The 72,089-nt window shown below is 34.1% G+C and overlaps 5 protein-coding genes across 6 annotated transcripts; 4 read left to right on the forward strand and 1 right to left on the reverse strand.

Moving 5' to 3' along the window:
• Positions 1–17,272: 17,272 nt before the first annotated feature.
• LOC145008843 (uncharacterized) lies at positions 17,273–20,918 on the forward strand. The gene is made up of 10 exons (XM_078967461.1): positions 17,273–17,864; positions 18,214–18,351; positions 18,601–18,789; positions 18,970–19,107; positions 19,187–19,308; positions 19,496–19,628; positions 19,702–19,831; positions 19,909–19,988; positions 20,101–20,235; positions 20,446–20,918. Exons 1-10 carry the CDS (start codon positions 17,403–17,405, stop codon positions 20,683–20,685), a joined length of 1,767 nt encoding a protein of 588 aa, XP_078823587.1. The 5' UTR covers positions 17,273–17,402; the 3' UTR covers positions 20,686–20,918.
• Positions 20,919–21,041: 123 nt separating this feature from the next.
• On the reverse strand, positions 21,042–22,259 carry NDHL (inorganic carbon transport protein-like protein). Its single transcript, XM_078967462.1, has 5 exons — positions 22,102–22,259; positions 21,929–22,021; positions 21,743–21,853; positions 21,560–21,654; positions 21,042–21,245 (listed from the first exon to the last, which is right to left on the reverse strand). The coding sequence occupies exons 1-5, from the start codon at positions 22,240–22,242 to the stop codon at positions 21,095–21,097; spliced, it is 591 nt and encodes a 196-aa protein (XP_078823588.1). The 5' UTR covers positions 22,243–22,259; the 3' UTR covers positions 21,042–21,094.
• A 1,403-nt stretch (positions 22,260–23,662) lies between these two features.
• On the forward strand, positions 23,663–28,019 carry LOC145010812 (ARM repeat superfamily protein). Its single transcript, XM_078969360.1, has 9 exons — positions 23,663–24,095; positions 24,278–24,622; positions 24,717–24,932; positions 25,023–25,663; positions 25,750–25,846; positions 25,917–25,970; positions 26,046–26,107; positions 26,198–26,406; positions 27,302–28,019. The coding sequence occupies exons 1-9, from the start codon at positions 23,829–23,831 to the stop codon at positions 27,931–27,933; spliced, it is 2,523 nt and encodes an 840-aa protein (XP_078825486.1). The 5' UTR covers positions 23,663–23,828; the 3' UTR covers positions 27,934–28,019.
• Positions 28,020–28,554: 535 nt separating this feature from the next.
• Positions 28,555–35,442, forward strand: CRR3 (chlororespiratory reduction 3). Of its 2 annotated transcripts, XM_078970729.1 has the most exons (4): positions 28,555–28,818; positions 28,944–29,083; positions 29,167–29,314; positions 35,227–35,442. In XM_078970729.1, exons 1-3 carry the CDS (start codon positions 28,598–28,600, stop codon positions 29,289–29,291), a joined length of 486 nt encoding a protein of 161 aa, XP_078826855.1. In that variant the 5' UTR covers positions 28,555–28,597; the 3' UTR covers positions 29,292–29,314; positions 35,227–35,442. The 2 variants fall into 2 exon arrangements, with proteins under 2 accessions (XP_078826855.1, XP_078826854.1); XM_078970728.1 differs by lacking the exon at positions 35,227–35,442 and having other exon boundaries at positions 29,167–29,476.
• A 12,105-nt stretch (positions 35,443–47,547) lies between these two features.
• LOC145010995 (putative clathrin assembly protein At2g01600) lies at positions 47,548–51,432 on the forward strand. The gene is made up of 14 exons (XM_078969595.1): positions 47,548–47,853; positions 47,958–48,027; positions 48,116–48,213; positions 48,566–48,704; positions 48,791–48,921; positions 49,001–49,093; positions 49,190–49,306; positions 49,403–49,468; positions 49,538–49,618; positions 50,023–50,103; positions 50,201–50,404; positions 50,491–50,572; positions 50,662–50,783; positions 50,880–51,432. Exons 1-14 carry the CDS (start codon positions 47,764–47,766, stop codon positions 51,195–51,197), a joined length of 1,692 nt encoding a protein of 563 aa, XP_078825721.1. The 5' UTR covers positions 47,548–47,763; the 3' UTR covers positions 51,198–51,432.
• Positions 51,433–72,089: the final 20,657 nt, after the last annotated feature.

Below are 72,089 nucleotides of genomic sequence, written 5' to 3' on the forward strand. Positions count from 1 at the left end.
CTTGAAAGTAACTCAGTATAGTGACGCCAACTTTCAAACAAACAGAGACAACTTACATTCTCAATCTGGCTGGATGTTTATCTTAAATGGTGGAGCGGTAACTTGGCAAAGTTCCAAACAGGATACGATGGCTAATTTTACCTATGAATCAGAGTACATAGCAATAAGCAAAGCATCGAAGGAGGCTATATGGTTGAAGAACTTTATCAGAGACCTTGGAGTTGTGCCAAACATAATGGAACCAGTGGAGATCTTTGTGATAATGAAGGAGCGGTTACTTTGACAAAGGAACCAAGAGATCATGGCAGATCATGGCACATCGACAAAAAATATCATTTCATCAGATATAGGGTAGAAGAATTTCATCTCGTCATGAAGAGGTTATCGTCAGAAGAGAATCCTGCAGATCCCATTGCAAAGGGTCTGAGTTGGGTTAAGCACGTTCAACATGCTAGGAGCATTAGTCCGAAGGATGATATTAGTTTTAGTAGATCGATAGTTATTTTTGAAACTTGTAACTGTTGGTTTTGGTCATAAGAACATCCTATGTGCTCATACAAACCCTAATGCTTAGATCTAGGTTTCTCTATTGTACATGCAAGTTATCCAAGACTATAAACCCTAATTATAGCATTCAAGTAATCATATTAACATGAGAATAGGTTTAAGATAATACCTTGATTGTTATGTAGCAATAACAATCCCAAATCTTCTTGTATTGACTTTAGAACGCTTAGAGTCACAAATGTCACTCCTTTAATGGTTCACAAACACCATAAGCAAGAGGATGAAGAGGAGAGAGGATGGAGGTTGCCCAAAAACATGTGAAACCCTAGAACAAAGCTTAGCCACGTTTTTGGTCCTTAAGGGGTCTATATATAGTGAGGCTATTAGGGTTATCTAACAAGGAAACCCTAATTTGGATGCTTAAGCCCTAAGCAACCCATGGACTCCTTTCCTTAAGGCCTTGGACGATTTCCCCATGGGTTTCCCCATAGAATTCGTCCACTCCTCAATACAAGACAATCCATGGCCCAAATTGCAATTATCTTATAATTACAATTTTAGTCCCTTAAGTTTAATTAATCTCTTTCAGTCACAAAACTAATTACCAATTAATTATTGACTAATATTAATTAAACAACATGATTTTTCCTTTAATATATTATTCTCATAATATATTAATAAATCATATTTAATCCTTTCTCTCCATAATTCATCCTATCAAGTTGCTTTGGTGAAGGCAACCCAAAAGGACCATGCACCATCGGGTCAAGTACATACCAAAATAGTTATGGACTTATACACTAATCCAACAGTCTCCCACTTGGATAAGTCTAATAACTATTCTGCGTATGACTTCAGATCCTAATCTACAATCGTAGCTTTCCAAAGCCGTTGTCAACTCTGATCCTATTAGATACGCGTGTCCTTCAGATAAGGGATCATATATTCCTCCATTCTAGATATCATATAAGACATGATTTCAAATCATTTTTTCTGTACTATTTCTCGATTTCCGATTTATGAAGACTGACTAATTGAACAAATCAAATTAGCCCTAGCACGGCCGAGCATTTACGTTTGTCATCACTAAATCATCGAGGGGCCCAAAGATATCGCTTTTATCCTACTTTGGATAAAAGGAACGGATAAACTTTGATACAATGCTTGCTTGCACTCACTCACCGAATCACACACAATAATATGTTTTATAACATCAAGTTACTAGTGTGTTTACATATTATCAATGTGCAACCGATTTGCAAGATACAACTCACACATCTCGGTTTCAAGAATATAAGATGTTATCGTCTCACCAATCACTGGTGATACAATCCATGGAGTGATCCAAGTGAGCGTGGGTTTGATCCAATGCTCAAATTCATATTCATAAGCACTCATGAACGTTGCAGCAAACATTTGCTTGTGTCTAATACTCTTTTAGACAATCCACACACCAATTCACGACAGTCTTCATTCATACCTACTTCCAACATATGAACGATTGTGGCCCGTTCGAATAACTTGACTGTTCTTAATCAATTAAGTTATTCAGGAAGTCAAAACATGCAAAGTGAAACACAAGAATAATACTAATCCCATATGGCCTCAAACCTTTGAGCATAAATAAAAACACCTTTTATTTATCACCATATCGAGTACTCATTATTTGTCGTTTCGGGTAATCAACTTCTTACTTGAATTATTAAAATTGTCCCATGCTCTTCGTATGCACACAATGTTTACCTATGGTTCTTACTTTGTGAAATAGATCAAATTAAACACATTTCCAATCATTCTCATTTCACAACTCCTAATCCATTTTATAAATGTAAGAATATCAATTCTTGCCACTTATAGAATATGCTAGATTCTAACATTTTATGCAACGATCCTTTTGTAATATCACTACACCAAAGTCACAAAGACTATTGCCAATGAAATTACAAAGTCCTCTATCGGAGATTGTTACAAGACAATTCCATAGATGTGATGTCTCTCACTCAAAGTACATTCCTTTGAACATCCTTTTGCATAAAAAAGTTTCTAATCTAGACATAGATTTTCAATATTCAATTCCCAATATGGATAACTTTCCATACTTACCATATGATAACTCATAATATTCTCTCCCTAAGCCTTTAGATTTGAAATGAAGCATAATATTCTCTCCCTTAATTATAGCAAAACAACTTTACAACCCTTACCACTTTGCAAGGTATAACTCTTGTTTTCTATAAATAATATTGCCAACTTGCAATACGTGCCTTAATAATCATACAATCATAACATTTATGCTCCCACTATCATGATGATTATTATAAAATATAACACTTATGCTCCCACTAGCTTCGACATGTATTCATAAACATCTTAACTTTTAGAAAAAAAAAAACAATACCTATTGAATTTCTTAAGTCCATGTTTCTAATACTTAATACTTTGATAATCTTTTATCAAGGCCTCTTAAAATTATACACCTTTTCCTTAGATAGCTCATATGTGTGTCTAAACAATTAAGACTAGTTGTCAAACCTCACAATTCAAATCATGGAAAGGGATACCATAACCATAATCGAATTCGAGAATGCAATTTTACAATCACTATCTTCTTAAAATCTTTCTTAGTGAAAGCATTTCCTCACAATCATTTTCATGAAGGATGAAATCTTATGACACTTAGATTTAAACGGTGTATGTGTTCCTATCCATGTGAATTTGTTAAAACCAAAGTTTACGACAAATTCAAACTCATATGGACCGAACTTTCTTAATCTTGATTTCTTGCCTTATGGTAGCACAACTACCCACCATGTCTTCCAAGTAGTTAAGCAACTCACCTTTTCCTATCAATGTACCTTTCATTGATCAAGGTGCCTTGCCTTTTATGCGTTCAAAATGAGAACTCATAGAACTCACATGCATAATTAACTCAATTGGAAACAGCATAGAAACAAAATAATGTCAACACGATAGGTTGTAAACCTCAACTCGTGTGCTAGTGATGATCGATAAGGTTTATTTGATTTGTTCTTGAAACCTTTCAAGACCATTAAGACTCCCACTGACTCCTTGACATATAAGATTCTCTTGTCAATAACCATTTCTTGACAAAACAAATATTCAAGAGTTAGTGTAGCTTTTATCAAAACACTTCATAAATTGGTCCTACTTGGCCTTTGTCTTATCCAAGACATCACAACTTTCCACATTTGATGAATGTTATAAACCTTCTTAATACTTTTCACTCATTGTCAAATGCTTAACTTTAAGACTTGTTATTGGAACGAAGTATGATTGACCTTTTGATTTAGCCATTTCTTCAATTCTTGATTCTTCTTCTTAAACATACAATTGTACTAAGACTCACTTATAGGATCAATTGAGATATGGTTCTTAATCATTAAGACCTATCATAAAGCATAAAAAGTACTCTCCCTTCTTCTTAGAATGGAGAAACTTTTATCTTTCTGCCTACTCGATTCTTCTTATTTGTTCTGCTATTGATTTAAACTTTTTCAATCAATTCATAATTACACTTAATCTTATAAGTATAATCATATTTACTAAACCTTTAGTAAATCATGACGAATATCTTTGTTATTCTTGTGGTGGACTTTGATCAACACACAACTTTGTGTGCTCGATCTCCTAGTCCTTTCACTTGACACTTTGTCAACGAATTAGTCTAATTTCCAAATATGAAATTTCTCATTCATCATGCAACCAAGTTGCGTGATTCCAAATTTCTGTCCAATTGAAATTTGGGCGATGAGAAACTCTCCCTATTTGGTAAATTCTTGACATTTCCATAAATAACATAAACAAGAATCATATCCATTCGTTGTAGAAATATGCAAACATCAATTTTCATAACGATTTCATTGCAAGGAAATAAACAAATAAATAAATAAGTCAAACCAAAATTTATTTTATTTATAAAAACAGCGGAGAACATTTGTCCTTACAATGCAAAATCCATTGAAAACTATGTATTTCAAAAAGAAAATTTCTAACAACTCTATCATAACTATCTAAGCTCAAAATCTAATCTTCAAGTTCATGCGATCGAGATCCATTTCTTTGTGATTAGACTCATCTTGCTCTTTCATCAAGCTTCCTTTCTTTTCACCGATCCTACAAAACATTCAAATGCCTGAAGTGGATAATGGATTTTGCCTGAAGCACAGCCATACTCTTTGACTCTCCCATCTTTGGAATCTTCAAGCTCTTGGGGCAGATTTCTATCCAACGCCCTTTCTTTTGGCAGCAAACGCAGGTTGGTTCTCCTAGAACGTCCTTGGAAGCATGGTCGGTTGACTTTCCCAACAAATACGCTCCATTGCTTCGCCAAATCATTTCTGATTCAGCAGCAATGAGCATGTAAGTTAAGTCAATGAGGTTGTCGTCATGATCCATCATATAATACTTTCTTTTGAACTCATTATATGATTTAGGAAGTGACTGCAAAACCCAATTCACAGCCAACTCATCCGGGAATGACACACCCACCATTATGAACCTATCAATGTGTGATTTCATTCCTAGAACGTGGGCACACACGGGTTTACCATCTTCATGTTTCATTTCCAATAGGGCTTTAGTGATATTGAACCTTTCAATTCTTCGATCTTGTGGGTTAGGGAGAACAATTGGAGGAGGAGGAAGAAGTGAAGCATGATTTCTTATTCCTTGATCGAATCGTGGAATATCATCTTCATGTGGAATGCTTGTTCCACGGGATTTGGGAAGACCATAGTTGTTGAACTTTGACATCTACAAAACGGGAGAAACAAATTCAAGTTAGTTGATTAATTGAGTCCTTGGTAAATCACCCAAATGAAATTCCAAGGCTAGGACCCAACACAATACACTACAACCTAGAAAAGGGATGCTGTAATCTAGTTGCAGAATATTTGAAGGTAAGTGAATAACGATTCACTAATTTCCACCATGAAAAATGAATCAGTAACTTGTGCATTGATAATATGTAAACACATCAGTAACTTGATGTTAGAAAATGTATTGTTGTGTGTGATTTGATGGGTAAATAGTAAGCATATAAGTCAAAGTTTATTTGTTTTTTCCTTAATGGGGAAAAGTGATATCTTTGGGCCCCTCGATGATTTGGTGTTGACTTATAGTATCGGGCCCGGCCAAGACTTGATCGGTGTGTTCGATTTGAATTTTTATGTCATTAAAAATCAGAAATCAGGAAACAAAGTTTTGGACAGTGAGATTGATTTTTTCCATGTTATTTTTCCACATGATATCTTGCAGAATGGAGGATTATATGATCACTTATCTAACGACACGTAACCGACTAGATCAGAGTTCGACAACATCATTTGAGAGCTACAATTTGTTAGCCAGTTTAGAAGTTATACTAACAAATATAGATATTGGAATTATCTAAGTGGGAAACTGTTGGGTTAGGTGACTAAGCTCATAACTATGATTGGTATGTACTTGAATTGATGGTAGCACAATCCTTTTGGGTTGCCCTCAAAATTAGCAACTAGATATGATGACTTTTGGAGAGAGAGATTGAATTTATTACTTAATAAATAGAAATAAATAATTTATTAATATATTATGAGAATAATATATTAATAGGAAATATTAATATTTAATCAGAAATTAATTATGGGATAAAAAAAATTAATTAAAAGAGCAGGGTCAAAAGTGTAATTGTTCAATAGATGAACAAGAGACTCCAAAACCTTCCTAGGGAAGGCGCGGAGGGTTCTATATGTATATTCTAGGGTTTCTATGATATCCGATGTGGATAAATAAGGAGGTGGATAATTACCACTTTGAAATATTATTATTATTATTTATCCAGGGCATCCTTGTTGGACTATAAATAGACCCTTACCCTTAAGGAATTTCGGCCACTCATAACCCTAGAAAGATAGTTAAAATTCTTAGCTTCCTTATCCTCTCTCCTCTCTCATTCTTTTGCTAGTGTTGGGTGTAAACCACTAATGACATGACATTTGTGGTGCTTGCTCTCAAGGCTACAACAACACAAGGTTTTTGTTGTTTGTCAATAACAATCAAGGTATGTTTTCCTAATCCTAAATAGTATTTTTGAAAATAAACTACATGCACTAGGGTTTCCCATTTGATGTTTAAAGTTGTATGTTCAATTAGAGAAAACATAGATCAAGAATTAAGCTTGCATGCACACATAGGAGTTTTATTTGTTATGCTCAAAACCCATCACTTATATGTTATGGATCTGAAGTTTGCATGATGTTTGAGTTCATTCTTGAGATTTGATCTCCTTTTTCTTCATGAATGCTCATTGGACATACAAAACCTTAAAACATCGATTTTTATGATCCTTGGAGTGCGACATCCCCAAATTTCTCGGCCAGAAAAGACCGATTTAGTTTATGCTTTTAAAATAAAATCAGAGTAATTTTTCGAAAAGATGTTGTGGAATTTGTTCCCAAAACAAAATATAATAAAAATTTATCAAAACATTTCTTAAAGAAATATATTTTCATTATATAACAAAAACCTCGGGATATCATGTTCCGATACAGACCAAAAACATAAACAGTAAATTATAAGTCTTACAACAGATTTTTACAACTACTGGCTTATAATTCAAAAATCTCTCTTCAACCTTCAAATTATGTTCAGGGTCTACTACCTGTAATATAGAAAACTGAGTGGGTCAGGCTTGGGAGCCTGGTGAGCATATAGGGTTTTCAACCCACAAATAATAAATTTATTAATCTTCATCAACCCAAAATAAATTTATTAATTTCATCACCTAACAATAAATTTTATCAATCCAAAATAAATTTATTAATTTTATCAACCAACAATAACCCTGATTACTCATTCTCGTTATCTTCACTTTACGTCCCTAAATACCTATCACAAAGGACCTAATATAAGGATTTTTATCGGGGTAACAACACTGCTTCGGGGGTTCCTCAACAATTTATGCCAAATAGGGCAACCATCGGAGTGACAAAAAAGCCTTGGAAATTCCACAACAATTTATGTCAAATAAGGTAACCAATGGGGTGACAACACTGCTTTCCTCAACAATTTATGTCAGATTAGGCAAACACCGAGGTGACAACGCTGCTTCTCCTCAGCAATTTATGCCAAATAGAGGCTGAAAGCTCAAACTCCATTTTTGACGTTCTTTATATCCATGTGTAGGTGAAATAATGCTCTACAACTTTTGTTTAAACCCCGTCGACTAATTTAGATTTTAATTTTAAAGTTATATTTTTAACAGCCCGGGACAGAAAATATCCGTTAAAAATTCATAACTTCTTCATCTGACGTCCGTTTTCGTCTGTCTTTTTACCGTTTAACTACAATCAACAATATCTTCGATTCTCGTTAAGATTGTTTCGGCTAAAAATCACTCGATCTAAAATTCGAGTTTCGGGTTGCATACTATTATGCCAAATCATAGAAAATTCATAACTTCCTCATACGAAGTCAGATTTAGACATTCTTTTTAAGCACGCTCTTGGTTTAACGAATATTACGACTTTCGTTTAGATCGTTATTGCTAAAAAAACATTTTATCATAAATTTACTTTTTTCGTCACACAGCGTCGTGTCGGTTCTGTCGCGGAACTTCGACAAGTCATAACTTTTGGTATTATTTATATCTCTGGAATCCTTGTTTCAACCACTACAACTCGGTTAAAATTATTTATTCTAAATAATATTCTTTCAAAAAGTCATTTTCGATGTTAATTATCTCTAAATTGACTAGCTTAGATCTACGGGCGTTACAATTATCTCACCCTTAGGATGATTACGTCTCGGAATCATCAACGAAATACGACTTGTATAATGATTCCATACATTTTCTCTTCATCCTAGGTAATAACCGTGACTTCTTTGTTCCTTCAAACGAGTATCTAACTTTTGGACTTCTCAACCACAGGCAGTGCTCAATCTTGCACATGCTCCGCATATTATGTTGGGCAAGATTTTTTATGACCTTTAGGGTCGGAATATCATTCATCTTCTTAGTCATTACCGAAACAATGGTAACGACATACTTGTACAAAAACGAAATCAATTACTAGTTTCTTGGTAACCTTGTGACTTTCCCTGATCCAACTGTGAGTCATGTGCTTCCAGTAGTATAGGCCTCTACTACTATTCGCACCTACTCATACTCGTCCCTAGTATTGCCCCGCAATTTTCCAAGTCAAAATATCACAAAGCAACTATCAAAAATGAATGTTTTCAAACAAGCATATACAACAATTTCCCCTAGACTCAACTAAGAACTTTGCATCTCTATCAAGCACATCTTGGCTTTCCTAGACTCGCCTTATAGGATCCTTCTCACGCATATGCTCGATCTAGCATATTTTTCATACTTCTCATAGTTCTCTAGGAATTTCACTTCCAAAATTTTCGCAAAAATTCTTTCTTAGGTAGTGCCAATCTACAAGGCACACTAAACCATAATATACTTTAGCAATATGGAGACAAATGATCTCCAACTACTTGCATCATTTTTTAAACTCATGCAAGTTTCCATGCATATAAAGAACACCGAAATCCGAGTTATAACGAAGAAGTTATCTATACATGAAGTGGTAGTGGTCGTGACAAGGATTCCAGACATATAAAGAATGCCGAAATCCGAGTTATAACGCAGAAGTTATGGCATGTCGAAGTTTCGCGACAAAACCGGCATGACACTACGTGAAGTAAATAATGAATTTACGATAGAGTGATTTTTAGCCTTAGTAATCTAAACAAAAGTCGTAGTGTTCATTAAACCGAGAGCATACATAAAAAGAACGCCTAAATCTGACTTCGTATGAGGAAGTTATGGTTTTTCTAAGTTTCGGGTCAGTAGTACACAACCCGAAGTTTGAATATTAGATCGGTAGATTTTTGGCCGACACAACCTAAACGAGAATCAAAGATCTCGTTAATAGTAGCGCAACAGTAAAAAGACAGATGAAAACGGACGTCGGATGAAGAAGTTATGAATTTTTAACGGACTATTCCTGTCCCGGACTGTTAAAAATATAACTTTAAAAATAAAGTCAATAGTAGCCGACGGAGTCTAGACGAAAGTTGTAGAGTACGATCCCACCTACGTGTGGATATAAATAACGTTGAAAACGGAGCCCATATGTGAAAGTTACAGAATTTAGAAGTAGGAGGGGGATGTTATGAGATTTGATGATGTGGCCGAATCAAGAGTGTTGCTTGCTGTCCACGGTCTCGCTTCGGATTGTGACACCTGGCCTCGCATACGCCCAACGTTCACATCCGACGCCCAGCGTATGAGTACGCCTCGCGTACGAAGAGCCATACGATGCGAGATCTAGATCTCCACGGTCCACAAGCCTCCATATCGCCCCCATCAGCTTGCCGACGCGTGTGGTACGATCTCGTCGTACGCCCCGCGTCCGAAGATTTACACCCCGTGTACCTGCGAGGCTCCGCCTATAAAAGGGTTGCCAGGGCAGCCTCTTCTCTTCACCAATTTACTTTCTACTTTCTCTCTCTACACACTCTGTCTAGCCCATAAACCCCCTAAAGTCTAGGAAAACCCCCTAGCACCCGAAGGAAGCCCTGAGGCTCCCGAAGGCTCCGAGAAAAAAAGTTTTTCCGCTCGAAAACGCTGCTCCAGCGAAGCCCGGTTTTTTTATAAAAACCCGTTGTAAGTGAGATACGCCTACCATACTTTAAATATAGCTTATATAAATATAATATCGTTATAGATAAGATTTATCAGTGATTCAAAGTCGTTATATTGATTGATCTACTTACGGTATTGACATCTAGGTTGTGATTTAGTGAGGTGTTTAAAGTGGAATTTCCAAACAGTATACTTCGTATATCAAACGGACCCTACCTCCGATATGATCTTACCTAATTGTTCATTACTTGATAGATAATGAAGTAGACTTTGAATAAATGATGAATCTAGACTAATAATCAATCGCAATGAATATTAGACTAAAATCTAGTGCTAATGATACTAGGTCTTTTGATAAATTCGATAAAAAACAATAAACGAACAACAATCAACAAAATCAATGATTCAATGAACGGGTGAAAAAACAAAGCATTGCCAAGATGAAAATTGAGTATCGGTTAGAAAAATATAATGTCGTATTATGAAATTTATAGAAATATAAAATTTAACGTATAGCAACAAACTTTAAGTTTTTTGCTTTCTATAACAATGTAATTTTTGTTTCTTATGTCATATCAATGTAATTTCACTTTTTTGACATTTTGTTATTTTATAGCAACATACTTTGGAAAGTCCACAAATTAGGCAGGTTGTTATTGACTTCCTGTTTCAAAATCTCAAAAAGGGCAATATACTAATAGGTTTTTTTTTATCGTATGTATAAAACCATTTTACAAAGTACCATGTTGCATCATGCTAGTTGCAAAACCTAGTTGTAGAACATTAACGAGTAACAAAACAAAAAGTTAGCATTTCGAACATCTACTACCGAATTCATCATAAATTGATATTTTTAAAATAATTTATATGTCACAAAAGTCAAAATGCAAAAGATGATAGGTTTCCAACATGTCTTGTTTTCATAACATATCTCCTGATATGTTAGCCAAATTATTATATGTTTTCTTCAAAATATGAGAACAAAGTCCATCCCTCTATAAAGTATTTTGTTGTTTCTCGTTATAAGTTTCAAGCACTTTAATTATTGTTTCTAGATCAACTTCTTTTTACAAAAATATATAAAAATGTGTTGAGCCATTTTGCTAGATGCTTGATGGAATTGAATTAGTAAAGAAAGCCAAAAAGTTGAAATAAAATTATGTGCTTTGCGAAGAAAACCAAATTAATGATATAAAATCTAACAACCAAAAAATCACAACAAATGGACAACACCAAAATTTTAGCGATTAAACATTTCTACAAGAATTATAGATATCTAGATGGAGCAAAACTGAAACTTAATTGTTATTTAATAAATCTGTTTTTTATATTTGTCACTTGACAAATAAATAAACATGTTATACTTTACATGATTGCACATAAATAAAACAAAATCTCTCTATCTCTTATTTGTATTCTAATAAAAAATATTTTTATTATTTTTTTGTTATGTATCACATTATTAAATCTCCTAATTAACATCATGCTACTTGTCAATTTATTGATTTTCCATTTCAAATTTTAAATTTTCCACTTTAATTACATTAAATTAATCACATAACATTAGAATAAAAATTAAAATAAAGTTAATACAAATTATAAGATGATATAATTTCATGTATTTATTTAAATCAACGATTATTATTATATATAATTAAAATTTATATATTAATTAATAATTTATTTAAATATTTTATTTAAAATAATTGATTAACAATTTTGAGTTTTTACTATGAAAATTTAATTAATCTTGTAACCATAGTTCTCATGGATTATAAACTAGTAAGTTATATATCATTGGCCCATGTATTAGCAAAAAAAAAGTTGCTAAATAAGTTAAACAAATCTCTTTGATTTAGATAAAAGCCATTTAATAGCATGGACAATATTTTCCTCACTTGGATTATTATTATTATTATTATTATTATTATTATTATTATTATTATTATATCTATCCCCATACTTTTATTATTATGATTATTATGATTATTATTATTATTATATCCAACCCCAAACTTTCACCTTATTTTGGTAGTGTTGGTTTATAAATATTTAGTAGGAGATTATAACAACACATTTGTATATTTATGCAAGGAGGGTGAATAAAATTCAAATTTTAAATAAAAATTTCTTAATAATAAATTTTACATATTAAGTACAAGACCTGTTAAAAAAACATTAATGTTTGAACAAGTCACCCCACTTATACAATTTTTCACATTTACGCATGCATCAACACATAATGAAGTATTGAAATTGAAGAATATACAAAGCAAAGTTGTGTTCTTTGTCTTGGTTGAATGGTTGGAATTAAGGTCTCAAGTGGGGTTTTGACGACTTGTTCTTGTGGTAGAGTTTAGGTTGTCCAGGTGGAACTTCGTATGGTTTGGATACCAACCATCAAATGTCCAAGGTGTTCAGCCTTAGTCTTCTGTTGTTTCCTATTGATTGATTATTCTTGTTTTATGTACATGTCTACTTGCTCGATAAACTCTTGTCTAATTTTGGCTTTTTTTTTTCTTATGAGTTTCCAACATAAGGGTTTAGGTCGATAACCATGCATGAAACTTATGAGTACAAAGGCATCATTCCTCCTATATCATTAGAGAGTCACTTTGAGAAAATATAGGGGAAGTACACGAAAATTAAAAAAATTAAATCTTCTTCCTACTATCGAAATATTAGGATAACCTAAACATCCAACATGTATTTTCTTTGTTGGACAAAGTGAGTGGTGAACTCGGAATTCAGTTGGTCCCAACTCCAAATGTTATTAAGGATTATTATTTTTTAGCCAAAAGTGAATTGACACCGCTAATATGGTTTTACAATACATACATTAGAATCATTGAACCAACATGAGGGATTCCATGATCACTAATGTTATTGGTGTGGTGCCTTATATGTTGAGAGATGAGGTTATTCACAAATAGAGTGTGAGTTGAGGCTGTTGCTTTCTTTGTTGGTTTCCGACATACTTTTCAACCGTAATATGACTTAATAATAGTCGCTTATCCCACCAATGACCCTTATTAATGAAGAAATGGGGTCATAAGAGGTAATGATGTAACATCTTGGTTATTAAATATATAAATAAATAAAAATTTATGAACGAATAGTCGCCCTAAATCCATATTATTTAGCGGAATGTTGGTTTTGGGGAGCCAAATGTTATAATTTGGATTATCCGGGGGTTAAAGTGTAAATTCAAGACTTATTTTGCAAAGATTTTAGAAGACAGTGGGTGTTTGGTATCATTTGGACCTAAGTTGAAAAGGTTTTATAGATGAGGGACTGTTAGGTAAATTTTGGATTGGATTTGAAAGGAATTTCCGAGGTCAGTGTAGAAAGGGTAAATTTAGGCATTGGTTTGAAAGAAAGAGAGAAAGGGAGGACTGCAATTAGCATATGGCACACGAGTTTAATAAGAATATGAGACTTGGACCCGATGGCACCTTCCTTCCCGTTTAAAGGCATCGCTACAAAACCTTAATTGTACTTATCTCTCCAGCCGCCACCCTCCCTTACGACACCGCCAACTCCTCCGTTAATGCCATCGTTGATTGTCACAGCTGCCCTCCGGCAAAGGCAAGTCGACTACGCGATAATCGTGGGTGTCAGTTGCCACCATAATTCTACTCTCCTTCTTTCTCCCTGTCGCTACTGTTGTTCTCAAGTCGTAGTTGTGACTTCTTTTCTTCCTTGTCCTTCAGCGCTACGTCTCAGCCGACCACCGCCGCTTTAGAGCTCAACCCACACCATCTGCCTGCTGCCACCCATACGGTTGTTGTTAGCCGCTCTGGTCAACACTCACCACTATGAGGGAGGCTATGGTGTGCATCTCGACGTGTGAATCACATGTATGTGTGATCTAATGCATTGTTGTTCATGTGTGCATGTTTGTTTGGCTTGGAAAATGAGAACAATCACCATGACAGCCGACCATGGTGGCTGCCGCCGTATACAACCATTCTGCTACCACTAGCCGCCATGTGGTGGTGGATGTGTGTGTATTTAGTGATTGTGTGCCTGTGTTTTAATGAGTAAGGGGTTGTTTGGCCGAAATTCATGAGAAAAGCCACCGCCACCACCATGAGGTGCTGGCTGCCACCATCTACCACCACCGACCACCACAAGGTTGTGTGTGTGTGTGTGTGTTTAACTTAATGCGTGTTTATTTTGGAATTAAATCTTTGTAAAATGTAATTAGAAAGTAGAATAATGGAAAGAAACTCATAACCACCACTGTGAGGTGGTGGCTGTCGTCGTCGTGTTGGGTGGCGGTGTGCTTAGTTAGTGTTTGGATTGGTTTTGGGATGCTTGGACTCGATTGGACTAGAACCCTAACCAGCGCCACGAGGTGGTGGCCGCCACCGTTGAGCGCCACTACCCAAGGTGGTAATGGGTGGTGCCAGCCTTATGAAACCCTAATGGGCCTTATGAGACTCTAGTGGGCCTAATGAAGCCCTAATTGATCTAAGGACTTAGTTTTGGGCCTATTAGGCTATGATTGGGTTGAAAACCATGATTAGGGTTTAGAAACCCCTAATTTTGGAATTATTGGTTTGGACGTATCGGGACCAGCATTTTAGACCATTGGAGTGAAGATATGACTCAAGCCCGATTTCATTGTATATTTGGACTTAATGGATTAAGTCCTTAATGGGTTAAGTAAGAACACTTAACCCTAACCATCATTCTATGTGAAAAAAACCCTAATTGGGTTTTGGGTTCTTATTGGGCCATTTATTGGACTGAGCCACTATGGGCCTTCGCGGGCCAAATGGGAACATATTTATGGACTAAGGAAATTATTGGGCTTTAGGATAAGGCCCGTTGAAAAGGCTTGGGCCTAATTTGGAAAATTTAGCCATAATTAGCCCTTGAGGATTAGTAGCTATTGGGCCATCAGAATGCCAATTGTTTGGACTAGAATAAACAGTTGGGCCTTAAGATAAGCCCATGTAGAGTTTTGGGCCTAATTTGGAAATTTAGGCCATATGTTGGGCTTTGGTCCATGGTTTGACTTTTGGGCCTTGGACTGAATAAAGCTAAGTTAGGGTAAAGTAGTCTTTTACCCCAAGTATGGAGTTGTGGTTATGTATTGGAACCCAATTATTAATTGGGTATTGTTTGATGTTGGCAGTTCGGGAATCTATCAACCAACAGTTAGAGTTCATCCGTAGGACTTCAGCAGTGCCAGGTGAGTCTCCTCACCATACCAATGGGTCGAATGCACCACGGCCAGCCCATTATGTATCACGTGATATGCTAGTTGGTAGTGTGTTATGTGGTATGCTAATTGATTATGTGGTATGTGATTTGCTAGTTGTCTTTATGATACTTGCATGGAAGACCTCGGGGGATTCCCGGGGCACTTAGGTGTAAAACCTTGGAGGGTTTCCACGACATCCTAGGTAAAGATCTCGAGGGGTTCCTGAGGCACTGAGGTGTAAGACCTTGGAGGGTTTCCATGGCATCCTTAGTTAAGACCATGTGGGGGTTCCCATGACATTGAGCTAAGACCATGTGGGGGCTCCCATGGCACCAGATGTAAGACCCTGGAGGGTTTCTAGGGCATCCTTATATGTTTGTGTGTTTAGCTTATATGTTTGTATATATGGTTTGATTGGTAGTTAGTGAAGACCATATGGGGGTTCCCATGGCAGTGGGCTAAGACCCTGGAGGGTTTCCAGGGCATCCCTATATGTTTATATGCGTGACTTGTGTAGTTGATATGATTTATGTGAGTATGTGAATATGACCTTGGAAGGTTTCCATGGCATCTTTATATGTGCATATGCATGCTTATGCGATTGTTATGGTTTATGTAGCTGTTATAGCTGATATGGATTACGTGGGGTATGCTCTGGGGAACTCACTAAACTTCATGCTTACAATTTTGTTTATGGTTTCAGGTATCATGGTTTTGGAAAGGAAGGATCCAGCTTGATCGCAGTGCACATACCTATGTTTTCCGCAACAAATGATTTTTGGATGAACTCTGATAAATATTTTTAATTAACAATGTTTTGAAATGTTTGGAATAAATGGTATCAATGTTTGAGTTATATTAAAAATAAAATTTTTACCCCTGATTTTTGTGTCGTTACAAATGCGGGTTCAAGTAATGATAATCTTAACATATAAAACCTAGAATCACCAGAAAAAACCCTACTATCAATCTCATTCCAAGTTAAGTATGAAATTATGCTCTCATGCTCAAATTACATGAGTGAAGTTTGGATAAAAGAATATAGAAACAAAGGGTGAGTGTGAGCAACTTACTAAGATCTTGTTAGTAAGTGATATTCATATCATTGCCACAACAAAACAATGTTTTGTCTTATAACCTGATTCATAATACTACGTATGAGGTATATTTATAAGTTGTAACAGGTTGATCATTGTGCTCTACCCACTTAGCGAGGTTGATTAGATTTGATGGTTATTGTGGAATTTATGTAAAGATCATTTGTAATTTGATGTATTTATGTTATAAAATTTTCAATTCTCACAATGTGTGAAACCTACATTATTTTATGTTGCTCACATCTATTGTAATAAGCCGATAAAGTGTTTGGTTGATAAGTCGATGTTAATACCATAATTTTGGAAGACAATTGCCTTAAGAAAGATAACATATTTGGACCGTTTTGTGTTGTAACATCTACATAATTAGACATGTATCTCAACTCCTTAGTTGGTGTAATCATATATCATGTTTTGTTAGGTCGGTATGTGTCTAAATATTGAACATGTTAGACACTCTTTGGTACTAATTCATTTTTTAAGCATAGACCATGTCAATTTTTTATGAAATCATTATCTTTTAAGATCAAAAGTGTTACAATAAATTTGATACATAGTTTTTCAAAATATACATATACGACTTATAAAAATGACAATGTGAACAAAAAAATATACATATATGACTTATAAAAATGACAATTTTTGTTCACATGATGACTTTTAGAACTCATATCCTCCATAACGGCTGTAGAGATGTAATTACTAAATTACCCTCATAGTACAAAATAGTGATCCACAAAGTACAATTATTTCTAGCAAGAGGGCATAAAAGTCCAGAACACATTTAGGCATTGTCAACTCTCCATTTGCTAGTAAAAAGTCTCCAATTCGACCACGAAACTGAACCCTTCGCATCTCCATTGTTTTTCCCGTCAAAATTCTCGATCTCCCCTCCATCAAATCTCTCTTCAATCCAAGTCAGAAAATGGAGTTCGAATCCAACAACAACATTGTTGAAGAAAGCAACAACAATCACGGATGGCAGAAGGTTACTTACCCTAAGAAGCAGAGGAAGAATCCGGCGAAGCAGCAACAACAGCAGTCGACGAAGGTGTTTTCTAACGGATCTTCCATCCCCGCCGTTGATAATGTATTCACGTCAATTGAGAAGAAATCGGAGGAGCGTAGGAAGGTTATTGAAGCTGAGAGGTTAGCGAATTTGGCGATGTATGATCCCGCTCCTCCGACTAGATCGTCGAAGAAGAATAACTACTCTGATTATGACGATAGCGATGAAGAGGCTGTTGAAAATGGTGCGGCTGGGAATGGTGTTACCGAGGAGAAGAAGACGAAGCCAAAGAAGGTGAAGAAACCTAAGGTTACAGTTCCAGAAGCGGCGGCGAAGATCGATGCCGCCGATTTGGCTAGTTTTTTGTCCGATGTGACGGTGAGTGACTTATTTAGGTTTAATTTCGTAATTCAGTTGATTTGAAATGATTTTTTTATATATAATTTGCTGAAAGCTCTTGAATTTTCCGAAAATCATTGTATAATTAATAGAGTTAGCTTTGGTTTTGGTAATCTATTCTAACAGATTTGATAATTTGTTCTAATTTTGAAATGTAGCTGTTCAATATATGTAGGTGTTTGTGTTTCTTCATGACACGATTGCATGTATAATTGAACGAAAAAAGAAGAGATTTTTCAGCTCCAGTTTATGGATTCTATTTAGATCGATACTTGATGTGAACTTTTGGGAATAAATACTAAACACGTGAATTTCCTTATGCATATAGGCTTCATTCGAGACGCAACAGGATATACAGTTGATGAGGTTTGCTGATTACTTTGGAAGAGCATTTGCTAGCGTTAGTGCTTCTCAGTTTCCATGGGTAAAGTTATTGAGAGAATCTGCTGTTGCAAAGGTTGCAGATGTAAGTTCTTTTGAAACTCGTCATGTGGTCAACACTCAACTGGAATAAACTTTATACTGTATGATTTTGATGCCCATTAGGCTATTACTTTTTCTAAAAAGTTTGAACCTTTTTATGATCATCTGTTTTTTCTGTATTAAAGCTCACAAACCTAATATCTCTAATATAATTTCAATTATTTATGGTTCTTGGCTGTAGTTAAACTTTTTCATTTCTCCTCCTCTCATAATATTCATTTTCTTTTTGCAGAATCCAGTGTCACATATCCCTGAATCTGTTTACAAGACATCAGTTGACTGGATCAATAACCGATCTTTGGAAGCTCTTGGATCTTTTGTCCTGTGGTCTTTAGACAGCATTCTTGCTGACTTTGCAAGCCAACAAGGCAATGCAAAGGGATCCAAGAAAGTTGCCCAAAAACCATCCTCAAAATCTCAGGTAAGATAACAGATCCCCCAACATTTTCTTCACGATATATTAATTCTTTTCATTCATTCATTTCTCACACCATCAAATGATTTTGGAAATACATAAGTGTGTCTAATTATTAGTATACGATTTCTCACAACATCAAACTACACATATGCAAGAAGCAGAATAAAATGGTGCTTTTTGCAGGTTGGGATTTTTGTAGCATTAGCAATGGTATTGAGAAGGAAACCTGATGCTTTAATTACCGCATTGCCCTCTCTAAGGGAAACTTCAAAGTATCAAGGACAAGACAAGCTTCCAATTATTGTGTGGATGGTAGCACAGGTTAGTCTATACTCAATGATGAGAATGAGTAGGAGGGTATTTCTATCTTTTTTTCACAAACCTTGGTTCCTATATGTAGGCATCACATGGAGATGTGGCTGTTGGTTTGTACTCTTGGTCCCATTTAATATTACCAATAGTTGGGGGCAAATCAGGCTCAAATCCTCAAACAAGGGATCTAATTTTGCAATTAGTGGAAAGGTTTAAACTCAACCTTTCATTTAAACTTTTCTCTTTGTTGCTTCATTCCATAATTCCATTCCAGTGTAATGAAGAAAACCTCTCTTTGTTTTCCCAATGGAATGGAATCCACCATTCCTAAAGTAATATTTTTTCTTTATTTATAAATCAACTTATAATTTTTCTTTTTTCTTTTTTTAATTTTTAGAATTCTCTCTGCCCCAAAGGCGCGTACTATTTTAGTAAATGCTGCTGTTCGAAAGGGAGAGCGGTTGATGCCACCATTTGCACTTGAACTGCTACTCAGAGTCACCTTCCCTTCATCTTCAGCTCGTGTTAAGGTCTGATTTGTCTTTTTTTCTTTTTTTTTTAAAAGAAAATACAATTATATATTTAAATTATTTAAACGTGTAGGCAACTGAAAGATTTGAAGCAGTGTATCCTACACTCAAAGAGGTGGCACTTGCAGGCTCACCCGGAAGCAAAGCCATGAAACAAGTTTCTCAACAAATCATGACAGTTTCCTTAAAAGCTGCTGGAGAAGGTAATATTTATGTTACAAGGGTATTTTTGTCATTTCCAGACAAAACACTAAATTTCTTTAATGTTGCTTTTTGGTAGGAATCTCAGAGTTATCTAATGAAGCATCTGGTATTTTCATCTGGTGTTTAACTCAAAATCCTGATTCTTATAAACTATGGGTGAGTTTTGTATATAAACTGTTTTTACTATTTAGTTCACACAAAAAAAAAAAAGTTTATAAATTTAATGTTTTGGTACCGATTTTATAAAAAGTTTATATATTTTTTGCAGGAAAAGGTTTACAATGATAATTTAGAAGCAAGTGTTGTGATTCTGAAAAAGATTGCTGAGAAGTGGAAGGACCTTTCTGTAAAACAATCTTCTCTTGACACTCTAACTGAAACCCTCAGAAGTTTCAAGAACATGGTATTTCTATTACTATTAAATCTCCTCCCATTTTTCATTTATTACATCTTTAGTCCCTCCATCTAAATAATATTTCAACTTTCGTCCCTCCATCTCTACTCACATAATATTTTTTTCACCCTTTCAGACCCCAGCCAAAGAGTCGTATAGCTTGGTCAAAATGACCATTTTACCCTCGAATTTTAATGTGTTTTTACCTTGTGCGTACAGAATGAGAAGGCCTTGACAGGTGGCGAAATATCTGAAGGCCAACAAGGACTCTACAAAGAAGCAGACAAATACTGTAGAGTCATACTGGGAAGACTATCACGTGGCTGGGGATGTGTTAAAGGAATGGCTCTGATTGTCATTGCCATTGGTGTCGCGGTTGCTTTCACCCCTCCAACCACCCTCGAATCTTTGGATTTGACCAAAATACCCTCCATGCTCAACATCCACTACTCTACTTAACAAGACACACCCTCCCGGAATCCCTAACGTGAGGTTAAAAAAAGACGAAAATACCCTTGGTTTAGAACAAAAAAAAAGAGAGAGAGAACGAGTTGCTTTTTATTTAAGTTTTCCCTTTTCCTAGAAATAGATGAAGATCAAACATGTTTTTAATCAATTTTTTTTTTCTTTTTTCGGTTGAGGTGGATGTTGACTTTAACTTTAAGGTTTATTAAAGTTGTTCGGCTTTGATATCTTGAATGATGGGTGGGGTTATTTACGTCTTTTGCACGTTCAGACCAAATTCAATGCGGAATAATTACAATATGAGTTGGTTGTGTGCATTATATACTTGAAAACATAAAAAAATAAAAAAGTGGAGTAAAATGTGTGTTGTTATTATGATACATAACAAATGAAGGGGAACAATTTAGACTTCATAATCATCAATGGTAGCCCAAGGGAATTTTTTATAGTTATTACGGATTTTAGAAGGATCTTCGGGGACAGACCAAGGGTACTTCATGTCCGGATCTCTCGGGAATTTCCTAAAGTTCAAAAATGGAGCCCACAACAACACCCTGCATCATTTTATCGATTTAGTCACTTAACTATATTTTTACATTAACTTTTTTCACCATTTAAAAGAAAAGGTAAGTGTCATAAATGACCAAATGGGTAACAAACTATTTGTTTTTTCACAAGTATTAAAAAAAAAAAGTAATATCAAAATTCAAGTAGTGAAACGAGACGTTCACAAAACTTTCTAGTTTAAAATAAATCGTGTTTTGTAAAAAAAAAATTAAATAGTTTGATACCCATTTATGATATTAAAATGTTTTTTCTTGATTATTTAATTTTATAAAAAAGTACAAAAGGGAGAATGAGAACTAACCCCGGGAAGAACAGGAAGACAAACATAAATTGCACATACATCTCCAAAAGATTTCTCTTGAACCATCTTGTCCTTAACCAATTCATGATAAATGGCTACAAATAAATTCCAACCACTCAAATCACTTATCCACAAAATTGATAAAAAATAAAATAAACAAAAATCTTTTTTTTTTTCACTTACTGGTGCAACTAGAAAATAGAAGAATGCAGATATGGCTAATTGTATCAACACCCACACAATATCCTCTTCATCGTTTACTCCGGTTATCGCAAAAGCCGGTTCACTGACAATCTGTTGTTCTCACATCAATCAGATCAACAATAGTAAAACATGTTGACTTTACGGTGAATGATAAGGAGAACTTACGGTTGTTAAAAGTGCTCCAACTTGGATTGCCAAATGGGATTTGTTCAAAGCAAATCCATTGTCACTTTTTTTCTGATTCACAATTGTGAGTTTCTGTAACGAGTTAGAAGATACAGTCAGAATACTTACAGTATAATTGGGATAACTGTATAAGTTACGATAGTTGAACTTACATACGACTTGTGTGGCGTGAAGATACGGGGTTGTTTTTTATTTAATGGAGTGGAAAGAGGGTGAAATTTGCATTGAGGAAGAGAAGGCAAAGCCTTTGGGATATTGAAGCTCAAGGATGAGCTCATTTTGTTTATGACCATGTGTTTGTGTTTATATCAATATATATATGTACTCTCTTGTTATCCTTATTATTTGGACGTGTCTCTTTTTTATTGTAGAATATTTTATGCTGTGCAATTTGGGGCCTCACCTGTTTGTTTAAGGGTGTGGAAAGTTGAAACATTTTTATAATAATTTAAGAGGAAAAAAAACAAATACTACCATTTTTTAAGTTACTTTAAAAAAATAGACAAAAATAAAGAAAATTCCCCCAATAAACAAAATAACACCATCTAAGTTTTTTTTTTTTTTTTCCTTCTAATTTTTTACCGGATTTTTTTTATATAAAATCTTCGTTTTAGCGACATACATATTTTCTTTTGTTTGTAAAAATGATTTTTGAAGACCCCTAAATAAAACTTGGAGAAAACATATTTTTTTAATAAGAAATCATAAAAAATAAAAAATAAACAGTTTTATTGCATCACAATTTTTTTTTTCTATTCTAAATAGTATTTCGTAACACTTTTTTTTTTCTAGTTTTTCTTTTCTTTTTCGGTACATCTTTTAGGCATTCATAGAGGATGTCTCATTAATTTAGGGGCCATGTGTGAAAAATAAAATTAGGCCCTTATACATTATTTCTTTTTATCTATAAACATAATTCATTAATACTATGATGAGTCGATAATTATTAGAAAAACAATAATATAGAATCAAATCTTACATAGTTACATGAATCTCAATGCTCTCATAATATTTTTAGAAGCAAACCAACTCTTTATAATAAATATTTCCCAATATAATGTTCTTAATAGCTATAATTTCTAAGTCGTTAAGTTTTTCTTATAACATTGTGGACCGTGTGTAGAACATTAAAGACTTCAATGTTGAGAAACATGTTTCCACAGACGCAACGGTTACTAGAATAATCATAAAGACTCTATACACATCAATTACATTAGGAAAACAACTAACTTTTTCAAATATTTTAATACATCTAAGGTGTTAGTAGTTTCACTCGGTAAAATTCATTAACCATATTTAACTTCATATAAAGTTCATTGAATATCTGATCGTTCACCATATTTAAATGTGGCTTCAACACGACTACAACACAACTTAAAATATTTTTCATCAAATTCCTTTAATTTTTTTGAAAGCAAAACCAAAATTCTTTTCATACTTATTGTTTTGTTCAAATCTTGCTTGAAAATGAAACAAATAGACACACAATCCACAACATAATCAGTCAATTCTAAAATTGAGACACAAGAGATAAGCATCGGATTTCTTAGAAAATTAGTTTTGATTTTTGAAATTGAAACAACCAGTTAATCAAATAATATGAAATTGAAGGCCTAATAACTATATGAAAGATTTTCTTTATTTTATGTTATGTTAATTTAGAAAAGCTTTAAACATTTTGGCTATTATTTTCTTCTTTTTTCATAGTCGTGAGTTGAATAACAATCTCCAAAGGGCGTACTCGATACTCAATATGCATTATCTCGAAGCTTCAATTCCCAAATAGGCTTGTACCATTTAAACCCACAGAACACCATGAAATTCTAAAACCCTTTGATAATCTTGTCCGGAGTTTGAACCTCACTGCTTTCTCATCAAGATGATGTCCTTAACAACTCATCCCCATTTCAAATTCGGTTTCTCCATATCTCAAATTCAATCCCATGTCGAAACATCCTCTTCGATGATCTTTAAAACCTCTAGAACCAGAAGAAAATTCCAAATTTTACACCCTTCATCTTCGTTCAATTCATCAAACCTGAAACTACACTCCCTACGCCCAGTCGTCACAAGGGTCAGCAGCAGTAGTGACAGCGGTGGCACATTTCACGACGACACCCCACAAAAAGTTTCCGATGATATTCCTGTAAGTCGTCTAATTTGCTTCGAAGTTCATATCAATCTTCGTTTCATCTTATTCTATGTCAATTATCTAGAATGAATGAACGCTTGTGTGATTATACAGTTTGAAATTAATCTACTTTCCTTTCTTGGTGAAAAATTGCACACAACGTGTTTGTGAAAATGCCACTGTTGTTACATCGACAGGATTATAACGCGAGCAGCTCACCTAACTCCGGTGATGGTTATGTGGGGTTGTTTATTCGTATGCTAGGGTTAGATAACGATCTTTCAGATAGAGAGCAAGCTGTTGATGCATTATGGAAATACTCTCTGGGTGGAAAACAGTGTGTTGACACAATCATGAAATCCAGTGGTTCTGTTTTCCTCACTGTAAATCTTTTAAACTCAGAGTCAGATATTGCATGTGAAGCAGCTGCAGGACTTTTGAGAATGATATCATCAATTAACATCTATAGAGATTTTGTAGCAGAAAGTGGAGCTATACAAGAGATTACTAGTCTTTTGAGAAGACCTTCATTGACTTCTGAGGTATGATATCATTTTAATCTCTTTAAAATTATGTTATTGAAGTGTAATATGAATTTAATCCCCAAAAAAACCTTTAAAAACTTGAAATTGGCAGATAAAGGAGCAAAGTTTATGTGTGTTAGCAAACCTCTCAGTTGATGAAAAACTTAGACTCCAAATTGCAAACTCTGATCTTCTTCCTTTACTTATTAAATTCTTGGATGATGAAGACATGAAAGTTATCGAAGCATCTGGTGGTGTTTTGGCTAATTTAGTATTAAGTGTTGCTAATCACAAAGTTATGGTCGAGACAGGTGTCATTCCCCCATTGGTGAGACTATTTTTACAATACATTACTTATATATATAGGAAGAAATGAAAGCTTCAGTTTTTTGAATTTATTTTCCCAATCAAAATACAGGCCAAATTTCTAAGAACAGACATTGAAGCATCCAAGATCATTAGAAAAGAAGCACAAAGTGCATTATTGGAGCTTGGAAAAGATGACTATTACAAAATCCTTTTAATAGAAGAAGGTCTTGTTCTAGTTCCTTTAGTTGGTCCAGGGGCATATAAGTCATTTCGCCCATCTTTACATTCTTGGCCTTCTCTACCCGATGGAAGCGAGCTAAACGTGAAACAAACTCCAAAAACTCCATCAAGATTCGGTGCATCAGAATTGCTTTTAGGGTTACATGTTGAAGAAGATGAACAAAATTCAAGATTAGAAGAAGCAAAAAAGAATGCAATAGTTGGGAGAACACAACAACAGTTTCTTGCACGAATTGGAGCTATAGAAACAGAGACAGAAAATGGAAATAGTAAATTTACGATTTTGCCCTGGGTTGATGGTGTGGCGCGTATGGTTTTGATTCTTGAACTGGAAGACGAATCGGCTGTTGTGAAAGCTGCTGACGCGATTGCTGACGTGGCGATTAGTGAGCATATGAGGAGCTCTTTTATGGAAGCGGGAGCTGTGAAGAATTTAATTCGGATTATTGATCATGAAAGTGAATCTGTTAGATCAAGTGTTGTTCATGCTTTGGAGAGGCTTTCAATCAGGTGAAATATTCTATTTCTTCATTTCTTTCTTAAAAGTTACAAGAATTGAAAGGTTGTATTGATATTTATATCTTTATTTAATGCAGCAATGATGTTTGCAAGAGAATTGAATCGGAGGGCGTTTTGGAACATTTGATAACATTATTGAAAAATTCAGATGCCAATGGGGATTTAACTTACATGGTATAAAAACTAATATATTTTGTGTATATTTAATTCTATGAGATATGATGTGGGTTTGAGATTAATGCAGATCTTGAATATTCTTGCTCGGATTTTAGATCCTAGCAAACAAATGAAATCAAAGGTTAGCATTTTTTTATTTATTAATAAAAAATATAAAATGCAAGAAATAAAAGTATGTTGCTATTTCTACAAACAGTTTTATGATGCACCTGTTAATGGATCTAAGAAAGGATGGAATGAAGCAAGATTGTCAACCAGGTTTGTTATGTTTTTCTTTTGCATGTTAGGGTTCTTTTTTTTTTTTTTTTTTTTAATAATAGAATTGTTTTTTTGTATTGAATATGACAGCTGGCAAACGATCCAAGTGGAGGATCTTTCAGATTCCACTTTCCTTTCGCGATTAGTTGAAATCTTGAAGAGTTCTTCGTTTGTTTTGCAAACAAAAGCAGCTTCAATTCTTGAATTCTTGACAACATTCGAGAGTTGTAGGGACAAAATCGTCTTATTTGATATCGAATCTGCTTTGAATTCCATTTTCCAACACAAGTTCTTTAATGGTATGGAACTATGGATTCATTTGGTAATACAGATAAATGAATAACAAACTATTTGTTTTTTATTTAAATACAAAATTATCTTCTTTTTAAAAGTTCCATCAAGTGGTAAGAAACTGGAATGATTTGTTCATAAAATAAAAATATCATTAAAGATAATAAAAATAAGGGTATTTTGTGAACAAACGATTCCAGTTTCTTACCTTCATTTTTTTAGTGTTTTTGTGTAAAAAAACTGTTTGTTGCTTATTTATGACATTTTTTTAATAGTTTTTTATTTAAATAAAAGTTCAAATTAGATTAAGTTACAACTTTCTACCTTGTGGTATGTCAAAAGTTATGGATTCAGTCCCTAGAGCGTAATTTTATTGCACTTATGTCTGTAGCTTGATGTGTTGAGTCTAACTAAAATGACTATTTTGCTCTCATATTCTTCATCTTGTTTATGTAATTAACTCCAATTTCTCAAAACTTCAACAACACCCAATGCTTTACAGTTCAATTTTTCCTTGAAGAAGATGAATATGAGGGCAACATAGTCATTTTACTTGGTTTAACATATCCCTTTACAAACACCCATACAAAAAAAGATTGAATCCGTAACTTTTGACATAGCACACAAACGAAAACCATAACGCAATCTTTTAATTAAAAGAAGTTGTTAATCATATCAACCCATTTTTTTTAATTAAGGGTTAATCTCATAAAAGACCTTACGTTGTGTTTTTTTCCGGATTAAACCTCGACTTTATTTTTTTCCCTGAAAAAACATATAAAATGTGAGGGGTTTTTTCGGAAAAAAAAAAGAGACAAAGTTGAGATTTTTTTTTCGGAAAACTTGAAAAAATTAAAGGCCTTTTTCGGACCATTTTATTAAATTTATTTAATAAATTTTCAGAAACAGAATCCGAAATTGAATTCGAGGAACCCGAACTACAAACCCTAGAAACCGAAGAAGCTGGGGTGGCAGTATCCTGCGCATCACGCCTACTCACCCGCCTTCTCGATTCCCAACATTTCAAAAAAACCGCAAACATTTCCGAATTTACAAAATCCCTCCGCAAAATCCTCACCTCCAAAATCCCTCTTCAAAACAAAGATTGGGTAGCCGCATGCCTCATCAAACTCTCTTCACAGAATAATTTACAAACTCCAAATCCAATCGATACTGACATCATAATCCATGAAACAATCCCTAGACTCATTCAACAAATCAAGGATTCCGATTCCGCTCGTATCCAAGAAGATGCGGTTTTGGAGTTGAATAGGATTGTTTCGGAAGGGGTTGTGGAGTATAATCGAGCGGTTGCTAATAAAGGCGGGATTTTTGCAATTGTGAAGGCGGTGGAAGAGGGGAACGATAGGGTGGTGGAAGGTGGGTTGGCGGTGCTTTATAGTTTGGGTATGGAGGCGGAGAACCACCCCGCCATGGTGGCGGCCGGGGTGGTTCCCGTGTTGAGGAGGATTGTGATTTGTGAGAGGGTGGAATGGGTCAAGGCTCTTCATTTGCTTAGAATGTTGCCTACTTGAAATGTAGATTTTTTTTTATTTTTATTTTTTTAAATGTTTTTGTATGTAAAACTAAATTTTGAAATAATATATTGATTAGCTACATACTTCTTGGAGTTCTTTGAGATGATTGGTGTTTGGTTTTTGATCAATTTCTTTTATTAATTTCGTCCTTTTTTTTCGTTTCCATCGTGGAATATGATGAAAGATTGTAATATGATCCATTTTTAGTTATACGGTTTTTTTAAATATAAAAAATATTAATTGGATCGTGTTAGGAGTTGATAAACTTTAGTATAATTGGTTTTTTTACTGTTATTATTTTTATTTTCGGCAAAACTATGGGTTTTAGGGATATGTTGGTGATTGAAAAATAAACCAGTCATTTAATTTAAATATAAATCAACCAAACATCGAAATATAATAATAAATTTGGTTATTCTGGTTGAATAAATGAGTTGTTAGTGCATATTTGTTTGATAGCTAGAAAAAACGAAAATGAAATAAAATTAAATGACGAAGACAAAAATACCCTCTTTTGAAAAACCAAGTAGAATACAAGGACTAATTGGTTATTAATTTAAAGAATTGGACTTGGTTGTACTTTTCTAAAGATGATGGAATTAACGATAACAAAATTCTGTTATGCGTGTTCATCTGGTCGTTGGAGAGCAAAAGAGGAAAGATGATAGGCTTAACTTCCATCGCCATTAACAGACCACTCATTCTCTCCTCTCTATCAGATAAAACCAATCCAGATACTAAACCCCAAGTTCGCCGGATCAACTCCGCGACACCACTACCACCGCCGTCAATCCCGGCAGGAAAACAAGAGAAGAAACCCTCAGTTGCAGAAATAGAACGAGCTATTGGAGCAGGAATTTTCAGAGATCGTGACATCAACAGGTTGTGTTTCTTCATCTAATTAAGTGAAATTCAGTAGTTAATTTTGTCTATTCGATGGGAATTATGAATTTTTTAGGTTTCCGATTTTGAAATTTGTGTTTCATGTTGTGAAATCGAACCACCAGTGAATCTGAGCAAGAGAAAACGTTTTTTGATTCAATTTTGTCGAATTCGATTGGGAGAACGGAAGGGGATGTGGAGAAGAAGCTTCGAGAGACTGGTGAATGGATAATTGATAAAACCGAAGGCCCATCTCGCTCTACTGGTAAGTCGATCATCATTTTATCTGCTATGTATAAACTTCGATGTGGTGGATCTTCCTGATTCAAGTCGTTTAACGCATTTCAGGGAAGAATATTCTAAAGGTGGTGTTCTTATGGATTCTTCCATTGTGGATCATATCGTTTCTTGTGGCTTCTGGGGTTGTAAAGCTCCCAATCATCTCCCCATTTCTTGATGATCTGCTCATGTGAAGTGAAACTCTTCAATTTATCAGGTTTCTTTTCTCCAGAATCTCTTCGATCTTGTAGCATAAGCATTTGATTCTGATGCTTTTGCACTTCAATAGAACAGAAAGGAAATTGTAGAACACATCTAAAGGAACTCTTTAATTTAATTGAAGTGAGAGTTCAGAAAGAAGCTAGAGAATTACTTTTTATCTTTTTAAGTTAATAAAGTTCAACGATAGAAGCCAACAACCTGATAAAGTAACACACAAATCTTTACTTGTAAATGTAATATTAATTCCTTTTGCTTTGCTTATGGTTGACAAAGTAGTTCTTAATTGATTAAAAATTAAAATTGAGTTTTTGATTGAGTTGAATTCGATAACTTGTATATGGTTTATTCGTTTAAAAGCTTGATATATTTCTTTGCACATGGCAATAGCTTAAATATTTTATTAAATATTGCAATCTATATTATATCCACACATACATTAGGGGTAAATTGGTCTTTTTATCATGCTATGCTAGAGACAATTCAATACTTTTATATCATGTCCAAAAAATATTCGTAAAAAACTAATTTGTAAAAACTTTTCAAAAAAAAATGTAAAAATTATTTTTATAAAAAAACAAGTTTAAAAATATAGAAAACAAAGTTGTAAAAAGAATTTAAAAGAAATTTGAACTGAAATCTAAAAATGAGAGACCAAATTCTTGATAGATATTAAAAACCAGACCAAAAACTTTAGACAAAATTGCAAAAATTGTCCCTGAGGTTGGCAAAAATTCTATAGTTTTTGTCCAAAAATGTTTGATGGTGTATCAGTGGTTCAATTTCGGATATATTTAGTGATTTTGATCCCTCTACACCTAAAAAGACGAATATGTCTTTATAATTTATATTTTTCATTTTTATAAATTGCTTAAATGTATAAACTAATTTAATTTATTGTTTTTAACTTTAAAAAAAAAAAAAAACCATCATCCCTCTTAACTTTATAGGATGAGAGAAACCCCTTCATCACCAATCCCACCCTCCATCACCAGTGACTGGAACCACCTTTGGCGGCTGCAATTCTCACCGGAAAACATAAACCATTCATCTCCCTCACATGACAGCGCTATTCAACTCTACAACATGACGGACAACCACTACAATCCAGTTTCATCGGAAAACATGTCTATAAAACTTGACGTCTATCTACCTCATCTTTTTCTTTCTCTGATGAACTGGCTCTTCGATCTGGGAACCGGGGGGGGGGGGGGGGGGTGACAACAAAGAAAGAAGACAGGGGTGGCAACTAAGAAGGAAGATGGAGAAAGACAATGTAGGCTGTGACAAAAAGGCAGGTGGTAGCAACGTTGGACCGTTGATCTAAGACAACAACAGACGAAGGTTCGTCCGACGGTGGCAGGCGACGTAGGTTGTGACGAAGGAGAAATTTTGCGACGTCCTTTGTACCTTCACCGAAACCAACAAATTGTCGCCATCATCGACCTCCTTATGCCCCGATCCGAAACTACTGGGCCTTTTTCGTGGTCGGAGCTAGGGTAGCAGAGCCGTTGTATGTGTATTTTTACTATGGGTCTTGCATTGGAAGCCACCACCGGAGCTAGGGTAAGAAAGTTGTAGCATGAGTGGTGGTGGTGGTCTCCTTTTAGCGTGTGTTGGGTTGTGACTTAAGACGAATGGGTGGTTTGGCAGATAGTGGTAGTGGTCGTCCGATAGGTGGATGTCTGACTGGTGGTTTTCCGGTAGGTGGAGTTCTAACGGGTTGTGGTCCGACACGTGTGTGTGTGTGTGAGAGAGAGTACTTTATTTTTTTTCTTGTAATAAAAATAATAACATATTATATATATATATATATATATATATATATATATATATATATATATATATATAAGGCCATATTTGTCATTTCATATTGGTTATGGACCAAATTCGCACAAAGTATTTGAAATTGGACCACCAATGCATCACCAAATTTTTTTGGATCAAAACCATATAATTTTAACAAACACAAGGACCATTTTTACAATTTTGTAAAAAAAAAAAAAAACCAATGGACCATAATGGAAAAGTGAGTGACCAAATTCCAAACAAAAAGTTAAATAAATAAATAAATAATCAACTAAAACTATATAAAATATAGACTAAACTGCATAAATGGTCTCTGTGGTATGTCGAAAATTGCCATTTTGGTCCAAAAAAGTTTAGACTTGCACCAGAAGTCCAAAGTTTTCATTTTGTTGCTTGTTTGGTCCAACCTGTTCTGATTTTTTTCAAAATGACATATTTACCCCTGTTGATATAATTTCTCTTTTTTTTCTTATTAGTTTTTTCTGAATTTCAGGTTTAAAAAAACAAGAAAATAAAATTAAAAATAAATCTCTCTCTCTCTCTCTCTCTCTCTCTCTCTCTCTCTCTCCTATTTATAATATTACAATAACTAAAAAAGAAAATCAACCCTACCTGCACTTCCCCTTCTCATACCTCTCTCTCCCTCCTTTCTAAACTTTCACAAAAAGAAACTAACACCGCCTCCATCACCAACTTCAGCGATTCGAGGTTTCGACCACCACAAATTTATTTTCAGTCGGAGCAACACCACCTATCTATTTTTTTATCTCTCTCAGCAGAATCGTAACTCAATGAAGATAGTAATCCAAAGAATATATGGCGTGGCCGAAAAAAGAATGGAGATACAGAAGGAGGAGGCGATGTATTAAAGAAGACGAAGGGCGTAGAAGATGTGAAAACTTATATCAATGTCGAAGGTGGCTTCAACCTTCAGTAGGCCCGATTTGAAAACCTAGATAAATGTCGTCATCTTCACACCTCGACGAAGGCTTTGTCTGGAAACTCGAGCCACAAGCGTCGCCTCCGTTTCTGTCTTCTTCTCCGGCGAGAATTGTCTATCTCAGATCCTTTTTCTTCGAAGAAACCCTCTGTCGCCGTCGTTCGTCTTCGCCGAAAACCCTAATCCATATGAGATAAGGTGGCGGCGCTAGGGTTTCGGAAGTTGGTGATGGTTTTTGTCGAAAATGGGGGGTAAGGAGATGGTTTTCAATGGAGAAGACGAACCATGAAAGTGAGAAGATGGTCTCCAGTTGTGGGAATCGGTTATGGTTTTTTGTGGGTAATGTTGGCTTTCAGATCTATCGAAGGTTGGTGGTGGCGGAGACGATAGGGGATGAAGGCAGCGGTGGCTAACGGCGACGACGGTGGTGGAGTCGACGATCAAGGTACTTGACGACCACGAAGAACAAACAAAGAGGGAAGGAGAAATAATGGGGAGAGAGAGAGAGAGAGAGAGATTTATTTTTATTTTCTTGTTTTTTTAAATCTGAAATTCAAAAAAAAAAAAAAACAAATAAGAAAAAAGAGAAATCAAATTAACAGGGGTAAATATGTCATTTTGAAAAAAATTAGAATAGGTTGGACCAAACAAGCAACAAAATGAAAACTTTGGACTTATGGTGCAAGTCCAAACTTTTTTGGACCAAAGTGGCAATTTTCGACATACCACAGGGACCATTTGTGCAGTTTAGTCTAAAATATAAGGCAACCAAAATGGTAGTAATTTTTTTAAAAAAAAGGGTTAAACCGTAAAAATGAAAAGTGGGAGATTAAAGTTATAAATCTATCCTAATAAATAAAGATCTTTTTTTCCACATGTTATATTCTTATTTATTTTGACACGTGTAATTTTATGGTTATTTTAAATTATTTTTTATTCTACATGTCATTTTATGATTTTTTTTTATATTTTATTAAATTTCACATATTATTTAAATCTAATAATAAATACATATCAATTTCATTAATTGACTTTTCTTCCAATATCAAAATTACTAAATTAAAGTTTCATTAACTTCCTTTATTTATTTATCTAAATTAGTTGTTTAAATTGAAAAGAGAAAAAAAAAAACACTTTAATTTTTATAATTAAATATTTTTCTTAAAAATTCAAACTTCTCAAATATTTTGAATTTTATATTAAAATTTTCTTTTAAATGAATCAATATAATACATGGATCTCACACATAATAGTATAATTTAATAGTATTATAACTGAGGACCACAAGTGTAAGTGTATTAATTTGCATTGTCCATCCTACTGTCGCCTTGGATGATTTTGCACAATGGAGAAAGCCACGTCAGAATCGTGTTACACTTAAAGATTAAACAAACAAATATAAAACAAAGCAATGCAAAATGTTCTTGTGATTAAAAAGCATAGCGATCCATAAATAATGTTTATATGAAGTAATTAAGAAAAACAAGAATAATTGCAAAAATACATAAAATATCAAGTATGATTATATATACGAATCAAGAAAACAATATCACTTCCTGTTTAGTTATCAATCAATTAGATGTAGAAATAATTATAATAGCTTTGCAGTGTATGTTAGTATATTATTCGCATTAACTCCTAAATTAATTGAGCTCTGAACGATTAACGATTTGGCAATATAATGTCTTAAGATTAAAACAACCAACTTTTAAACAAACACAAAGAAGTCTATTATTATAAACATGTTTTTCAATGTTCAAATCATCACAGCAAGACATTATTTGTTCATAATGAAAGTAATAATTATGAAAAGTAATCTAATATCATGATAATATCATGAGAAGGAGTCTTGTTTAGATTAGCCTTCCACATCTTCAGAATAGCGCATCTTAATTTGGGTTAAATTCTTCATGATAATAGAGTTGTTGCATCTGCTAGAAGAAGTGTTGCATATGGTGGAGTCAAGACAACAATGTTGTTGGATATTTGGATATGAAAAAAGTGATGTTGAAAGTGTCACAATGAATTGCATCAAAATGTTGAGAATAATACTTCAAGTAGATATTTGGGAAATATTTAAATAGAGATTTCTATAAAATAATTTTTTGTAAAGTAAAATATATCTAAGCATTAAAAATAATTGTATTTATAAAAAAAAATGTAAGGTTGAAAATTTTTATTCTCAAAATAAAAACGTTATGAGTTTTTTCTTTACTTTATATTATAACTTTTCATAAAAGATTTTTTCATAAAAACTTTGGTTGACCTTGTGCTCTTTCATTTTAAAGAAATACAAATTTCAAAAAAACAAATTGTGACTATTTTTTTTTATGAAATGGGAAGCAACAAGTCAACAAAAAATGTGACTATCGTGATGTTGACAGTTAAATGGTTAGGCTAGCTGACGCTAAGTTGATCAGATCAACAGTCATGATAAGGTCATCATAAGTCTCTATCAAATAACATAATCTTGAACATTGACATTGACTTATGATCCATGTCTCACGTTTATAAAGATAGTTTATAAAGATATCATGAAGATCAAAGGAATTTGAAATAACTAGTCTAAAGGTTGTGTATTGTAGAATGATAATAAATGTAGTAGTTACAATAGGATTGCACACTCGTTGTCTATTGATAATGGGAGCACTAGTCAATATTGGACCAGACTGTTGTTGGTGCATAGTGCAAGTGAGAGCTGTTGAAGAATAGTGCCCAAAGCCACAACAAGTCGGTACTATTACTATAAATAGCAGTGTTTTTTTAAATTACATGTAATAACAAATATGAACATAACTGAAAAAAGAATAAATCATAGGGACTAGTTTGTTAATTAATTTATGCTTTATTTAATTAAATAAATCTAGAGATTCTGGAATGTTCTTGATAAATGATTTAAATATCATGATAATTACCGAAGTTAGAGATAAGTATTTTGAGCCTTGATATCTATCTGTTAGGGTTTGAATTTTTCCCCTTATAAATAGAGTCCTAAAGCTGGAATTAAGAGTTGGAAAATCAGTCAAGTCCCTACGAAATTTAGAGGAGCTCTCAAAGCTCGTAAAAACCCTAGAAGTTGATTAATGCGTCGCGAAGGAGTCTCTGCGTCTCGAATAGTTGATTCTAGATTTAGATTGATTTGATTCGTGGTGTGTTTTCAGTTGGATGATTCCAGTTTGCAGTTTGTTTCTTGGGTGTGATCGCAAGAAAGATTCTACGTTGGATCCTTCAAGTCTAATCAACCGACGAAATCAAAGAAACCAAAGAACATAAGTATATGTATTCTATCTCTCTATATTTCGTTTTTATGTACTAGTTGCCTAGATCTGATGAACATTGGTTCTTAAATAGTTATGTTTTTATGTTGTTTTCTGTTATCTCTTTCATTGTCTAAGGACTCTCATAACCTAACAATTCCTTTTTCATGATGACCTAACTGAAATGCACATCCTATGAAAATTCTTAGATGTTTTAACTTATATTAGTCATGTTTTTTATTGTTAAAAAATTTAAATATAAAATATATCAAGCATATTATGCAAAAATCCCAAATTTCATGTAAACTATTAGTGCTTAACACAAAATAATACCAAAAATAAGTAATGGCTCATACACAAGTACTGATACAACAGGTTAAGATCGATACTAACGAGTCAAACTTAATGGTGTAGAAATCAAAGAATTTCAAAAAAAAAAAAACACAATCATAAGGTCTGACAAGTACACGATGGATTCATCCGTACAGACCTTAATCCATTGCCCCTTAAGGCACAAGATTGGCATAATGGTTCTAAATTTGCAAAAGAAATCCATACCGACCCAACTCTTGGATAAAACATGTCGACATACACATTTATACCATATGGCTATCACGTTGCGACCTTTACCATATCCACATATAACGTCCCGACTAAAGAGACTATCTAAAGATAAATAAGACCAAATATAGTTGAGAATTATAGACGAATAAGACCAATGAATGACAAAACGTGCATCACATGTCATGTCATGATCAATGCCACAATCATATGAAATAAACTACTACTAATACAAATCTATCAAACATGTTTCACCGAAACGATGATACTTTTGAAAATGTTAGAAATGAATAACCACATTTGATGACTTTTTGCAAATAACCACCCCCTCCCTTTCTCGTCTTCATTCCGGATTTTAGTTTTTTTAATAAAAAAAGCTTGATTTTTTTTTGGTCTTTTCTCTCGTCTCAATTAAAGATATATTTGTCATATTAGTTAAAAAGTTAGTTGTTAGCTTATAAGTTAGGCGATAAAAATGATGATTGATAAATATTACTCGATATGCTATATTGCTAGGTCGAAGATATAAAATGATATTTAGAAGAGTATATTTTCCATATATAATCGGAAGTATATTTGGAAAATTCTAAAAACTCCTTAAAAATTAATCTAAGTAGTTCTGTTATTAAAAGCTAGTTTATACACTATTTTTATCTTGCCAAACATAAAAAAATAAAAATAAAAATAAAAAAGCTCAAAAAATAAACTAGTTTATCAGCTAATCGTTGCATACCTAACACAACCTAAAGGATTTCAATGTATATCTAACACAAATAACGAATTTGGAACTTATTAACAAGTTTAAAAATCATAATAAAACAAGTTGAAAATTTCTGAACAATTTCAAAATTTTCAAATTAGATATGTATTCTTGAACCTTCTGAAAAAAGGAAAAAAATTAGTTCAAATGTAACAGCCCAATTTTCACATCCAAAAATTAAATTTTTATAAATTACTTTAATTAAAACATTCGTAGGAAAAACATTGACAAATCATAACATCTCATAAAACTATGTATAATGTCTGAAAATCCAAATCATAAAATAGTGATAATGTCAGAGTACAATCTCAAGGAAACTCATAGTGCGGAATCTGGGGTGTGTGTATGATGTGCAGTTACCGCGTCGGTTCTTTCCCCTTCGCTGAAGAGATACATGAAACAAAAACTGAAACCTGTAAGCACAAAGCTTAGTGAGCTCCCCCATCGTACCACATACCATAAAATCACATATCATACATATATTGTCAAGCATATTTGGGTGTCCGACCTACCCCTTCGGCCCTGTCGACCGGATATTGCATAGAATATATGGGTGTTGGCCTCCCCTTCGGTCCTGTCGACCGGATACTGCCTAGCATATCTGGGTGCTGGCCTCCCCTTCGGTCCTGTCGACCGGATACTGTCTAGCATATCTGGGTGTTGGCCTCCCCTTCGGTCATGTCGATCGGATACTGCCTAGTATATATGGGTGCTGGCCTCCCCTTCGGTCATGTCGACCGGATACCGGGGACTATTTCACCCCTCTACTACTACCACATAACATGTATCATATAATCATATTCTATCTAGTATGACTGGGTATGACTACCTCTCTTTGGCCCTATCACCCGGAAATCTTAGGGACTATCTCCCCTACTGCTACTGGCATATAACATCATATCATACTAGCACATAACATATCAGGTAGTAGCAAACCTAGATGAATATCACAAAGACAGTCATCTAATATACAACTCCTACTGGTGGGCTGACATTGTGGCCGTAGACCCACCGCTACTGGAAGGTAACTCACCTCGTAAGGCTGACTGTTGGAAAACTGCTTGGCAACTGTCTGACTGCTGCTCTGGTAACCCTTCGACTATAATCCGACAAAACATTTAGTTAGAACCTGATATCTACTCTTAGGGTAAAATGGCTATTTTACCCCTCACCAAGTCTAAGTCAAAGTCAACTTCCAGTTGACCCAATTCGCCAAGTTGGGCCGCCAACTCATCGAGTCCTTAAATCATTACCCGTCCTTATCCACGACTCTACTCGTCGAGTTCAGTAACGACTCGACGAGTTCCCCTTTCTTTATAAACATCGAATGAATCTTCATTCGACTCGCCGAGTCGGATGAACAACTCGTCGAGTTCATCTTCTTCTGATAAACAAGTCATGTCCTTGACTCGCCGAGTTGTATGAACAACTCGTCGAGTTCATCTTCAACTGTAAGGAGATTGCCTTGGACTCGTCGAGTCCTATGAACTCCAGGTTTAAGGCTAAGTCCAATACGTTGGATTACTCCCTTGTACCCTCTAAAAACCCTTCTAGCACCCAACTGGGTTCCTTCACCCTAACAACAAAGGGGAGTTTTGCCTCGGACTCGCCGAATCCAAAGAATGACTCGTCGAGTCGAGCATGTCCAAGTCTCATTTCTCGATTTCTAGCGTACAACTCTTAACCAAAAGATAGATCTAAGCTCCTTCAATCATTCTAGCACGTAAAGTTACAAACTTTACGTGCATGCATGGGACTTTGAGCTCAAAAGGACATAAAATAAGCTCTTATGATGCATAGGACCTTAGATGGGTGCAAAAGCAACCCCTAACTACCTTGTGACTCCCTTAAAGACTTGATTCTGAAGCCTCAACCCCCAACCATGCTTGCAATCATGGTTGGTTACCAAAAATGGCTTATAAAAGCCCTAAATATCCCCAAAAAGGGATCTATCAAATGAAAGAGCAATGTTACAGATTTATACCTCCAATGAACCGTGAAAGATGCATAAACTCAGTTTTCCCTGGTCTTCACTTGTTTCCTCAAGCCTTTCCCTTCCTCCTTATGGTCACAACTAGCAAGATCCACAAAAAATGCTTTAGTTCTTCTCAAAAATGGCTAGGGTTTGCTTATGGGGAGTTATGGAAGCATTGGGGACGAAAGGGAGGCTGAATAAGTGGTTTAAATAGGGTGTAAACCCTCATCTAGGGTTTTTGTCCGGACAACGCCTACTCGCTGAGTCTGGATGCGAGCTCGTCGAGTAGGTCATTAAACTTTTGTGTACAATACGCTCCGACTCGACGAGTTGGGCCTCAACTCGCCGAGTCCAATGCCAAAATGCAAGATACTAGAATAAAATACATATCGGTAACTAGGTGCTACATCAAAATTACAAACTGTTTTTGAAGGAAAAAAACAATCTCCAAAAAACGTAGTTTGATGATGAAAATTTTTATAACTGGTGGTCAATTTATGGTCATTTATCGAGACTTTAGACTTAGTTATCGGTAGCCATGCATGAAGCGAGAGATAGCATGGTGTGTTGAGAGATGTTTAACCTGCAGGATGGTCAAGACAAAGCACCAGAGGTTCCATGGCAAGCTTCTACCTTTTGAGGTGCCCATGTGGAAGGAGTTCACGGCCAAGAACAAGAGACGTTTACGGCTACGAAGGCTCGTTTGCGGTCCGAGAGTTTACTGCCCATCGAAGGCTTGCGGCTCATGCGAAGATTCTCGGTTCCAAATGATTCCCTCCAAAACACACAACACCAAAGAATACTAGGTTTATACCCCTATAACTCATTAATTTAACTCTAATTAAGAAAAATAAAGAAATAGTTTGACCTTTATTGGATAAGTTTGACTTTAGTTGATAAAGTTTGACTTTTACAAGATAGAAATTACAGGTTGTCACATTTTGGTACCAACATAATTATGTAGCGCATAGCTCCATAATTGCCCTTTTTGCTGGCTCTTTGCAGGCTGTTACGCATGGCGTAACATGGATGGATGTTGACTTTTGACTTTTTGACCGTTGACTTTGACCAAGTTTGACCTTAGGTAATTTGAGGTATGTTGGGTATTAGATTGAAGCTTGGTCCATGTTTGTTGTATAGGTGACCTGTAGAGCCAGTATGTAAAGCAGTGATCAGTTCAGCTATCTTTGAGACTTTTAAGTGAGTTTTCAACACAGTATTTGTGGGTTGAAGGAACCAATGTTGGCCCACTAGGGTATGTTATGTATCCTGGTATATAGGATGTTATTATGCTATAGTAACCTATTAGATTGGTAGATTTGTTTGATTACTTGTATTTACTGATTATTGTTTATCAGTTACTACAACGCCCGCAGATTCAGGCTAGTCTATTTAGTGACAGTAAGCATTAAAAATAACTTTCTGATAGAAGAATATTTAGGATAAATAATATTAACCAAAGTTATATTGTATGTCACAAGGATTTCGTGCATATAAAGAACGTTGAAATCTGACTTATAACGAAGAAGTTATGATCGATCTAAAGTTTGCGATTAAACCGGTACCACTCCACGTATCGTAAAATGTAAATTTTTGATAAGATACTTTTTAGCCTTAGTGATCTAAATGAAAGTATTAGTAGACGTTAAACCGAGAGCGTGCATATAGAGAACGTCCAAATCTGACTTCACTAAAATAAGTGATGAATTTTCTAAGATTCAGCGTAGCGGTATACAAGTCGAAAATTGAATTTTAGATCGATCGATTTTTAGCCGACACAATCTAAATGAGAATTGAAGATCTCGTCAATAGGAACTCAACGATATAAATACAATTAAAAACGGACGTCGGATGACAACATTTATGAATTTTTAACGGTCTTTAACTGTCTAAGGCCCCGTTTGTTTACCTCTTAATTGAAAATTTAAAAGGGAACCTCTTAAAAATTCAGATATAGCTCGTTTGATAACCTCTTAAAAATTACATCTGAATTGGATAAAATGCTCTAAATTTTTTCAGACTTGTATACGCGTTTGAAAAAAAATGACAGAACTACCCTACTTCACGTCTTTCATTTCTTTTTACCAGTGCGCCTCCACCTTTTTCTTTCTCATCGATGTACACTGCCAAATCCTACATCAGCATCTGTTGAAGCTTCGTTCTTCCCTGCCATCTCATCGCCGTTGTCGTCTTCGTTCCTCCCTGCAATCGCCGTCGTCATCGGCTTTGGCTGCTGCTCCACCCCTGCATCTCCGATACAACACTTCGTACAGCCGCAACACACCTAATCTTCTGAATTTGGTATTCTTCTTTATAGTCTCATGTTTTCTTTTGATTTTCTTGCTGAAACCAATGAAATTGCCTTGAAATCGTTTGTAAAACTTGCTGAAATGCTTGTAGTGGGTTTGATTTTGATGAAATGTTGCTGATTTTGGTTTGATTTTGATGAAATGTTGTTGATTTTGGTTTGACTTTGATGAGATATTGTTGATTTTCCCATGTTTATTTTACATGCATATGAACCATTTGATGAAATGCTTGAATGAAATTGTTTCAACTTATGATTTATTTAAATTTCTTTATCTTGAATCTTTTTGCAGAAAAGAAACCTGGGATGATAAAAACTATTTGTATGTATTCACTCTTAAAATGTTTAATGTAGATGATAAAATCTGATGTATCCTTTGTTTGGTTGATATAGGTGATTGATAATGACCAATATGCTATCAAGATGAGGGTGATAATGAATGTAGTTTCCATTGTGATTTTTCTGATGTCTATTGCTGCTTTTTTTAAGTTTATTTGGATTGTTGCATTTGTATGTAGTTAACATAAATTTTTGTAATATCATCAATATTAGCATATAATTTAAAACAAAGCGATTTTGATTGTTATAATTTGATAGATTTGTCAAATATTTATCTTTGATTGTTTAATTTGGATTTTGTATGGTGCTTTTATGATTTTGCAAAAAAACAACACAGAAGGGTAAAATGGTCATTTTTATATTTAAGCACAAAACTTCAGAGGGTTTAAACAAACAACATGTTTAAAATTCAGATCTTAAAAATTCAGACCCTCTTAGAAATTCAGACATCTTAAAAATTCAGATCTTACCAAATAGCCCCTAAATCTGTTAAAATATAACTTTAAAATTAAATTTAAAATTAGCCAATAGAATCTAAACAAAAGTTGTAAATCACGTCGATACCTACGCATAGATATGAAGAACTTCAAAATGGAGCTCGTATGTAAAACTTATGGATTTTACAAGATAATTAACTTTCGGATTAACTAGAGGGCGACACATGTCGCTATCTGGAACCACAACTTCTTTCCCACGGCTTGCGACTTGATTGAGACATGTGGTACCAGTACGCCCAATGTAATTTGAGTATGCCCAGTGTACTGAGTATGCCCCGCGTACTCGGCTCATGGAAGCCTATAAATAGAGGCCGAATTTCAATATTTTCCTCACCAATTTCCATCCAACTCTCTCCCACACCACCCCCCCCCCACACACCCTAAAGCCTCAAGGATTTTCTCTAGCACTTCCTAGGTGTTATTAGCGACCCACAGAGCACCGGAAAGCCCTAAGAAGTAAAGCTTTCGGCTTAGAAGTTCTGACAACGTAGAGCCCGGTTTCTCGCTTACCATACTTTAAGTATAACTTATATTTAAGTTCATTATTGTTATTATGAACCTATAAACAATACTTATCAGTGATTCAAATTCATTATAATGATTGATCTACTTATAGGAGAGGTGTCTAGAACGATCACATTGGCTTGGGTGTTGGATGTCAGAAAGACTATACGCCGAAATGGTCCTGCTTCCTAACTGTCCTACTTGGATGATCCTTACTTGATAGATCATGAAGTAGACTTTGAATTAATGATGAATCTAGACTAATAATTAGTCGAAATAAATATTAGACTAAAACTTAGTGATAATGATACTAGGTTTCGTCGAAGGAAAAGACAATTTTTAGAAACGAAGCATTGTCCGAATTTCGAGTCATCACTCTAAAAAGTGAGTGCATAGTCTCATTCATGAACATGATTTTAATACAAGTATTAATAAAAGTATTAAATATATATTGAAACTTTATATGTGAGTTCTATACGCTATGCGAACCAGACATGGTTCTATATGGGTTAAGATGTATTTACATGATAATAGTAATAAAAGTATTATAAATGAAAAGATAAATGTATGTTAATACTTAATACTATGTATAAAATATTACACTAAATTAGGATAGTGTTGCCGAAATAGAGTTGGTATTGAAAGTTGACTATAAGCATTGTCGAGTTGCCTAATGATGAAATAAGACTTAAAAGAAATGCTTAGTTCAATTAAGTTTGAATATTGGGTATCATCTTATTAAGGGTACGTGTGTGATTGGAATAGAGAGTAGAAACTCTGTTCAAGGAGATTGATGATCGATGGAATATGTCCTACGTATAAAAGTACTTTCTATGTACCAAGGCTTTTTCAAAACTCTGTATCTCTGGTGCTGCTTATGCCGGGGTATTATTATGTTCTGGGATACGAGTCCTACTCAAACTAGGGTACTATAATATGCCAGAAGTACTATCATGTACAAAGGAGATTGATGATCGATGAAATATGTCCTATGTACAAAAGTACTTTCTATGTACCAAGTCTTTTTCAAAACTCTATATCTTTGGTGCTACTTTCCCCGTACTTTTCTTTTGATGAGCTTTGTGTGTCAACGCTTCCTTTCACAAAGTAATTAAGGGAACTTCATAGACTGCCTAATAGAGTGTGTCAGTAATAGACCATTACTAGGTATATCTGATGTTATACTGTTGGATATGGTGAGTCTCGGGGAATAATATCTCACAATGTCAGACTACTGCTAGGCACAATTATCTAGATAATCACCCCTGACTTAATTGTCTTGTTGTTTTTACAAAAAGAGGTTCGTGGTGAAACTTATTCCATTTCCCTCATTTGATGTATTTCTTGATCCTAGTTTGCTGCTAGGGAATTTCCAAATCAGCATTATCAGTTTGTTGTTCATATTGATCCTTTAGGTTAGATCTTGTAAGATTGGTGTATAGGATCAGTACTTGGGAATTGACGGGATGTGATAAATTGTTTTAGAGATATGATATATCTTTGTTAATGATAATAGTTGGTTTTTGCAGGTTTGAGATATATATTATTACCACATTGTGGGATTGAAATCCCTATGTACTTACTAGGTTTCCCAACCTGACGCACTCAGTTAATTGTATTACAGGTAGCAATGTTAAAGATACATTCTACTGAGAGATTCGATGAGTATTAGGCCATTAGTTTAATTACTGTAAGGCTTGTAATATTTCATTATACTTATGTTTTTTGTATTGAAGAAGACATCCCAATGTTTTAATATAAATAAAATACATTTATTCGAAAAAGTTTTGATAATATCATTATCGTGTTTTCTGGGGGAACAAATTTCGCAATATTATTCTTTAAAAAATATATCCTGATTTTACAAATAAGCATAAACAAATTAGTCTTTTCTGACCGTGAAAATGGGTATGTCACAATTGCATATGTTGACATATTGACAGTTGGGTTGAGGCGGGTGGCCAAAAAACCCTGGATGGTTGGGTGAAGTGGTACTGCTTTGTGTGGTAGACCAAAAAACTCTAGATGGTTAGGTTGAGGCGATATGCCAACAAACCCTTGATGGTTGAGTTGAGGCGATATTGCAACAAACCCTGGATGGTTGGGTTGAGGCCATGGCCAACAAACACTATATGCATGTATTGTAATTGTTATTGCATTATTGTGTAGGGTATTTAGGAGGAAACTCACTAATATTTGGTTTACAATTTGATTTCATGGTTTCAGGTACATCAGATGATTGAAGGCAAGACGAATGCGTGATTATGCACATCATCCTTGGACATTTTACTGATAGATGATTTTGGGATACTCTGATTTATGATTTGGCTTTTTTTGAAACAGTGTTTCGCATGATTTACAGAATATTAAATGGTTTTGAAAATGAAAACATTTACTATGATTTTTGGGATGTTACATGCAAAATGTTTAATCCAAAATTGTAAGCATAAAACTTAGTGAGTTCCCCAGTGTACTATACATTTCATCATACATACAATGCATCCACACAAGATCTCGACTCTAGTGTCGGGCAACCAAATCTCCTAGCTACATACATATATCTTACGTAACAGGCCCAACCCAAGAGTTCACGAGCCCAACACAACTGGCTCTGCCCCAACCATACATAATAGACCCCACCTAACTATACATAACGGGCCCTACCCAAGGAGTAAATAGTCCCAACCCAACCTCCACCGCCAAGAGTCACCCCCATGTTTTCCATACAAGATATAAAGTCATAGATAGTCATGTATTAGACTACATATGATACACCCAAGAGCGAACAATTAGACAAGAACATCACAATCAACCATTAGACCAAGAGTTCTCAGGCTATCCAACTTAGACTACATACGGTCCAAGCTATCACTACCACATAATCATATAGCATAAACACACACCTACACTAATATAACACATTCCTTTGGCAACTATCCTTCCCCAGTTACCCTACGATTGACCACTTCTCAATTAAGTTCTTTGCTGGTCATTCCTACATGATCTTGATAACTAGCCCACCCTTATAATCCTAACCAACATAACTTCTAACATAATCATACAATCAACAGTCAAGACCATACCAGTCTAACATACTAAAACATTAAGTGTTCAAACTGCAAGACATAATAAGAACTTGCGTTAGGCTAATAACATGATTTTACTCTAACAATACCTTTATCTTACCATGCAAAGGATATAAAAATGGGATACGTGGCATAGTGAGAAACTTACCTGAATCGCAGAACCGTAGAAGCACAACAACACTCTAACCCTTGCACTGATCAATCCCTCAAACCAACTAACACCGGGACAAATAAATCCTCAATCATCAACCCAAATCCTATTAGTTTGACTCCAAGTCAAACTGGTCAAAAGTCCAAAAAGTCAACAGTTAACCTAATCAAAGCCAACTTCATGACGTGACAAACATGCGCCACGTTATGAGAAAACAAGGACAAAACAGTCCCGATTTTGAGCACTACCACGCCGTAGCTTCTGGCAGAATGCTAAAATATTCATTAAGTGCTTAATTCCTTTAGATCAAGGCCTATAACCTCATATCTAGTTCTTTTTACTGACTCAATGGATAAAGTTTCCGACTTTATCCATTAGGAATCCATCCTAAAGCTAGATCGACAACCTTAAGTCCATTAAGTCCTTAATATGACCCTAACTTGCTTATGGACCCAAAATAGCTTCAAACATGACTATTTTCTCATTCTCAGAAACCTATGGACCAATTGAGTGTCCCAACAAGGTATGGAGTCCCTCAAACTCCAAGAGCATTCATGGAAGAAACCAAAATCATCTAAACAAGCTTAAACTTGAAATAAGAAGAACAAAGGTCAAGATGTGAACTTTATACCTCCAATAACACCAAAATCTGAAAGGAATAAAGGATCCAAGTTAGTTCCTTGCTTCCTTGCACCACATTGAACTTCCTTCTTCTTCAAGTTTCACCAAAAGCTAAGAACAAGGCCTCCAATAAATCAAACAAGCTCACAAACATGAAAGGGGAAGGGGGGGGGGGGTAGGGTTTTGTTAAAGGAAGTTTGATGAAAAAAAGATGCCCTAGATAATAAGTTGATGGCTTTAAATATGGAAGAAACCCTAAAAAATCATGGACTTGGTTGTAACGTTTACAATGTCGTGACACTCTTCAAGTCACGTTGTGGCACCCATCAGAAGCAGGTGATCTTCAATTGTCATGCCACGTCATGACATCCTTCATGTCACATCGTGACATATGGTTTTCCTTAAAAACCATGCTTTTGACTCCTTTATATCATCAACTGGTCCATTCAAGGAAACACTTGTTACAATCAAACTTTCACTCTCAATGAGAATTGCATCTATGGTGCACTCTTGCTATTCTATTTGTTTTTTAAAGTTTGTAATGTTGAGAATTAATGATCATGTAGAGAATTAATGGCCACATTGATCGATTTCTCAACCAATTCAACACAATTTCATAGTGATAAAATGATGATCAAGAGAAGAACTTACCCGGTGGAGAATGATGTTAATCCCTCCGTCTTCATTGCCTTATGATCAGTGATTCACCAAGACGATGTACTCTTTTGATGAAGAGGATTAGACGATCAATTAAGATTGTTAGGGTGTTGTTATGGAGAGAAAAATCAAGAAGAACGTTATGTCAAAATTAATCGCATATTTATAAAGTGCATCCTTTTGAAAATCCACATTAGTCCCCTCACGTCTTTTGTTATTACAATTAATCTTATCAATTAATGTAAGACATAAATATGAGACTTAATTAGTCATTTAGGCAAACCTTAAGGTAATAATAATTATACCTTGTAAACTTAACTAATTACATAAATAGTCCAATGATATATGTAATTGGATTATCTTCCGAACGTTAGAAATTATATTCTAACATGTTAATTTTAATAAAATAATCATTTAATCCGTATTTATATTACATAACATCAAACATTATCTTAGAATTCATCATCCAAGCTTCAAAAAGATTTTCAAAATCTATCCCAAAGTATCAAAGATCAAATAAAGTTAATTTCTTACCACGATACGCACATGTAAGAAGAATCATCTTAATAAACAAAACACATGCTATGATATCAGTAAAATAAATAAACACATTCTTAAAAAAAAAATAAACACAAAAATCCCAATATTATATAAAAATTGTCAAAATTATATAACAAATATATTATCTAAATAAAAGAATAAAAAGAAGACCCGATCATGATGACGGTGGCCGCCATAGCCAACCAAGTTGACCACATTCGCCACAATCACAAATAAAGTATTCGAATATACAGAAAAAGGGAGAGAGAGAGAGAGAGAATAGTAACAGCCTAATTTTGCTGTTCGATGTGCAGTTGTCTTCTTTGGATTCCTTGTCACAAGAGAGAAGAAAGGTCTATTCAAAGTCTGTAATTCTTTGTCCGAAAATCGATCGAAATACTTGGCGATCTATCTGTAACACCCTTCGATCAATCGAGATAAGATGGGTACTATGCAAACATGGCGGAAAGCCTATGGTGCTCTCAAAGATCAAACCAAAGTCGGATTAGCCCACGTCAATAGCGATTTCAAGGTCTTCCCCCCTATATTTCTTCACAATCGTTCAAACAAATTTCGTGTATCTATCGTTCTATGATTCTATCTATAAATAGGGTTTGGATTTTATGTGTGATTTAGGATGTGGATGTTGCGATCGTTAAAGCCACCAATCATGTTGAGTGCCCACCCAAAGAGAGACACATCAGAAGTGAGTGATTTCATCTCCTGTTTCCCCAATCAACGATTCGTATCATTTCCATGGCAAAATGTTGAACATGTCGGTTTTATTTTTCCAGAAATTTTGGCGTATACTTCTGCTGTTCGTCCTCGAGCCGATGTACAATACTGTTTACATGCCCTAGCAAGGAGATTGGCTAAAACTCGTAATTGGACGGTAATGTTTTCAAGTTTTCTTCTTTGTTATCGTCGATTGCGGAATTAGGGTTTTGTAAAAATCTTCCTGTAATGATTTCGTTTTCATTTACATAACTTGAATCACGGTTCTAGATTCCATTGAGAGGGTTTACTCTCACTACGCTTCAACTATGACATCGATAGGAAACTTCCATAACGATTAAACCATATGTAATAACTGATTTTAGTTACAACATCCAATCATCCATGCAATTCTCTTCTTCCACCTGATGAATCAAGTTAATCATGTCATCATAAAGACATAAACAAATCAATGAAAGTACTTCACATTTCACAATTTTCTGCATCTAAAACTTTTTGTTTCTTATCAGGTGGCTTTAAAAACACTGATAGTTATCCATAGAACACTAAGGGAAGGTGATCCAACTTTCAGGGAAGAACTTGTAAACTTTCAACAAAGAGGGCGTGTTCTTCAACTTGCTAATTTCAAAGATGATTCAAGCCCCATTGGTATCTTTTTTGATTCATTTTCAACTCATAATTCCAAACTTCAAATTGTTTTATAAATTTTTTATTATTTTTATAAAATTTTACAGCTTGGGATTGTTCTGCTTGGGTACGAACATATGGACTTTTCCTAGAAGAAAGACTTGAATGTTTTAGAGTTTTGAAATATGATATTGAAGCTGAAAAAATCCCAAGACTTGCTCAAGGTCAAGAAAATAAGGTATATATTTTTTGTTACATTTTATTATTATCTTATATAATATCATTAATAATAATAATTTAAATAATAATAAGTGCAGGGTTATAGCAGAACAAGGGATTTAGAAAGTGAAGAATTATTGGAACAACTTCCTGCTTTACAGCAATTACTCTATCGACTTATGGGATGCAGGGTATTTTTTTATTATATTTTTTTAATATATTTGTATAAATAATAAGTTGTAATTTGAAATTATAAAAAGTACATTGCTATTTTGTGTGATTGACAGCCTGAAGGAGCAGCTGTTGGGAATTATTTGATACAATATGCTTTGGCATTGGTGCTAAAAGAAAGTTTTAAAATCTATTGTGCTGTTAATGATGGAATTATCAATCTTATTGATAAGGTGATTAAATAAATAAGTAAATATATATATTTTTTTAATGAAATAATAATAAAATATCACCATGATGTTTATTTTTTTTGTCTATAATTTGTCTAGTTTTTTGAGATGCCAAGACATGAAGCCATCAAAGCCCTTGATATATATAAAAGAGCAGGTCAACAGGTAACTTTAAATAAAAATTTACATTTTTTTAATTGCAAAAGTTTTTAATTTTTGATTAAATTTATTCAGGCTGGAAGCCTTTCTGATTTTTATGATGTCTGCAAAAGATTGGAGCTTGCTAGAAATTTCCAGTTTCCTGTTCTCAGAGAGGTATAGTTTTTTGCTCTAATGCCTCTTGTTTCTTTTTTGTCGAAAAAGGGTATTTTGGTAATTTGACAAAACTCTAATGCCCCCTGTTTCTCATGGCTACAAAAGTTTTGAGAGGGGTATTTTGGTGTTTTTTTAAACGTAACTTTATTATTCCCCCTGGTTTATTATGGTGATGAAACTTTCAAGAGGGGTATTTTGGTAATTTTAACTAGGGTATTTTTGGTAATTTGACCAAAACTCTAATGACCCCTGTTTCTCGTGGCAACAAAAGTTGCGAGAGGGGTATTTTGGTAATTTTTTTTAAACAAAACTTTATTATTCCCCCTGGTTGATTATGGTGACAAAAGTTTCAAGAAGGGTATATTGGTAATTTGAACAGAAATACTCTGTATCTTGTTTTGCAGCCTCCACAATCCTTTCTGGCAACAATGGAAGAGTACATAAGAGAGGCACCAAGGTTGGTCTCTGGGCCAACTCAGACATTAGTGAGTGTCAAAATTTAAATAGCTTTTTAATAAAAACATTTTTTTATTTTGGTAATTAAAAATATATTGTCATTTATATATATATATATATATTCAGGAATACCCAGAAAGACTTATGTTGACATATAAACCAGAAGCAGAAGAAGAAGAAGAAGAAGAAAATAAACATGAAGAAGAAACATATTCAACAATTGATGAAATTAAAGCAGTGCCAATAAATGACTTTTTAGCTTCAAATCATGTTCATGAGCCACCTCCCCCCCAGCCTACTTTTAACAGCCGGGACCCGGATGATTTACTGGTAAGTTATTTTTTTTTATTAATTCTGAAATTTTAAATGGTTTTTACTTTTTTAATAATGGAATAATAACAATGATATTTGTTTAGGGATTGAATTTTGATGATCCATTGCCTAATGGATCGGCTATTCAGGAAACCAATGCATTGGCTCTTGCCATTGTTCCATCTGGTAAATTTGACCAAATTTCTTATTTTTTAATAAAAAGAAAATTACTATTCCCTTTTTTAATAAATTTCATTTTGTTTTTCTCCATGTAGATACTACTACTAATACTACAACATCTGGTTTTCAATCAAAAGATTTTGATCCAACTGGTTGGGAACTTGCTTTAGTCACCACTCCTTCCACAAACATCTCTTCAATTCAAGACAGACAATTGGTAACTCTTCAACTCAACGGAATGGAATCTCTAATTCCGATTCCACCGGAATCCTCAAATACTTACTTGATTGTTTCCTTGTAATTTTTTCATCAGGCTGGTGGATTGGACTCGCTTACACTCAACAGCTTATACGATGAAGGAGCATACAGAGCCTCCCAACAACCCGTTTACGGATCACCCGCTCCAAACCCGTTTGACACACCCGACCCGTTTGGGAGCCAACTCACACCATACCACCCGCCTAACCTTAACCCGAACCCAAACCCATTCGGTCCGTACCAACCGAACCACATGATGGGCCCGGGCCCCGCCCCACCCAACCCTTTTTTCGATTCTGGGTTTGGTCAATTCCCGGTCAATAACGGGGCCCATCCTCATGCCAATAATCCTTTTGGAACGACCTTATTATGATGAGACGATTGTTAGGATTTAAATTTGGAAAAATGAAAAAAGAAAAAAATTGAGTTTTTTTTTTTTTTTTAGTATATATTTTGAAAGGATTTGGGTCTTTGTTTTGTGGGTTTGGATTTGATGGATGGATATTGAATAGATATGATATTCTTGTTGTTAGATGTAAGGAAGTAGTTGTAATAACTAATAAGTGACTCATTGGTTGATAATATGGTCGATGTCATTTGTCTTTGTATGAACGGTTTTTTTATTTTTTATTTTTTTGTATTGGGTATTTAGACAAAAACATTGAAAATGACAAGAGAGAAAACATGTTTCTTCTTTATTCAGACTGGTTTCGTAAGTTGAATCATAGGATGCTAGGATTGTTGGTGAACTTTTCATGAAAGTTGAGGAATCTTGTAACAACCAAGATAATTTATTTGTTTGTTTGTTTGTTAGTGATTTAGCTGTGTTTGATAAAACTAACAGTAAGTTGGAAAAAAATAGTAAATTTTATTTGTGAGGAAATGTTTGATAAAATTAACCGGAATCATTTAAAAGTGAAATTACATAAAATCCAAAACTTAATTGAAGCGGTTTTTGTGTACTTTTTGTTTAAAATAAAAATTTAGAAGTTTGTATAATTGAATAAAGTTTTCGTTAATTTGAGTTTTTTCTTAAAAAAAATAAGCATTGAAAACTACAATCTATAGAAGCTCGTTGTAGAACATATGTTTAATAATGTAATCAGTTTAAAACTTAGAAATTATAAGAGTATCGATCAAGAATTTAAGTTGGCGGGAGTCAAGATGAAGCATATATATTAAGGAATTGATAAGTTGGAATGATTTTCTAAGTTCTTAACACAAAACATTCTCTTAAATCGTTCAAGAATTGAAATTCCTCTCATCACTTTAACTAACAACATTAACCAAATACAGGATTGAAATGAATTTTATTCCAAAATTAATGGAATCCTTTGATCCAAATGCCACTTTTTAAAGTTTATACTAGGACACTCATATAATACTCTGTCTATCCATACTTTATTAATATTGATTTTAAGAAAAGTATTAAGAGAATACTTTAAGGAATTATTTTATATTAGTACTTTACGGAATTATAATATTAGTGGAAGGTATCTTTACAGTTTACACCCACACCAGTACGATAAAAAGATCACAATAAGAAAAGCTCATTCAAGTTATATAGCAATAACAAAATAGCATTAGAAATGTATTTTTATAACTTAAATTTTGTCGGGATTAGCAAAAGAGGATATAAAACATGTTTACTTGTTTATAATATTATTATTATATTGCTAATACGATTTTTTTTTTTTTTTTTAATTTCTTCATGATCCAAATAAACAACGAAGTTCATAGTTTTAAAAATCAACTTATTTAAGTCATAAATTTTAAGCCAATAAGACCACATAGCGACGATATATCCATTTAAGATTATTATTTTTTAACTTTAGTGGGTGGTAAGGCGTCATTGTTGAAAATTGTCTATTCAAAAGGTAACAAAATGTGGGATCGGTTTGCATTGGAAATACATAGAACCAAAACATTCCAAAATTATATATATATATATATATATATATATATATATATATATATATATATATATATATATATATATATATATATATATATATATATATATATATATATATATATATATATATATATATATATATATATATGGGAGGGTTCAATTGAGAAAAAAAAAAGGTTGAGAATGGGGGAATCATTCTCAGCCATTCTCAGTCAATCATTTATTTTTGCAGCAAAATCGTCCAAGGTACCTGCGGAAATGAGAAAGGAATGAACATGTGTTTTCCAACAAAACACATTTCCTTAAACTATGCTAATCATTACCTTAATATATACAAAAATATAGTTTTTTTCCGTTTTTTATAAATTTTTAGAAGATATTTTTATCAAAAAATGATTTTAAATATACCAAAACTCATGATTTTTTATTCTCTACAAATAGACATCTATATTGATATAGTTTTAAGATAATATATATATATATATATATATATATATATATATATATATATATATATATATATATATATATATATATATATTTAGCTATCGTTATTCATAAGTGAATAAAAATGCATCATGTTTTATTACAATACATTCATTATTCACTTACGAATAAAAAGTATGATTTTTTTTTTTTTTTTTTTTTTTTTTTTTTTTTTTTTTTTTTTACAATTTAAGTATCATTCATATATGAATATAGCATATAATAAACATAGTATCTTCATATTTTAATATTGAACGATGCATTCACTTGTGAATATTAACATAGTATAGGGGTGTCAATTTATGACACGACACGATGTTGAGCGTGTCAAACCCAACAAATAAAGGGGTAAAATAACTCCTTAAACACTACTACTTTGTACTAGAAATGTAATACAAGGTAAATAGGGTCGATCCACAGAGACACAGAACAAATGTTTATACCTTTTTGCGGAAGGTACAATAATGGTCACATAAATGGGGGGTTGGTATGCAATGATTTAAACAAAAGAATAAAGCAATAAGGAAATGATCAATTAAATGAAACAAATTTAGGATTTGTGAGAACTCCAACTCTATGCAAGACAAATTAGCAATGTGATTCCATGGATGAAAAGATATTTGTTTAATTCTATCTAAGTTGGTACTTGAAAGTGTTAACAAGCTCTAACACTTCCCATTCACCACAATAATTAACCAAAACAAGCTCTTTGATTAATCCTAACCTTACCAATCTAATCTAAACAAGCTCTTAGAATTAGGTTGAAAGATTGCATTAAACTTTATGTGAATGTTCCCAATAATAATCAATACTCCTCATAAGCTCGGGAGCATAAGAATGTGTGAATAGATTTACACTAATTTCATTCAATAGAAATCAGATTAGTGCTTGTTACCTAGTCCAATTTACAAAACAATTACGGATTTTGCAATTAGATAACTTGAATGATCTAACCCTAATCCAAATGGCCAATAAGAATCACAATTAGAATCAAACATTCAATTGAGACAAAATCAAATTCACTAGATAGAAAATTGAAAGCAAACATCAAGTCATATGATTGAAATCACATCCAAATGTCAAGACATAAAGTTGGAGAATTTAGGGTTCTAGCCACTCATGGCTAGAACAAGATCACAAATCTAGAAAATGAAATTAAAGTTCTTACAAAATGAAATCAAATGTTCCCAAGTGTTAATCAACTTCAAAATCCTCAAGAAATTCGCCTTCTCTACTCCAAAAGTCGACTCCCTCAGTAAAAAATCGGTCCCCCCTTTAAGAATGGTGAAAAACTGCTTTAAAACCCACGTTTACGTTTGCACGACCCGCGTAAATTAACACTGTCATTTACACGGCCCGCGTAAACGCAAAAATATACTGCGCAGAAATCTACGTTTACACGGCCCGCGTAAACGCCAGGCTTCCATTTACACGGCCGTGTAAACGTCTGTAAAGCCAAAATCCTCATTTCTTTGATATCTTGCTCCTCGGTGCTCCGCAAGTCCTGAAATTTTGTCCGCAACTTTTATTTACCTCCTCCAACAATATCCTTCCTCCAAAAGTCCCTAAAATATCACAAAAGTATTTGAATGAAATTGCCTCATGAAAAATCCCGAAAAACATGCAAAATGCATGAGTTTAAGCCTATATGCAATGTACTTTTATGAAATAAAGCTACAAAATGGGTACATGAAATGCACCTAACAAATCTCCCCAAGCTTAAACCTTTCTTGTCCTCAAGAAAGAACAAGAAAATTTGAACCGGAGAAAGTAAAATAAAAGAGAAGAAAAGAAAATCAAAGTTAAACTTTTTTTTTTTTTTTTTTTTTTTTTTTTTTTTTTTTTTTTTTTTTTTGAAACTTGATGCAAGAAATCAAAACAAACATGAAAAAATATATCCAACCCAATTAACCCTGTTTTGTACCATAGTTGAGAATATACCTGTCATGCCTTGAGTTAACTTGGCTTTAATCTCGAAATATTATATGATAATAGAGACAAGATTTTAGCTACTCCCTAGTACAACTCAATAGAATCAAAGATCACAACACTTATTCCTTTTCGATATCATCAAGTCAATTCTTGGAACAAATTATGGTCTTACTCTCGTGAAATTATATGTGACAAAACATGCTCAACCATCTTTGTTTCATAAAATATAACAATGTCCGATTCCAGCTATTTGTTAGTCAACAACAATCTTTTTTTCGAAAAATCTTTTCTAAAAATTCCCTAATATTTACCCAAATTGGTTACAAGATTCAAACCACTTACTCCAGTCAAAGTAATTAACATTCAGTCCCACTGTCATAAGTTCAAATCCAAGTCCAAGGGAATCTTTTGGCAGCCAAATATTTTTTCCTAAACATAATATTAGTTAAACTATAAACACAACTATATACAAACTTTCTAATTACATTTTTTTTTATAAATAAAGCTCATGGCTTTCTTTGAAATTCGTGTAGCAGGCTTTCAACCAACACATCCAAATCAAATGACCTTAGTGTGCTAGATTTAAAGAGATCCCTCGGGTTTACTTGCCCGAACCTCAAAGGCCACAGATTAGCTTTATTTGCTATTATTAAGTTCATGACTTTCTATGGAACCCATATAACGAACTTTCAACCCAATCAATCCCAAACAATTTAGCTTTAGGTGATTAGGTGTAGAACACCCCTCAGAGTTTACTTGTTCGAATCCCAAAGGTCACAGATTAACTTAATAATAGTTTTTTTTTTTTTTTTTTTTTTTTTTTTTTTTTTTTAATACATATATAAATAAGATCCATTATTATTATTATTATTTAAATACAAATAACTAAATTAACACATAACACTTAATTTATGTATTTATTTGGCCGATTTCTTTATATTTTCGTCCTTGACTTTTCTGTTATGGGACATCTCACGGTCTATTACTGTGAGGACTTCTAAGACATTTTTCAGGGGACTAAAGGTTAACATGCAAAGACCCGTAAGTATAGTTGAACGTTGTGTCCCCAAGCAGGGTATATAAAAGGGAATGAGTAGAAAGGACTTTTAAGAGCGCTGGAAGGCGGGACATTGAGATTTTGCATTCTTTTTATAAACTTTTGAATTTGGTATTTTAAGTTCAATTGAGCATTACTACTCATAAGACCGGTCATATGTCCCAAAGAATCGACTCATACCTGCTGTTATGCTCCAATGTTGACAATCTTCTCATTTTCTGTTTTGCACAAGTAGCTTCGGGAGGTGTGTTCGTGTGTGATTAACTTGATTTTAGATTTTTCAATAAAAAGAGCAAGCCAATTTCAAGGCACACAACTCACTTACCATCTCAACTGTTTTGAGAAGATTTGGTTGCTTTGGATTGGATCGTTTTTTTTTTTTTTTTTTTAATTATGCTATGAATGCAATGCAAAAATTTAGATGCAAAGAAAATATTAAAAATTAGAATAGAAAGAAATCTTTTTGGTTTTTGAAAAATTTTCCATGCAGAAAAAAAAAATGAAAAAGAAAATGAAATGAAAATTAATGCAATATGTACAAAACTACATGCAACCTACATGCAACGGGATTTATGCATGGATGGATGCCCCTCCCCAAACTTAAAATAAGCATCGTCCTCAATGCTTGGAGAGAGACATAGCCGACCTATTGAGAGTCGGATGGTGGAGGATGATAGCTGGGTTGGGAATAGGTCCAAAACAGCCACAAATGCAAACCAATTGAATTTTTAAGCAAAATATGAACGACTAAAGATATGGAAAGAATTTACCAAATCGTTCTTGGAGCCTTGCAATTGTGGTGAGAACCTCCTCTTCATCCTCCCCAAGCTATCCGTGAAGTACTTTTGGAGCCGGAGATTCATTTTCTAGGCATAAAAAAATAAGTTAAAACCATTTGGGACATAAAAAAAAATTAAAACTTACTAAAGACTAAAAAGTTTTAAAAGAAAGGACAAAAATAACCCCGGGTTGCCTCCCGGTTAGCTGCCCTTGTTTTAAGTCGTTGGCTCGACTTGGCCCCTAAATGTGCTTTGTTCTAAGTAGGTGGGCCTTTACAAAACATTAACCTTCTCACCACTTCCTTCAATTGAAAACTTATCTTCTACCTGACTTTTTTTTTTTTTTTTGAAAGCACCTGCTCACAAAATGCTTGGCATAAACAATTAGTAACACCGTGTCCCCGGCAACGGCGCCAATTTGTTGAGCGTGTCAAACCCAACAAATAAAGGGGTAAAATAACTCCTTAAACACTACTACTTTGTACTAGAAATGTAATACAAGGTAAATAGGGTCGATCCACAGAGACACAGAACAAATGTTTATACCTTTTTGCGGAAGGTACAATAATGGTCACATAAATGGGGGGTTGGTATGCAATGATTTAAACAAAAGAATAAAGCAATAAGGAAATGATCAATTAAATGAAACAAATTTAGGATTTGTGAGAACTCCAACTCTATGCAAGACAAATTAGCAATGTGATTCCATGGATGAAAAGATATTTGTTTAATTCTATCTAAGTTGGTACTTGAAAGTGTTAACAAGCTCTAACACTTCCCATTCACCACAATAATTAACCAAAACAAGCTCTTTGATTAATCCTAACCTTACCAATCTAATCTAAACAAGCTCTTAGAATTAGGTTGAAAGATTGCATTAAACTTTATGTGAATGTTCCCAATAATAATCAATACTCCTCATAAGCTCGGGAGCATAAGAATGTGTGAATAGATTTACACTAATTTCATTCAATAGAAATCAGATTAGTGCTTGTTACCTAGTCCAATTTACAAAACAATTACGGATTTTGCAATTAGATAACTTGAATGATCTAACCCTAATCCAAATGGCCAATAAGAATCACAATTAGAATCAAACATTCAATTGAGACAAAATCAAATTCACTAGATAGAAAATTGAAAGCAAACATCAAGTCATATGATTGAAATCACATCCAAATGTCAAGACATAAAGTTGGAGAATTTAGGGTTCTAGCCACTCATGGCTAGAACAAGATCACAAATCTAGAAAATGAAATTAAAGTTCTTACAAAATGAAATCAAATGTTCCCAAGTGTTAATCAACTTCAAAATCCTCAAGAAATTCGCCTTCTCTACTCCAAAAGTCGACTCCCTCAGTAAAAAATCGGTCCCCCCTTTAAGAATGGTGAAAAACTGCTTTAAAACCCACGTTTACGTTTGCACGGCCCGCGTAAATTAACACTGTCATTTACACGGCCCGCGTAAACGCAAAAATATAATGCGCAGAAATCTACGTTTACACGGCCCGCGTAAACGCCAGGCTTCCATTTACACGGCCGTGTAAACGTCTGTAAAGCCAAAATCCTCATTTCTTTGATATCTTGCTCCTCGGTGCTCCGCAAGTCCTGAAATTTTGTCCGCAACTTTTATTTACCTCCTCCAACAATATCCTTCCTCCAAAAGTCCCTAAAATATCACAAAAGTATTTGAATGAAATTGCCTCATGAAAAATCCCGAAAAACATGCAAAATGCATGAGTTTAAGCCTATATGCAATGTACTTTTATGAAATAAAGCTACAAAATGGGTACATGAAATGCACCTAACACACGACAAAAATACACGGAACGAAACGAAATCGGGACGAAATCAAAATTCGAATTTGTGTTCGTGTTGTTTTCGTGTCAAGGTTAAAAAACACGATGTCGTGTCGTGTTCATAAATCAATACGGAATTGACACGATTAAGCATGTGGTTGTCGTGTTTTTCGTGTTTGTCGTTTTTGTCGTGTTATATATCTGTAAGTATGAACGAAATACACTAATCGTTATGTAATATTATCTTTGTCGTGTCGTGTCGTGTTGTCGTGTTTTAATTGGTTCGTTTTCGTGTTAATGAAAAAAAAAACACGACATCGTATCGTGTCGTGTTCGTGTTATACAAAACCTTGTCGTGTCGTGTCAGACAAAAACACGACACGACTGCCCGATTTGACAGCCCTAACATACTATATTCACTTGTGAATATTAGATGATATATTCACTTATGAGTATTAAAGAATATTTTATATGTGAATATTACATGGTATTACATGGTATATCAAATGTGAATATTACATACTATATTCACATGTGAATATTACATACTATATTCACTTGTGAATATTACATACTATATTCACTTGTGAATATTAGATGATATATTCACTTATGAATATTACACAGTATATTCAAATATGAATATTACAAGGTATATTCACTTGTGAATATATTCATTTATGAATATTCAAAGGTATTTTGACAAATATATATAATTTTTATATGTTATTCACATATGAATAACATACAGACTTGCATATTTGTTTTGTGTTTTTAATAATCATATACTCATTTAGCTGAGAAAACATATTCATATGTGAATATAACGTGGTAATTTAGTTTATGCATTTCATCAAACAGTTGGAGTGCATACAAGTTAACTATTTTAAAAATCTTAAAAACATTGAGTTATCAATTCCAAATCATCATATATGTCCGATCTCGACTTTAGATGCGACATCCTATGTCTAATCGATTTCTCATTTTGATTTTGATTTCCGAAAATCCGATTGGGAACCTGTGAGTACCGATTCTGAATCCTTCAATGTCGACGGTGACTGCGAGTCCAGAACTCCGATTCCAATTTCATGAACAATGAAGAAATTCCGGTTTAGTTGAAGAAATCTGGATGATTATTGAAGGTTGGAGGAAAATTTTTGATAATGAACGAACTGTTATCGATACGTATTTGAGATTGAAGGTTATTAACATATTTACAAGTTTACCACCGTGTCTTTTTATGCTTAAATCAAATGAGTGGCTGAGAATGATTCCTCCATTTTCAACCTTTTTTATTTTCTCAATTGAACCCACCTCTTTCTCTCTCTCTCTCTCTCTATATATATATATATATATATATATATATATATATATATATATATAGGGTTAGATTCAAATGTGAACCACAAATATTGTGTGAATGTGTAACCAAATTTTAGGAATTAGATTAAAAAAAATAAAGGGATGTGATATTTGGGTATATGTTGCTAACATGGATTAACATATACTATATAACTACAATTAATTAATTAATTATAAGAGCAATTATGACATTTTAATATGAAAGAAAAAAAAAACTAAATTTTAGTCACTTAAATAAAATAATTAAAAAAAATCAAATCAAATCTCAAATTTTATCCATTACATTTAAATCAAATCATATTCACGACTTCATTTAACCAGTATGAACATTACTTCCATTATTTCATTTTTTATTCTTACAGAATACGATTTCAATCAATGGGTTTTTTTTATTCTTTCATTCTTAAGGAATACAACTTGTTGAGAAGTAACATTTTTTATACACTTCATAAATTAGGCAATAACATATCAATCTTTAAAAAACACTTCAATATAATCAACAATCTTAAATATTACTAAAAGAGAAACTTTATGACATCATCTTAAATAATGTGGACCATTGATTGTATTTCAATCTTATTTTTTCCACCCTTAGATCAAATTGCTGACATCATCTTCCCCATATGGAATGTATTTAATTCCAATAAATGATTTCCAATCATCAATCAATAACTTAAATTCGTTGAAATGGAATGTATTTAATTCCAATAAAAGCTTTCCATATTTTACATCTTGAATTTTCAGTTATGAAGATTTTAATATGATCAATTTTAAAAATATATTACTAACAAATCATTTCAATCAAGGCCTTAATATCAACTATTAATATAAATCCGCTTATATTAGTAAACCAGTAATATAAAATCTTTTTTTATTAGGAAATCATTAATACCGAAAAATCATATTCGAATTATTACATACATATATGATTCATCATTGAATCCGCGACTCACATTTATTTTCAATCGTTTCTTTTCTTCAAGCCTTCTCCTACAACATCGTTAATATTGCTTATAACTTCCATCATTATTCTCTGTTATCAACATTCGCTCTTGTGCGCTAGAAGGTCAGTACCTTCTTTCGCTTTTTATATTTTTTTCGATCATTTTTTGTTCCTATATCAAATGTATGTATTCATATATTTCGATTTTCTTTGTCACAAATTACATGAAATCAGTTAACTACTTTTTTGAAACTTTTCAAATAAACATGAAAAGGTATTAGGTACCTTTAACAAAACAAAAATTAACTATCTTGGGAATCGACATTAATTACGAAAATGTTATTTTTATATATTAGAGATGATTATGATTTTTTTTTTATATCATAAGAATCCGGTTAATTTTGGCATGGTTTTAAAATATCATTGAAATTATTATGTTTTTGTATATCATATCAACCTACTTTTTTTATCTTCGTATAGTAACAATAAAATTTATTAATTTGCACAACAAATATAGATATTTCAAATTTTGTAATATTATTATACCTTACAAAATATAACTCCTTCCAAAATAAATTTTCGCCAGTAATTTCATCAATAATTTCAACAAATTTAAATTTGTATTTTCTTTATATAATTTTTTTTAATGATCCTGATTTTTTTTTCTCCAAAAGTATATCAAACATTTACGTTTTAGATAATGCTGTCCTATTATAATTATTATTTTCCAAAAATATATCCGTTTAATGAGGAATTTGATATAATAAAGGAAGTGAATGTTAATTAAAATGAGATATATATTCCATAATTATTACATGAGTTTATTAAAAAAATTAATATCAAGGTGTAAACATTAAACATTTTTAAAGTGAAATTTCAGAATACATACAAACGATGATGTTGTACAATGAAATATAAAATTGAATAGATTGAAAAAAAAACACTATTAAAGCAGTCAATCTTGAAAATAACATAGTTATGAAAAATTATAAAGTAAGATTAAAATTATAAGATATTAGGAGATTTGTAAAAAATACATTTAGTAAAAGCGTTACGGTTATTAGAAAAAATAAGACCGTTAAGATTAGTGAAAATACAATATATAAATTAAATTATCACAATAGTAATGAAATTTTATTATTTGATATTGATGGGTTTTGAGCATTCTAACACTTCCTAAGTGTACATGCAACCCTAATAACCTTGGATCTATGTTTGTCTAATTTGTCATGCAAAGTTGATTTCAAAGGTTATATTCCTATCTAGCATACATGGGGAACAATTTTAACATAAAGTATAGATAGAATAACTTACCTTGTTGTTGCTTGTGTTCCTTGAAACCTTGTGAGCCTAGCACCTCAAGTGGTGATGCCTCAAATGCTTCACACAACACCAAATGCTCTTGGAAGAACTTATGAGAGAATACACACTTCTTCAAATCGGCCAAGCCCTCTTTTTCTTAGTGTGTAACCGATTTGGGAGGAGATCATATTCCTTATATAGTGTTGACACATCTAGGGTTAAACCCTAATGTGTCATGACTCTTCATTTCCATGACCCATGGGTTTGTAACTCCCATGGAGCATCCATGGAGCATCCTATGGGTGGAACCCAACTTGATGATCCATGGAGCCTTTTAGCCCACTATACAAGATATGGATGATTTACTTAATCAACCCATATATTTAATTAGTTATCTTTTGATCACTTAATTAATTCTAAATTAATTCTTGATCAAACTAATCAAATAATATTATTAATATATTAGAACTTATAATATATTAATAATCTCCAAGCGTTATTTCTCTCATTTAGTTTATCCAATTGCATGGTGCCATGCAACCCAAATGGACCATGCCGGGTCGGGTCAAGTACATACCAGAAATAGTTATGGACTTAGACACCTTATCCAACAGTCTCCCACTTGGATAAGTCTAGTAACTATTACTGCAAGTATGACTTCAGGAACCGATCGACAATCGTAGCTCTTTACAAGGTTTCTCGAAACTTGAGAAGATGATGGTACGCCATTTAAGATAAGTGATCATATAATCCTCTGTTCTAGATATCAGTCGGACAAATACATGGAACAATGTCTTACTTATTGTCCAACATTTGTTTCCCGATTTCCGATTTGTTTGACAAAGAACTTTATTGAACACATCAATCTAGTTCTGACCGGGCCCGGTACATAGGTCAAAACAAAATCATCGAGGGGCCCAGATATCAGCTTCTAATCCAAGAAGGAACAGATAAACTTCGACTCATATGTTTGTTCTACTACTTATTGAATTACACATAAGAGCACGATTTTATAACATCGAGTTACCAATGCGTTTTTCGTACAATCAATGCATAACCAACTCGTAAGTAACAAATCATATCTCTAGGTTTAAAGACTTATATGATATTACCGTCTCACGATCACTCGAGATAGAATTCCATGAAGTGATTCCAGTGAGCGTGGGTTGAGTCCAATGCTCAGAACTTATGAGCACTCATGATTGTTGTAGCCTTGTCCCAGACCTCTACAATCAAACATGACAGTCTTGATTCATACCTACTTCCGACATATGACCGACTGTGGAGGTTTGAATAATATGTTATACCAAACAAAATTATTCTGGAAGTCAAAACATGCAAAAGAAATATAGTAAACGATCGACAAGAGATAGCAACACTTTACTCATAAATAAAACACTTTTATTCATCATCAAATGTCAATTACACTTTACAAATTTCGAGATTATCTAACTACTAAATCTAATATCATCCTTCAGCCCTATGCTCCGAGCATGCTGGAGATGCTTAACCCGAGTCAGTCCCTTCGTGAGGGGATCTGCTGGGTTCTCATCCGATGATACCCTCTTTGCCACGAGGAGTCCTTCTTCGATCCGATGTCTGATGAAATGGTATTTTCTGTCGATGTGTCTGGATCTCCCGTGATCCCTTGGTTCCTTGGCTAATGCAACTGCACTTTCACTATCACAGAAAATTTCCATCGGCTCTTTAATAGCTGGTACAACTCCAAGGTCTCCAATGAAGTTTCTCAGCCATAACGCCTCCTTTGCCGCTTCGCTAGCTGCAATATACTCTGATTCACAAGTAGAATCTGCCACTGTCTCTTGCTTGGAACTCTTCCAAGAAATTGCTCCTCCATTTAGGGTAAAGACCCAGCCCGACTGAGAGCGGAAGTTATCCCTATCAGTCTGGAAGCTAGCATCACTATACCCTACAACTCTCAAGTCATCACTCCCACCGAGGGTAAGGACCCAGTCCTTAGTCCTTCGTAGGTACTTGAGAATATTCTTTACCGCAATCCAGTGTGCCTTGCCAGGGTTCCCCTGAAACCTGCTAACCATGCTCAAGGCAAAGGCTACATCAGGTCGAGTACACGTCATAGCATACATGATCGAACCTACAGCCGAAGCATAAGGTATTCGACTCATTTCTGCTATCTCAGCCTCAGTGCTAGGGCTTTGTGTCTTACTCAGCTTGGCGCTACTCTGGATGGGCAACTCTCCTTTCTTGGAGTTTTGCATTCTGAATCTCTTCAGAATCTTCTCCAAGTAGGTACTTTGACTAAGTCCAATTAGTCTTTTACTCCGATCTCTCAAGATTCTTATCCCTAAAATATAGGCAGCTTCACCAAGGTCCTTCATAGCGAAACACTTTCCAAGCCAGGACTTTACTTCCTGCAAGGTTGGAATGTCGTTTCCTATGAGTAGTATGTCATCCACATACAATACCAAAAAGCTAACTATACTCCCACTAGCCTTGACATATACACAAGATTCATCTTCACTCCTAGAAAAGCCAAATTCCTTGACCTTTTCATCAAAGCAAAGATTCCATCTGCGAGGTGCTTGCTTTAATCCATAAATGGATTTCTCAAGCTTACACACTCTATTAGGGTACTCGTTACTGACAAAACCCTCTGGCTGACTCATGTAAACATCTTCAGCCAACTTTCCATTAAGGAAAGCGGTTTTGACATCCATTTGCCAAATTTCATAGTCATGAAATGCGGCTATGGCTAACAGAACCCGAATAGACTTAATCTTGGCTACCGGAGAAAAGGTCTCATCATAGTCCACTCCAGGAATTTGAGAGAAGCCCTTTGCAACCAGTCTAGCCTTATAAGTGTGTACTTTACCATCCATGTCGGTCTTCTTCTTGAAGACCCATTTGCACCCTACAGTCTTTCGACCTGGTACATTCTCAACCAAGTTCCAAACTTGATTGTCATACATGGATTGTATCTCGCTATCCATAGCCTCTTTCCATTTGGCAGACTCGGGGCCCGCCATGGCTTCCTCGTAACTGTTAGGGTCATCTTGACTTACTAGTGTCTCATCACTAATAAGTGTCTCACCTTCTGCAGTAATATGGAATCCATAGTAATGCTCAGGTGCACTCCTAACTCTCGTGGAACGCCTCAGAGGTACAGATTCGTCAATTGGCTCAACAGGAGTTTCCTCCTCAAGTTGAGGGCTAGAGTTTGAAGTTCCTTCACCACTTGACTCTTGAATTTCTTCAAGATCAACTTGCCTCCCACTGTCTCCTTGGCTTATAAACTCTCTTTCTCGAAAGACTCCTCTTCTTGCTACAAAGACCACGTTGTCACTAGGTCTGTAGAAGAGGTAACCAAAGGAATGCTGTGGGTAGCCGATGAAAATACACCTCTCGCTTCGGGGTTCGAGCTTATCATGAGTCTCGCGTCTCACGAAAACCTCGCAGCCCCAAATCTTGATGTGGTCTAGTTTAGGTACTTTACCAGTCCACATCTCGTGAGGAGTTTTGGCAACTTTCTTTGTAGGGACTAGATTAAGGATATGGGCGGCAGTCTCTAAGGCATACCCCCAGAATGAGATTGGTAGCGAAGCTCGACTCATCATGGAACGAACCATGTCCAACAAGGTTCGATTACGCCTCTCAGCCACACCATTCAACTGCGGTGTCCTAGGAGGTGTCAATTGTGAGACAATCCCACATTCCTTTAGATAGTCAAGGAACTCTGAACTAAGATACTCACCACCTCGATCGGATCGAAGCATCTTAATGTTCCTGCCCAATTGATTCTCGACTTCCTGTTTAAATTCCTTAAACTTCTCGAAAGTCTCTGACTTATGCTTGATTAAGTAGACATATCCATATCTACTGTAATCATCGGTAAAAGTCAAATAATAACGATTAGCATCTCTTGTGGCATGTTTGAATGGTCCACACACATCCGTGTGTATAAGGTCCAACAAACCTTCACCCCTTTTACACGAGCCTGTGAAGGGTGACTTTGTCATTTTTCCAAGTAAGCATGATTCGCAACTATCATTTGACTTTAGGTCAAACGACTCCAAGACTCCATCTTTTTGGAGTTGGCCTATGCGTTTCTTGCTTATATGTCCAAGACGACAATGCCATAATGATGCTTTATCCAAGTTATTATTATTAGTAGAATCAATACACAAAACATTATTTCCTAAGTTATCTACAATAGATACAGCTTCATACACACCATCACAAGGTAATGCTTTAAAATAAAGTACATTATTAAAGAAAACATTAATCGAACCAACTTCATTATCAAACGAAAAGGTGAAACCTTGTTTGTACAATGCATGAAAGGAAATAATATTTCTTGCCATTTCTGGCGAATAACAACACTTATTCAAATCTAAATTTAACCCACTACTTAGCGATAAAGTATAAACTCCAATCTTGGTGACAGGTGTAACTTTCCTATTCCCCATGATTAAGTTTATTCTTCCTTGCTCCACATTCTCACTTCTTCCCAGTCCCTACAAGTCACAGCAAATATGAATTCCGCAACCTGTATCAAGGACCCAAGATTTCGAATGGGGTGAGTTATTAGAAATGATAGTGTAAATACCTGCATGGTTGGGTTTGACTTTCCCATCCTTTACATCTTGCTGGTACTTTGGGCAGTTCCGCTTCCAATGAGCTTTTTCGTGGCAATAGAAGCATTCAGCCTCTTTTGGGTCAGAAGAAGGAGTAATGAAACCTTTCTTGGTTCCACTTGAAGAAGAGCCATCAAGGGTCCGAGCCTTGGTACCCTTTGAAGATCTCTTTCTCTTCCTCCCTCGACTCTGCCCGATTGCCAAGACCGGAGTTGTTTCTGGAGTAGGAGTGATAGCAACCGACTTCCCCTTAAGACCTGTTTCTGCGGTCTTGAGAAGTCTCTGAAGTTTGCTGAGGGTGACCTCTTCCTTGTTCATGTGATATGTCATGCGGAATTGATCATAGCACGATGGTAAAGAGTGCAAAATGATATCTATTGCAAGCTCCTCAGGGAAGTTCACATTGAGCTTCAGCAACCGATCCACATACCTTTTCATTTTCTGCATGTGGCTCGTGACGGACTCTCCGTCCTTCATCATGGTTGTTATCATGGAGCAGATGACTTCGTACCTCTCTTGTCGTGCACTTTGATGGTATCTTTCCATCAAATCTTGGTGCATTTCATAAGGGTAGAAGTCTTCGTAAGACTTTTGGAGTTCAGCTGTCATGGTGGCTAACATGATGCAAGCCACCTTGGTTGCATCTCTTTCATGAGTATGAAAGTCAGCGATCTCCTGGGGAGTTGCAGTGGACTCGTCAATTTCCTTAAGCTCCTTGTCAAGGACATATTCTTTGTCCTCGTAACGGGTAATCATCCTGATGTTTCTGATCCACTTATTGAAGTTGGATCCATCAAAGGTGACTTTCCCACATAGACTCATAAGAGTAAAGGAGCCATTAGGATTCGAGCCAGAAGCATTATTTGAAGACATCTGAAAGAGAAGAACAAGTTTAGTTTAGATTTGAGAGAGTCCTTAATAAAACACCCAAATGTAATATTAAGGCTAGGATCCAATCACAATATAGTATAACTTAGAAGAGGTATGCCGTAATCTAAGCTATACCATATTTGAAAGGTAGGTGAATGACGATTCACCAATTTCCACCACGAAAACCGAAATATTAAATATTTAGTTTTTATTGGTTTTAGAAATTCCTAGATTCTTTGAGATCCAATGAACTTTTCAAAGGCATGTTTCGATCTCGGGAGTGCCCTCCAGGTTTTGTGACTGGGATGCCGAGGATCACAAAACGAGGTGTGAAGTAACCATGCAAATCACTTGGTACCCTTAAAGTTTATCACTCAATCGATGTGCCGGTAAACCACACACGCTCCACCGATACTATAATAAACCTTAAGTCACCCTTTACCTACCTTGTTAAGTCCAAGTTAGTTTGCCGGTTAACCACACACGCTCCACCAACGACTCAGACAAAGTGTAAAGTGTAATTTCATGGATTAGCACCTTATTCACATTTTTCCTAAAGTAACTAAGATTGGGAATTTAATAAACATTTAGTTACTTTATATATTCATCATACTTTGAATGAGAATTTATAAGTCCTTGTCTTACCCGTTCGGCTAACGACCCTCCACCAGTCAAGCAAGCGGTGGGTGAGAATATTCACCCATTAAGTCACCATTTTATAGGCAACAACCTTATACCCACCTTATAGACCGGCTTCGTGAATGAGGCGTACTAGCGGTAAGACGACTTTATTCTTATACATATATATATAATTATTAAATTATCATAATATAAGTATAAGGGTTGAATTTTAACTTTTAAAATTCTAGGGGTTGGAACTAAAGTTTTAACTTAACTTTACTTGTTCCAAAACTTGAGGGCAAGTTTTGTAACTTTCAAAACTTTTCATTTCTTGTAACTTATGAGTTTAATAGAGTCATAAAATGAAGACTCTTCATTTTTATAACTCTTGTGTTTTCTTAATGGTTTTAACTCAAGTGTGACTCTTGGTTTTCCATAACTTAAGGATAAGTTATGGACTCCATTAAAACACATTATGATCAAGAATTAAACTACCAAATAGGTTACAAATAATTCCTATGATCATCTAAAACATCATAAGAACAAGAACATGAATATGAACATAATCAAAAATTACATAAAACTTTGTAATTTTGATAACTAGTTGTTGTAAATGAATTATCAAAACATTACACCACCAAAAACAAGTTTATATTTACTAAAACAGTTTAGGGTAATGTTTCTAATTCATTTTCCAGCAACTTAATCGAAATTCTGCACTCATTCGACCCTACTCGCCGAGTGCATGAACACTACTCGCCGAGTTGGTTGAAGATACACATGGACTCGGCGAGTCCCCCCTATGGACTCGGCGAGTCCGATCGCAGACAGCAAATTTTTCGATTCTGTTTTCAACTTTTAAGAACAAATAAGAACAAACAAGCCTAGGCTCTGATACCACTGATGGGTTTTGAGCATTCTAACACTTCCTAAGTGTACATGCAACCCTAATAACCTTGGATCTATGTTTGTCTAATTTGTCATGCAAAGTTGATTTCCAAGGTTATATTCCTATCTAGCATACATGGGGAACAATTTTAACATAAAGTATAGATAGAATAACTTACCTTGTTGTTGCTTGTGTTCCTTGAAACCTTGTGAGCCTAGCACCTCAAGTGGTGATGCCTCAAATGCTTCACACAACACCAAATGCTCTTGGAAGAACTTATGAGAGAATACACACTTCTTCAAATCGGCCAAGCCCTCTTTTTCTTAGTGTGTAACCGATTTGGGAGGAGATCATATTCCTTATATAGTGTTGACACATCTAGGGTTAAACCCTAATGTGTCATGACTCTTCATTTCCATGACCCATGGGTTTGTAACTCCCATGGAGCATCCATGGAGCATCCTATGGGTGGAACCCAACTTGATGATCCATGGAGCCTTTTAGCCCACTATACAAGATATGGATGATTTACTTAATCAACCCATATATTTAATTAGTTATCTTTTGATCACTTAATTAATTCTAAATTAATTCTTGATCAAACTAATCAAATAATATTATTAATATATTAGAACTTATAATATATTAATAATCTCCAAGCGTTATTTCTCTCATTTAGTTTATCCAATTGCATGGTGCCATGCAACCCAAATGGACCATGCCGGGTCGGGTCAAGTACATACCAGAAATAGTTATGGACTTAGACACCTTATCCAACAGATATTTTATATAATTGACAGATATATCAAATTAAATTGATGATATACTAAAATTATTCAACGTTGCGCCAAAACTAATGCAAAGTTTTTGCGAACACTAAATAAATAAGAACAAACATAAAAGCTAGCATTTATATTTATAATCAATTTAAAATAAACCAATCATGATTTAGAAAAGAATCTTCATTGATGATATACTAAAATTAAATCTATATAATATTTAACATTTTATAAATTATATTACATAACTTTATTTGAATAAATGAAATAGTTGTTAATATTTAATGCAATAGAAAAAACGGTATATTGATTGTCAATATATGTTGAAATTAGGTCACATTATTATGCAAGGAACGTCTAATTAAAATGCTTATAAATATATAAATTTCATAACTATATAAGACGAGTAAAGTCGTTCAACTAATAAAACAAAAAATGATGTCTACAAAGAGATCTTTCAATGATTATATATATATATATATATATATATATATATATATATATATATATATATATTATCGTTTTCAATGTATTTTCTACACATTTCAATAATACCAATAACCATATATATTTTTTATAATCATTATACAATATCTACAAACGATTATATGTTTTTTTATGCGTTTCCCGCGTTTAACGCGGGCTATAATCTAGTTCATACTATGATAATAAGAACCATTCTTATAATATAAAACTACAATTTTAAAAACATAAAATAAGAATATATACAATATTAAAAAAAAAATATACACAACTTTCTTTACCACATTCTTTAAGAGTATGACATCATTCTTGAAGAACATACAAAAGTTTTATAATATATACTACATTCTTTAAGAATATGGCAACATTATTCAAGAATATGTCTTTGTTGTTTGATGGTTTTCCCATGCATCTATCTTTACCTCTTCATGTTTGAACCTAACACACAAATCATTCAATTAAAACACACAAAAAATACATGAGAAATCATCTTATAAAAAATAGATCAAGAACATTCATTAGATAGAACCAAAAGCTATAGGAAAATTGATAGGTCAAAGCTTCAATTTTATGTTCTAGAGCATAGGAAACAAACATGTTAACTAACCATGCTACCAAAAACCTAAACTTAATGATTATGTTAAAAAACAGAAGTTAAAAAGAAAAGTTGAGATCCATGTTGACTTTGGGTAAAAACTAAGTTATGAGTGAGAATGAAATTCTTTTATAGAATTTCATTATATTAGAATGATATTCTGGTAGAATGATATTCTGCAAGAATAACAACCATAAAATTAAATTATAAGGCTTCTGATCTACATTCTTGAAAGAATGGAATGATAAAAAGAATACACAAAAAACCTCTATTAAATAGACAAATTAATCATAATACATTAAAACATATTAAGAAATATTGTCCATTAAAACTCAAGTTTTCTAGAATGTTGGTAACATAATTTGTTATAAGCAACACACATGACATAAGATATCATCCACCATTAATTAAGTTGAATCTACAAAATTTAGCACTAGCATAAAAGAGAATATATGTATGAACATGAAAAAGATTTGTGAATACTCACTAAATATGAACACTAAAAATATAAAAATAATATGTAAATCATGTTTATATACTAGATACTAATTATAAGTATGTTCTAGGTTTTGACGAGTGGCCTCTCAAAAGTCAGACAACTATTATCAAGTGAGTATCAGAGCTCTCTTCTCTTCTGAGACTAATGGCTACAAAAAAGGTGATAGACTAAAGAAAAACTGGGGGTTGAAATTTGTATGGAACCACGTAAAGTGATTCAGGTTTATATACTAGTTACTGATTATGATAGTTAAATTAAAACCCAATACCTGCATCATTAGCCCAATCACTATAATTTTGACTATAAATCTATTTGAGAAAAAACCCTACTTTGTATCCA

The sequence above is a fragment of the Lactuca saligna genome, chromosome 8 (genome assembly GCF_052625555.1).
Source record: "Lactuca saligna cultivar CGN05327 chromosome 8, ASM5262555v1, whole genome shotgun sequence".
NCBI lineage: Eukaryota > Viridiplantae > Streptophyta > Magnoliopsida > Asterales > Asteraceae > Lactuca > Lactuca saligna.

Excerpts from the sequence above, each read along its gene's own strand:
- NDHL (XM_078967462.1), bottom strand. The coding sequence starts at position 22,242 with ATGGTCATAAACAAAATGAGCTCATCCTTGAGCTTCAATATCCCAAAG. Across the intron at positions 21,655-21,742 it reads TCTATTTTCTAGTTGCACCA|CCATTTATCATGAATTGGTT; the intron begins GTAAGTGAAAAA and ends ATTTATTTGTAG. Across the intron at positions 21,246-21,559 it reads GTCTTCCTGTTCTTCCCGGG|GGTGTTGTTGTGGGCTCCAT; the intron begins GTTAGTTCTCAT and ends AAAATGATGCAG.
- LOC145008843 (XM_078967461.1), top strand. The coding sequence starts at position 17,403 with ATGGAGTTCGAATCCAACAACAACATTGTTGAAGAAAGCAACAACAAT. Across the intron at positions 18,352-18,600 it reads CTGTTGCAAAGGTTGCAGAT|AATCCAGTGTCACATATCCC; the intron begins GTAAGTTCTTTT and ends TTCTTTTTGCAG. Across the intron at positions 19,989-20,100 it reads CTGATTCTTATAAACTATGG|GAAAAGGTTTACAATGATAA; the intron begins GTGAGTTTTGTA and ends TATTTTTTGCAG.
- CRR3 (XM_078970729.1), top strand. The coding sequence starts at position 28,598 with ATGATAGGCTTAACTTCCATCGCCATTAACAGACCACTCATTCTCTCC. Across the intron at positions 28,819-28,943 it reads AGAGATCGTGACATCAACAG|TGAATCTGAGCAAGAGAAAA; the intron begins GTTGTGTTTCTT and ends TCGAACCACCAG. Across the intron at positions 29,084-29,166 it reads AGGCCCATCTCGCTCTACTG|GGAAGAATATTCTAAAGGTG; the intron begins GTAAGTCGATCA and ends AACGCATTTCAG.
- LOC145010995 (XM_078969595.1), top strand. The coding sequence starts at position 47,764 with ATGGGTACTATGCAAACATGGCGGAAAGCCTATGGTGCTCTCAAAGAT. Across the intron at positions 48,705-48,790 it reads AGATGATTCAAGCCCCATTG|CTTGGGATTGTTCTGCTTGG; the intron begins GTATCTTTTTTG and ends AAAATTTTACAG. Across the intron at positions 50,784-50,879 it reads CAATTCAAGACAGACAATTG|GCTGGTGGATTGGACTCGCT; the intron begins GTAACTCTTCAA and ends TTTTTTCATCAG.
- LOC145010812 (XM_078969360.1), top strand. The coding sequence starts at position 23,829 with ATGATGTCCTTAACAACTCATCCCCATTTCAAATTCGGTTTCTCCATA. Across the intron at positions 24,623-24,716 it reads GACCTTCATTGACTTCTGAG|ATAAAGGAGCAAAGTTTATG; the intron begins GTATGATATCAT and ends TGAAATTGGCAG. Across the intron at positions 26,108-26,197 it reads GAAGCAAGATTGTCAACCAG|CTGGCAAACGATCCAAGTGG; the intron begins GTTTGTTATGTT and ends TGAATATGACAG.